Genomic DNA, 72089 nt, shown 5'->3' with positions numbered 1-72089 from the left:
GCAATGAGATAAGTTTAGAGCAGCTTATGACACCTTCCATCTCTGCATTTGAACAGATGCTTTTGACATCTCATCTCATTCTGACTCTTCTACTGAAACATTATCTGTTTAATATTAACATATTTATAGCTCATCAGAATAAAGTAAATTGATTGTAAAAACTCATCTTCACAGTTTATTAACTTTTTTCCATGAATTTCAGCTGAACGTTTGTCTAGGTCTTTCAGAATTCGAAACCATGAAATAGTGATTCAACTAAAGAGTGTTAGGAGTGACTGCTAGCAGGCCTTTCAGAATACTTTTTGGATCCTTTCTTTTTATTTTGGAATCAAATCACACTCTGCTGGATTTGAATGATTTTTGTGTGGAGTTTGAAGACTCCTGGTCTTGGAGGGCAGGTCTTCACTGAATGATTTTTAAGGCCATTTAAAACTCTGATAATTTTATTTATTCATTTCACCTTTCACCCAGCTTCAAAACTATTTTGGATGATGATGGGTAAATAAGCACCAAATACTGAGAGCAAGGCTAGTTTTAGAAAAAAAAAATCAGTTCTTCACTGTTTATAGGTTTTTCTTATTTCAGAGTACGAGATAGTTTTGAACTGCTGAGGAGATATTCCCGGAGCATCTCAGAGACTCCTCTACCTCTATTTCATGACTTTCTGAAACTGATTAGTATTTCTCAAGAAAAATGTAATTCAAATCTTGATTTCTGGTTTATTCCATTAATTTAGTTTATTTGTTTGATATTATCATGAGGTTTTGTGTACAACATGGATAACTAATCCACATAAACAGACATTGAACTGCAAGGCTAGTAGATGGCCATTTCAAGAGTCTTGAAATCTTAAAGGCTCTTTCTCCCTTCCTTTATTTTAAATATTTGAGTTAATTGTGGAAGACTTTGCTAAAACATGCTTGTTTAAACTAGTGTCTAACAGAGACCTACTAAGTTTATTAAAATCTATCCATTATTATAGGGGTACTTTTCTTAGAAATGTCATCAGAGCTCAGTTTAGTAATTTCAGAAACAATTTCCTCCCATTTACTACAAATCAAAGATTTCAGTCTCTTCTAGGCTTTCCTTTGCAGTTTGTTCCCATTTGCATCCTTTTTAATGTGGTCACTATTTCTTGAATTTATTTCCTGAACAAGGGATGTTTCACATTAAGTTAATAGCACCCAAAACCCTTGAACACTCTTAATTCTAAAACCGGTTAAATTTGACTCAGAAGCTATCAGCTCAATCTCATTCCTTCCCTTTGGGAATCATTGCTGTAATTTGTATATAATGTCAAGAAGTGAAATGGGTTCAGCAGTATTGCACTTTATGTTCAGTTCTAAGAAACTATTTTTTCCACCTGGGAAACTAGCACATATGTGAGTAATTCTTGAGTAAATATTTCTTTTTTTCTTATTGCTGGAAAAAGGTTGAAAGCTGAGAGAACTAAGCACAATGGGTTCTGGAATTTTGATTATAGCTGCAGTAGAAATTCTGAGTGGCCCATTTTGTTTTTGTCCTGAGAATGTTTATAGAAATAAGGGAACAACACATAAGTTTAACATTTGAATCCTAATCTTTCTTAATGATAAAACAAGGAAATAACAATGACATTGGTTACGGTAAAAAAAGAAGGACTAGCTGAAAGTCACCCAATGAGTTTCATGTCATACTAGATTTAAATTAGTATCTCCCTAATCCATTTTTAAAGTCAATTCATCACATTGTCTCTAGACTATATGTTATGGTGCTTTAAAATAATCCCATGGGTATTAGTGAAGATTTCTTTTGCATATAAAGTTCAAAGCTCTCTCCAGTATATCTGCTCCCATAAATTACTAGCTAGATTTAGTTTGATTCATAATGTCAATTGTCATAACCATGCTGGTTATGGTTGACTTAACAGTAAGTAGAATCAAATATCATATCATCTAGTGCAGGGGGTGTCAAACTTGCGGCCCGCAGGCCGAATGCGCCACGCGCCCCCACCTGGTGTAGCAAAAGGGAAAAAAATTCCAATACGTTACATGATGCCGCCATGACGACACCCCTGATCTAGTGTGTTGGTAAGGTAAAAAGGCAGCAATATACCAGACTACCCAATGAAGCCAAGGCTGAATAGAGATTTGAGTTCATTTTTAATTAGGGATGGTGAATCTTTTGTTCTCCAGTTGAATGGTGATCTCCAAATCTCAACTGTTACTTTTACTAGACTGACTGGAGTTGCTGGAAGCTCGGTTGTTTCTGGAGGTGGGTTTCTCACTGACATTGTAAATCCATCTGATTAAACGTATTTGGACTAAATGGTGACCCATTGAACAAGTGGCAGTCTCATTAATAAAGCAATTACAGATCATGAATTTACTTGGGCTATCCAGGATTGCTATTTTGAGTACTGGTTGACTTGGCATGCCTAGTGAGGCTTTCCTAGCTTTTGGCTTATAACTGTTATCTTTGGTCCTGCCTGTGACTTGTTCTTAACCTTTCTTTGTTATTTGGCTGGACAGTTAATTTGCTACAGCTTGCTACAGTTTGCTGCTAATGATCTACTGGTCTAGTCATTAAACCATGTATGACTTAATGAGCATCTTTAGAAAAAAAACCTTGCTTTTTACATAGCTTCTGTATGAGATCTATTGTAAAGATTGACCATATTGCCTGCAAATACACAACTGGTGGGGAGACAAGGTTATGGTATCTGTACTTTTATGTTTCTGTTTTATGTTTATATTGATTATGCCCTAATTTCAGTGAGATTGTTTGTCTTCAGGTTCTATAGCTGATTAATTTAGATTGGAACTATAAAGGGTTTTTTAAAAACAAAATACAAGCAGTTCAAGAAGAAAATTTGGAGGAAGTCATTCTTTGTCAAGTCTCTGTGAAGATCAACATTCTGCACAGAACATAACATTTCTCTGATACCAAAACGATGAAGAACCATCAGAAACCAAGAGCCATTCACTGCAATAATATTGCAGTGCGATATAGGTAATATGTTGATGAAAAATGGTTCAGATTCTTGATTTAAAGGTAACTTTCTTGCCATCATTCAGGCAAGAAATATACCTGGAGGCCAACTGAAAAGAAAGGTCAAATATAATTTACCTTACAATAAGCTTGAACACTCATTTGTTCCATGGCTGGAAGTTTCCATGGCTGCTTTACAAGCAGAATCAATGGCATGAGTACAACTGAGTCACACTCTTTCCATTGTTGAACAACACCTCGGCAGCTCTTTTTCCTGAAGGAAGGTCCCTGGAACAAGCATTCGCGTAAGATTCTTGTTGAACAGAATCCCCTGTTGAGATGGCCCAAAGTTACCCTGCTGTATTTCATGGCTGAGTCAGGAGTAAAATTCACGGTCTCCGAGTTTTTAGCCAGGTGCCTACCTTCAGAAGGTATCTATAGCTTCAGAATGTTCATATAAAACTGTTTTAAATAATACAAGGCAGGTCTTTGTTGATTGCTAGGAAAAATGTCTAACAGTAAGAGACATTCTACAGTGAAATGTAACTCATTTCTCTGTAGAATGTCTCTTATTGTTAGACATTTTAGACATTAGACATAAAAGTTTGTAGGTTCTACTTGGTTGTATGTTGTCAAGCAGAGGCTAGACAGACATCTGTCTGGGATGCTGTGATATAGATTCCTATACCAAGCAGGGTGCTGGACATGATAGCCTCAATGTTTTCTTCTAACTCTGATTTTATATCTCAGCTTTTAAGCTGCACACTGCACTGCAGGCTGTATTTTTTTTAAAAGTCAACAAAAGCATTATACAATGTCTAGAAACTTATTTATCTAAAAAAAAAAGCTGCGGTAATCACAGGGCTAAAAATCCACATTCCTGCAAAAACAATCAAGCAAAATAAAGTTCATGATGAATTGTATATTGAATGTTCTAAATGCAATTACAAGATGTTTCCCACAAGAAACAACAAGGGTACCTTCAGTTTCAACCACGGAGCAATTGTATCACAAACGCAATCTGATTTTAATGAGAAAAATAAGTCCCGATTATAATTTTTAATATATCAACATTTTAGTCTCTAATTCCTTCGATATATCTTTGTATTAATTACTCTCAATTCTTTCTAAGATTCATCTGGAAATACGTTGGGGGCAATGCCCAGATTCTGCTCCCGATCTCAGTTTTTAGCTGGGACAGTCTTCTGCAACCCTCTGCCAGTGAAAACGGAGCTCGGGAGGGTCACGTTTTGCCCTCCTGAGCTCCATTTTCGCTAGCAGAGGCACTGTGGGCTGGTCCTTCGCTGTTTCCAGGGTGGCCCCGCGGGCCAGATCTAAGCAATCCAGATCCGGCCCATGGGCATTAAGTTTGACACCCCTGCTCTATGGGCATGATCTCCATCAATTAAATAGCTTTTCTTACCATCTTCAGTCATCAGCCTCTAAGAGTAGCACTTTCAATATCAGCCTTATAAGTAGTTCTTTAATTATGACCACTCACTTAGCAACCAGTTGAAGTTATGACCTACCTGAAAAAGGGAACTTATGACCAAAATCTGAAGTTCTGATAGTCACCCCTCTCCATGGTCATGTGACTGCCCTTTGGGCACTCAGCAATACAGTCACATTTATGGCCGTTTTGAGTGTCCGACAGTCATGTGACTCTGTTTTACATTGGTTTCCCGAAAACTGGCACTTACTTCCCATATTCAGCAAAACTGTACCATAGCAAACAATGGGTTTGTTTAATGACCACAGCTTTCAAATAATGTCCACTGCAAGGAAAAGTCATAAAACTGGGTTGATCATGTGACCAACCCAGTTTACAACCATTGCAACTTTCGACTATAAAGGGCAGTTTCCATTACATTTGTAACTCAAGGTCTACCTATATTCTAATAACATGAATAAGAATAGGACTTAAGAGTGATATCATTTATATGATACCACTGAAAGCTACTGAAATGGACCATTCTTGACTGCACATACATCCACATTGAATGTCTAGGTTCCGAACATGCAGATGCTAACCATGTGGGCAACTGTAGTACGGGATGGAAACTCAAGGTGTAAATCAGCACTGCCCCCATTGATGCAAAGTGCAACATGAGCTGAATATCATGAAAGGGCAAAGAAAAGTTATAACATTTCATCTGTTTTTGTGCAAATTTCTACCTTGTGTGCCAAAGCTGTTTTTGGGTTCTATCTATGGGTTCTGGACTGGGAAGTGGGGTATCACCTTTGCTTGCTCTCAGGCAGCCAATTTTCATGGTCCAAACCAGAATCCAAATGCAATTTGTTCTTCTTGTTTCAAATGTCTGAAATGAACAGGAAGTTTATCCAAACACAAAGCAAAGCCATCTCTTCCCTTTCTTTTATCATGAAAACACAGCTATTATGAATATAAATCCAAACTCACAGTGACGTTATTTTCCAAGTTAATATATCCTTGAAGTTTTTCCTGAAGTCTCTCACTACAGAAACTGAGAAAATGAGAGATGTTTATATCAAACAAATCAACTATGTTTGTAGGTTTAATTTTGAGGGCAGGCAGGCTCTTCTCAAGACTATTCTCTTAAATAGATAATTGTTTCCTTCTTTTAAACTAGTAATTGCCTCTGTCCACTTTGGTTTTTACCCTCCCCTTTTGACAGAGTAGCCCCAGAAGGAGATACAAAGGAACACAAGACTTTAGTAATATCAGTAGATGGGTATAAGAAGGGATGCCTACCAGTGGTGGGATTCATTCTTTTTTACTACCGGTTCTGTGGGTGTGGCTTGGTGACATGGCATGGTATGGCTTGGTGGGCGTGGCTTGGTGGGCATGGCAGAGGAAGGATACTGTAAAATCTCCATTCTTTCCCCACTCCAGGGGAAGGTTACTGCAAAATCCCCATTTCCTTCCGATCAGTTGGGACTTGGGAGGCAGAGAATAGATGGGGCAGGGCCAGTCAGAAGTGGTATTTACCAGTTCTCTGAACTACTCAAAATTTCCACTACTGGTTCTCCAGAACTGGTCAGAACCTGCTGAATACTACCTCTGATGCCTACTAGTGTAACTGATCATGAGAAAATGAAAAGAAAGGTAATTTGGACGACTATTGCTCTTTTTTTTCACATAATCTTCTGGAACAGTAGGACTTCACAGATAATACATTACAGGTAGTCCTCAACTTACAGTATGTCCATAGTTAGGATCGGAACTTCACTTCTAAGCAATGAGGTCATTAAGTCAATCGCTCCCCATTTTTGCTGCAGTTGTAAATTAATCACATGGTTGCTAAGGAAATCCAACTCCTCCCATTAACTTTGGATGGAAAAATCATAAATGATGATCATAGTAATCCTGGGATGCTGCAACAATCATAAGTTGGTGGTAAGTCACTTTTTATAACATCATTGTAACTTCAAACAGTCACTAAATGAATGGTTATAAGTTGATGATGTTTTTAAGACGGAAGTTTTTAAGAAGAGATTGGTATAGAGTTTCCTGCCTGAACAGAGGGTTAAAGACCTCCAAGGTCCCTTCCAACTCTGCTGTTCTGTTCTGTTCTGTTCTGTTCTGTTCCGTTCAGTTCTGTTCCACTCCACTCCACTCCACTCCACTCCATTCCACTCCACTCCACTCCACACTCCCCACTCAATTATTATTTATATGAAAAAAAATGCCTACATTGTTGATACACAATCAGCAGGATAAAGATAAAGGTAACATTAAGTACCAATAGTTAACTATTTAATTTAAAAATCTAAATCAGCATGAACAATAGATGACTAATGGAAGTCCTGGAGGAACCACACAGTGAAGCAAACAAAAAAATCTCCATTTCTATCAATTGTGAAGCCATCTCCACCAGAGGTGAAATCTAAAAATTTTCCCTACCAGTTCTGTGGGTGTGGCTTAATTGGTGGGTGTGGCTTGGTCAGGTGACTGAATGGGCATGGTCAATAATAATAAATAATAAAAACAATAAAGTATACAAAACTTGGGAGGCACCTGTCTATCTTCTTTAAAAATAGAGGCCCCGGTTTACCAATTGCCTTTTATTGAGAGGCGCCAGTCTACCTTCTTTAAAAATAGAGGCCCTGGTCTACCAATTGCGTTTTACTGAGAAGCACCGGTCTACCAAGTGCCTTTTTTTGGCAGGCACTGGTCCACCTTCTTTAAAAATAGAGGTAGCAGTCTACTAGCTGCCTACAGCGCTGATCAGCTGTAGTGCGGCCCTTTGAAATGCCGCGGCAGTCATTTAAGGCCGTTTGCAGCTATATCACTACCGAGCGCTTCAGGGACAGAGAAGAGGAAAGTGAGGCATGGGCGGGGGGGGGCAGGGATTTTTGCTACCGGTTCTCCAAACTATCTGCTCCCATCGCTACCAGATTGCGCGATCCGGTCCATACCGGGAGCATTTCACCCCTGATTTCCATATTCTAGAACACAGAAATATTGATTTACACCACCCAGTCTTCATGCTTGCCTGCAACTACAGTAACTAGATGATCACATAGAGAAGATTGGAATGGAGAACCAGCCTTGCTTCATAGAGCAGTGCTGAAAGAAAGGAATACAATATTCCCAGCTGAGCCTCACAGTGGGTAGAGTTGGGCTCTTTTGACATGGAATTTAGAAACAAAACTAAAAAAAACCACATTTGAATATGTATTTGAATTTGAAATACATTTACATGGTATACATTATTATTATTATTTATTATATTTGTATACCGCCCATCTCCCGAAAGACTCAGGGCGGTTCACAGACAAAAAACAACAGAAAACATATAATAGATAAAAAACAGCTAAAGAATAGATAGTTAAATTCAATTGATGCTCTAACTTTTAAATACAAATTTAAAACCTCATTTAAACCCCTTTTTTTAAAAATCCAATTTAAAACTACATTCAGGCTAGTCCTGCTCTTCGAAACAGCAACGTCTTCAGCTCGCGGCGGAAGGACTTGAGATCGGGAGTTGTGAAGCCCAGAGGGAGCTCGTTCCAGAGGGTAGGGGCCCCCACAGAGAAGGCCCTCCCCCTAGAGGTCGACAGCCGACATTGTTTAGCTGACGGTATCCGGAGGAGGCCCTCTCTGTGAGAGCGCACTGGTCGGTGAGAGGCTAATGGTGGCAGTAGGCGGTCCCGTAAATATCCCATGTAAATACATGTTAAGGTGTTATAGTGTTAAAATCCTGTTGTTATGAATGTGGCTAGAAGTTTAGGTGACGTTCTATTCTATTAGATCTCTATTCTTTTATGTACACTGAGAGCATATGCACCAAGACAAATTCCTTGTGTGTCCAATCACACTTGGCCAATAAAAATTCTATTCTATTCTATTCTATTCTATTCTATTCTATTCTATTCTATTCTATTCTATTCTATTCTATTCTATTCTATCAAAAGAATAATTTACAGAGTGGCATATGTAACAACCCACACCAATAATACGAACAACAAAACAAAGAAATAAACATCAAATTCTACTGAGCTAAAATGGCTAAAGCCATCTTTCAGGATCATGAGTTTACCATACCTACTACAAGATTAAATTCGGGTGTAATTTAAAACTATTATTACATATGCCACTCTGTACATTTTTCTTATATATTAAACCTAAAGTATGAACAGATTTTACTAATATTTGGGCTATTCCCTTGCAAAAACAGTATGATGTAAGCACTGAAACAATTTTTTTATCTATAAAAGTGGCTTCTTCCATTTCACAGACTCTCACTCTCACACACCTCTTTCCACTGTGGCTTAGGGATCATTTGCAACAGCATCTACAATGATTAGATAATTGGTTGAAAACATACATAATATATTATGATTCTACCTGGGTCTCATGGAAGCTGCAAATGGAAAGAAAATGGAAACTGAACTGAGCATTGTTTTTAAATATGTTTCTTAAAACATCTTAAAACAGGGGTCTCCAACCTTGGCAAAGCTGACTGAGGAATTCTGGGAGTTGAAGTCCACAAGTCTTAAAGTTGCCAAGGTTGGAGATCCCTGTCTTAGAACAAACATGTTAACCCATTCTTTTTATAATTGGTGAGCACTTTTCAGGCCCTCCCCAGCAAAAAAGTGTGCCATTAAAACAGCAGATACAGATACTCCCAAATAAAACAAAATTCTTACTACCTTATTTGTATATTTTCTACAGCAAAAACCAAGGAATCCATCTAGTGGTCACTGAAAGAATCAGCATTACCAACAGATTAGATCAGTGGTCTCCAACCTTGGCAACTTTAAGACTTGTGGACTTCAACTCCCAGAATCTCTCAGCCAGCAAAGTTAAAGTTGCCAAGGTTGGAGACCCCTGGATTAGATTATCAATAGCATGGATTAACCAATGTAAGTGATATCAGAGTAAGAAGTTAGATAAAAGGGGTAAGGTTTTCTTTTGGGATATTTTGGGATATTCATATAGCCTGAAGGAAATGTGGGATATATATGCACAGCTATTACACTACTCTTATATTAATTAAATAAACAAGAAAAAAAGAAAAGAAAATATAGCTAAATCTAATTTATATAAATAGCAGTCATAATTTTCTGTACTTTTTCAACACTTTTATTCACTAATTCATTGTCTTTTGTTTCTTAAACTTTTCATTTCTTTCTTTTTAGGATTTCATCTAGTCCTTCCAATCACAATTTGTTTTTCAGTCTTTCCCTTCCTCTGGATCCCATTCACTTTTCAATTCTTTCCATTCTCTCTAAAAGAACAAATCATTTCAACATGCTTCTTTCCTAACTGCAAATCATTTAGATTTTTGGCCAACGACAAAGCATCATCAGAACATTAAAAGACACAGACATCAGCCTCTCAAAACCAACAGTTCTAACATTGCCACATGCATTCCTTATGCTTTTAAGAATATATGTAGAAATATGCCCGTACATGTTTGTGCGTGATATGTGCAACAAATAAACAAGTGTAATGTAACTAGAAGCTGCAACAAACAAACTCTGCATAATTTTTCTTCTGCTTTTTTGAGAGTTAAAGTGTGTGCGGATGGGTGTGGATGTGTGCATGAGCACACAAGAGGGAGGGAGAGAGAAGAAAAAGCAGTGCTAATACCTTTATGATTTTTTGCACATGTGGTGGTAGTAGCTTTAAACTGAAAGTAGCTAAACGAAATGCATAAACAGAAAACAGACTAGGTCAAAAGTAGAAACCATGCATTTATTACTTTAAATAGGAACAAAGAGCCCAACACTAACAATTAAGGATCTGAAAAAGAGCAGTGGCCAATATTTTTACACTCCAGGGAGAAGGCAAATAAAATGTTTCCTGAACTCACTACAGAAAAAAACGAGCTCCTTGCCTTAACCTCCTTGTATGGTGTATGCTTTCTTCTTGTGCCTCCACCCACAGGCAGCATCTTGGCAACCACAAGTGGGAAAGCCAGCCCCAGGCAGTTGGGTGGGAACACGATACTCCAAGGCAGTGAGAATGCTGGGCTGTCCAAGCATTTGAAGCTGCCAAGGTCAGCTATTGTTCAAGAAGTTATAAATAGTCTTCTGCTGGTAATCACCAGCCCCTACCTATTTTTTTTCCTTCCTTTTTAATGAGCAACAGTTGTCACTCTCCTGAGATAAGGAAAGTGAAACGAAAAAACAAAACAAAAAAAAAATGCAAAGGAGGACTATATGGCAGTCTACAGTAATCTTTTGTATCCCAAGGAGAACTGTGTGCATACTTCCACTTGGTATCATAACTGACACTGAGTATAAGGTGACAGGGGAGTTTCTGTAAATAGGGAGAAAATACCAAAATGGCATCCAGATTGCATCACATCCTAATTTTTTTTTTTTTGCTTTTTCTCAGGGATCAAGGGACAGCAAATTAAGGTACTCATTGTTCTTGTCTTGTTTCCAAAGCCTTATTTATCAGGACACTGCTTGGAAAATATTGTTAGGCTTTATAGGACAAAAAGAAATATATTCATAAATATTGTTGGATTTGTCTTTCTGTTGACACCGCAGCTTCAAATCCTATTTGCAAGCCTCTTCTTTGGTGCATATATGCCAAAAGTTTCCAAAAGATAAATAATGAATATTCCTACATAATGAGTCCATAATTAAATTTAATGCTAATGATTAAATGCAGGGAGATGTCTTTCAGCTTATATCTTATAGCCTGACTAGGTGGCTCAGTGGCTAAAACACTGAGCTTGTCGATCAGAAAGGTCGGCAGTTTGTTGGTTCGAATCCCTAGTACAGGTCTCCTGCATGAGCAGGGGATTGGACTAAATGACCTCTAAGGTCCCTTCCAACTCTGTTACTGTTAATCTAGCTACTGGCCTATGGCTGTAATAAAGCTGACCTGGTCTATACCTAGCTCTCATATTTAAACAAGAGAGTAATCTCATATGACTTTTTACGATGTATTTGATCTTGGCAAGCTGATGGGCTGTGAATGCTGAAGAATCAGCATGCAAACTTTACAATGCTAATGCCCGTTAAATGATCACCCAGACTGAAACCTGAAATCCGTCATGTATTGCAAACAGATAGTGAAAACTTGGTGGCACTCTTCCATTGGAACTTCACTGCAGTTCTTCCTTTTGTCCTTTTGTCCTCTTTCAAAAGATTCGAAAAGCAATACTTTGCTGGCCTGCTATGTGTTAGCTTATCTGAAATTCAATCCTTAACAATGGTATCAGGCTCTGCATTGGTGGAAACTAAAATGGAGAATGGTAGGAATGACGCCATGTCAAATACAGTTTGAAAAGGCCTCCTACTCATCACCACGTGGCTGCTATGGAAGAATTGTGGAGAAGGACGGGTGAAGCCATGTGGTCTCAGTAGTGCCCGGTAAGAGTGATCTGGTTCAAATATTGGAAACTTAATTAGTTTTCTACATTTAATTCCAATACAAAGTAAATAATTTTGCCATCAAATTGCTGTGATAAATCAATCTTACTGTAAAAATTTGAAGGAATTTTTGAAAACATTTATATGCTTATGTTTTAGTTTAGAAAAGCTTAATCAGAAATATTACTGAATCCAGATCTCCAAAGTATAAGTTTGTTTGTTTTTAAAGATCACATTGCTAGTAAGGAAACAAACCCGATCCAGTAGCGATGCGGCGGGTGGTTCAGAGAACCGGAAGCAAAAATCCCTGGCCCCCCCCCCCAATGCCCCGCTGAGCCACACGATCATCAGAGGTTTTTTTATTTTCACTTTTAAAAGCATTTTTTCTTCGGCAGAAAAAATGCTTTTTTTAAAAAAAACCTCTGATGATCGCGCGGCTCAGCTGGATGCTAGCCAAAAATGGGGGGAGGAGTCCGTTTTTCCTCCCAGCAGGCTTCCCTGAAGCCTGAAGCCTGTTGGGAGGAAAAACGGACTCCCCCACCCCATTTTTTGGTTTGGCTAGGAGGACTCCCACCCCTCCCATTTTTTGGTTTGGCTAGCAGGCTTCAGGTAGGCTGGGAGGAAAAATGGGCTGTGTGTGGGGGATTCATTTTAGAGAGAGAGAGAGAGAGGGAGGGAGAAAGAAAGGAGGGAGGGGGCAGGGAAGGAAGGAAGGAGGAGAGGAAGGAAGGAGTACAAACCTGGCACTAGATGCAGCTTCAGAGGATAATCCAGGCTGGAAGGGAGCTGGAGGTCATCTAGTCCAACCCTTCTCCAGCAGGACATTGTTAATGAGTTTCTGTCTTTTGATCTCCCAGTCACATGGTTACATAGCCATGCCCACACAGTCACATGACCCCACCACCAAGCCACGCCCACAGAACCGGTAGCAAAAAAAATTAATTTTACCCCGAAACAAACCATGAAATTCTAAAAAACCACTTTTTCACCCAAATCTTAAATTATGACAAGAGGAAAAGGAAGTTGAAATAGTTCAAGCAATTCATTATTCTTAAGGTTGATGGTGTTATTAATTCACTTTACACACAGATCTGTACTGCACTCTTAATTTTCTCTATATTTGAAAGGAGAATTCTTTCCTTTCCACATCTACATAATATCAGTGAACATGAAGAGAACTGGAGCTGAAACGAGCCACTAAGAGAGATGAGAGAGCAGCACCACACCTGCAGAAATTGTATTACTAATTCATCTTTTCCAAAAAGTTCCATAATGATTGAGCAACCTCAGTTCAAAACAAATGTTGAATTAGAGGGGGAAAAGTGGGTATATTAGGAAAAAAAACAGAGCATTTTGGAGAAAAATCAAACCTGGAACTATAAAAAGGAGGCACAAGTGGAAAGGTAATTTGTAAGTCTCCCTTTGCCTTCTTATTGATAATTGTGATATTGTCACAATATACATTGCTTTGCTTTAATGTTTTAATAAAAAAAGGAAAATGTATTCTTTAAACATTTTCTCTCTAGACTGTAAAATTCTGCTAGCATACGCCATGCTTCATAAACCTAAACTTAGAGGAATTAAACTTAAACATTTAATTGCCTAATTCCATTGCTGAGAGCACTGGGGTGAACAGGGCATTTAATGGCTGCTCCCCCTTGATCATGTGTTTTGCAAATGCTATAGAAATATCTTTGGGCCCCAGACTCCTAATTGCAATGAAAATGTTTTAAAACCCGTAACTGCATCAATTAGAGCATTAGCTGTTATTACAACTTCAGTGTGCCGTTTAGATGGTGGCGTGCCTCTCACCAGCTTGCCAACTCACTAGAGAGATAATTACAATGCTTCCTTACCTTTTAAGATTCCTGATGAGATGAGATTTTGCCTGGAATCAATGCCTGCCAAGATGCCTGTTGAAATTTCCTCAGGAAGTAGTTAAAGAGCGCTATAAAATGGAACTAATTTAGAAGGCAAAAGAAATCTTGCTCTAATTTCCAGGAACAAATGGCATCAAAGAAGAACAAACAGCTGGATTCCCCCAAATATTCTGCCCCCATGGGAGCAAGCAGGGTGTGGCCCTCTCATATAATCAGAGGCCTGTGTTGTACTCCTAGGCACCAGTTTCATGTAGGGAAAGAGAAAAGAATAAAAAAAACAGGGATCAGAAGTAGGGCAGTATGCATTAAATCCTTCCATTGGAGGGTTTTATTTAATTACCTTTACATCTCCCAGGGTTTCAGGGCACTGTGCCACAGCTGGGAGTATTAAAAACTAAAGATAATGAACCAGCTTGAAATTAAGTAATTCAGCATTTGAAGATCGTTCACATTTTAAATGTGCTGCATGAGTCTACATGGAATGTGACATAAATAATTTTTATTTTATTTATTTATGAAGGAACTGTATGTGGCCATCTAACTCAGACATGGTGATCCCAGGCAGTTTACAGAAATAAAACCCCAAATATAAATCCGTAGGAACCCCCACCCTTCAGGTGACATCAATCCAACCGAACCACTTCATGGTTTCCCTGTCAACCATGGGGTCTCTAGGCCTGCTGGCTATTTGAAAGAGCATCAAAGTGGGAGGCCAATCTTATTTTTGCAGGGCTGATGTTGCACAGGCTAAGAGCCACCCTGGAGAAGGGTCTCCTGGAGAGAGGGGAGCTGTAACCTACCCTGCCTCCCTGCTTTGATGGGTTGGGTAGATGTAACTGGGAAAAGATGGTCCTTCAGATAGCCTGGCATGTGCTTCCCTGGGAAGTTTTCTCTACGAAGCATTCCAAAGCTATGGAATCAGTGAAGAGAATGTGGTAGAGTATGAATTTCAAAAGTTCACACAATAAATTAATTTTTAATAAATGCCTGAGAAGTCCTTAGGGTTTTGGTGCAGCAGACTAATAACGTAATAACATGTGGAGCAGATGCTCCACATCTTAACTGCTACTACATTTGCTACACCCCTATTCCTTCTGTGGGCTAAGCTGCCATTTATTCTGACTGTTGCCCTGGCTGCGGCTCTTCCTCCTATCCCCCAAAGTCATTCCCACATATTATTACACACACACACACACACACACACACACACACACACACACACACACACACACACACGTCATACAGATGGTCCTTGACTTACAACATCTCATTTAGTGACCATTCAAAGTTACAAAAGACACTAAAAAAGTGACTTAAGACTATTTTTCACACTTATGATTGTTGCAGTCATCCCCATGGACATGTGACCAAAATCCAGGCCTTTGGCAGCTGACTCATATTTATGACAGCCACAGGGTCTTGTGATCATATTTTGCGAACTTCTTATAAGCAAAGTCAATGGAGAAACCAGATTCACTGAATAACTGTGTTACTAACTTAACAACTGCAGTGATTCCCTTAAGAACTGTGGCAAGAAAGGTCATTAAATGGGGCAAAATTCATTTAACAAATGTTTCACTTAAGAACAGAAATTTTGGACTCAGTTGTGTTCATAAGTCGAGGACTATTTGAACTACACTGATAAGACCACAATTGGACTACTGAGTCAAGTTTTAGTTACCATGATACAACAAAATATGTTGTAATCCTAGAAAGAGTGCAGAGAAGAGCAATAAAAATGATTAGGGGGGGCGTGGCCATGACTGTGGTGGGGTAAGGACCTTTCCTTCACTTCACAGGGCTTATTAATGAAGATTTATGAGAATTTATGCCGTTTGGAATGCACTGTTATGGATGAAAGTTAATAAATCATGAACTGAAAGTGTTAACAGCCCAGCAGATTGAATTTAAAACTGGTAGGTCATCTGAAACGGCTTGAATTAAGGAGTTTCTACAGCGTGGGTTGACCGAGCCGGCAGACAAGATAAGTTGGAATAAATTACTGTGTTCTGTTTTTCCAAAATTAACTATCTTGTTCTGTGTTAAAAAAAAATTTTCTATTGCTGAGGCTAAGGAATGAATATTAAGGACTGAATATTAAGGACTGAATTTGATAATGAGAAGAATTTTTTTTTTTTGAGCCTTCCGGAAGTTCAGCCAAGAAGAATTTAATTGAAGAGAAGAGAAACTGATTTTTTATTGGATTGTTTGGCAGTAAGAGGATTTTACTGAGCTAATTTTTTCTTTATTTTTTTTTTTCTCTTGAGAGCAAATTAATAGCTTGTTTATATTACAAAAAAAAAAAAAAAAGGATTTTGCTTCGTTTAAGTTGGTTTGTCTTCCTTTCTGCTTTGCTGACGTGGAGGAAAAATGGCGCTGATTAATGTTAGCTGTGAAGTTTTGTGTTTCTTTGTGGAGTATCCTTGAACTTGAGAGATAACAGTGCAAATAAGCCGCTTCGCTTCAATTAAAAGACAGTCGTCCTTTGATCTTCACTAAGACCCTCTGTAAAATTGGTTTGGAATCTTAGTTTGGGAAATTTTTTGGTTTTTTTCAAAATGACTCAACAACTTTCAGAAACGCAGCAACTTGCTGCAGCTTTAAATAAAATTGGGGAAAAAATAGCAGGACTATCAGAGCGTATAGATAATTTGACATTGAAACTGACATCTGAAATGCAGAATTTAAAGCAAGAGATGAATGAAAACTTTGCAAAACAGAAAGAGGAAATGATAATGATTAAAGATGAAATGGAGCAGATGCATGTGCACGAGGTAAAAGTAGATCGGCAAATTGGTAAAATATTTTATAAAATGAGCAGCAAGATAAGAGAATCTGTCTTTTGGAAGAAGAGATGAGGAAATATAATTTGTTATCAGAGGAATCTCAGAAGAAAAGGAGGATAAATTGAAACAGCGGGTTCTGAAATGGATTAATGATTTGGATACGCAACTTACGTTCACAATAGCAGACCTGGCAAGTGTTTTTAGAATTGGATATAGAAGGCAAAATGGTTCTAACAGGAATGTGCTTGTCAGGTTCGCAAATCTTGGTGATAAGTTGGAAGTTATGGCCAAGGTGAGAGAGTTGGGAGATGCTTTGAAGTTTGAAGGGAAGACTATTCAAGTCTTCCCGGATATATCAAGAGAAGAAAGGGCATGGAGATTTTTTTTAAAACCAATCACAAAAGTTTTGAGGATAATGGAATTAAATACAATTGAGGCCACCACAACAATTGAAATTTTTTATAAAGGAAGGATGCGTACAATCACCCCAGATATAGATGCATTATTATATTTACGGAGCTTGGACTGATTGAGATGGAGGATTTAATGGAGATAAAAGATCAAATGCTTCAGATGGGTGGAACATACGGAAACATCAATCCCAGAAGAAGAAAAAGGGGCTATTGGAGGCAAGACTCCAAAGGGTTAAAGAGGAAAGAAATATCACCTGTGTTGGTTGAACAGAAGAAGAGTCGTGAGGATACAGTAAGAAGAAGCAGATAAGAGTCTTGGAAAATCTGAAGCTGAATGCGGGTCATCGCTATCTTTTTTTGAGTGATGAATTTAAATAGACAGCCCGAAAGAAGTGGCCGGGCATTGGCACGTCCCTCTCCCCATTCTCTTTATAGAGGCGAAATCGATGAGGATGTGGGGAAGAAGATTGTTTGTACTTTATTGTTTTGTTTTGTTTTGTTTTTTCTGTTTTCTTATTGTTGTTTATATGTTAAATATGGTAGTTTAATGTCGGGTGGTGGGCACAGAAAGGAAGATGCGGGATAGGATTAAAAATTTATATTTTAAATGGGAGTTATAAAAATAATGTCATGGAATGTGAAGGGTACAGGAATCAGATTAAAGAAGAAGATTGGAGCTTAAGATTAAAAGGATTTGCCAGACATTTTATTTTTACAAGAAACCCATCAGAAATCTGAAGATTCAAATAGAATGTATATAAAAGGTATGCAAATATATGAAAAGCATTTGGAACTTCAAAAGCTAGAGGAGTTGCAACACTGATATCAGATAGGGTGTACTTTGAAAACATAAGGTAATTTTGGATGAAGATGGAAGATATGTAATAATTGTTGGAAATCTTAATGAGGAAAAAGTGACACTTGTTAATTTATATTTACCGAATGAAAACAAAGAGAATTTCTTGAAAAATAACAAAATTTTGGAGAATGAAAGTGTAGGAAAGTAATTGTGGCTGGGGATTTTAATTTAATCAGAGATAAAATAGATAGTACTAATCCCACCCGCTGTGGAGGAGCAAATAAAATGGGGATTTTAAATATGTGGATGCTTCAAACGTGGTTGATGTGTGGAGAGAGGTTAAAGGAATTGAGAGAGTATACACTTTTTCTCTAAGATATATAATACATATTCTAGAATTGATTATATTTTTCTTTCTAAAGATTTGTTGAATAATGTGGATAAGGTAGATGTGGAATTTTAAAGATTCTGATCATGCAGAAGTTATGGTGGACTTAGATTTTAATTTTGAGAAAAAGAAGCTATTGGAGATATGACGAGAAATTGTATAAAAATGAAAAGGATAAAAATGGATACTTAAAAATTGGAGGAAAGTTGGAGATTAAATGATAACGGGAGGTTAAATTTGAAATTGTTTGGGATGCGATGAAAGCGGTGTTTAGAGGAGAGTATTAAATTATCAAGTAGGAAATATAAAAATTATAAAATTAAAATGGAAAGAGATAAAAATCAGATTAAAGAATTGGAAAATCAATTTTTGCTTACTAAAGAAAAAAAAATTCTTCAGGAGCTTAATATGTTAAGAAATAAAATGATAGAAGAAGATACAGAGTTAGTAAAAAGAAATTTGAGATTTTAAATAGGAATTTTTGAATTTAGTAATAGAAATTCTAAATTATTGGCAAAGATGGCGAAAGATAAAAGAGAGAAGAGAGAAATTGGAGTTTTGATAGATGATAGAGGTATAAGATGTTATAAAATTAGAGAAATGTGAAGTGGTTAGAAACTTTTTCAGAATCTATATTCAAAGAAACCAATTAATCGGGGAAAATTGCAAAGCTATTTAGAAAAGTATGTGGTGAAAATTGATCAAACATATAAGGAATTGATGGAAGAAGATATAACACAAGATGAGATTAATGGAATAATACAAAAATTAAAATTAGGGAAAGCTCCAGGTGAGGATGGATTACCTGTTGAGTTTTATAAAGAATTTAAAGAATTAATAATACCAAGATTGCAAAAATTATTCAATGGAATATTACATGGTGGGAAGTACCTTCGTCATGGAATAGAACGGTGATATCCTAATTCCTAAACCAGATAAAGATTTAGAAAGGATTGAGTCCTATCGGCCCATTTCTTTAATTAATCAGGATGCAAAGATATTTACTGCTATTATAAGTAATAGATTAAATAGATTTATAGATAGATATATAAGTTATAATCAAGTAGGTTTTGTGAAGGGTAGATACATGAGTGATATTGTTAGAAGAGTATTAAATATTATAGATGTAGCTGAATATAATGGTGATAAAATTGGTATAGTATCATTGGATATTTTTAAAGCTTTTGATTCTGTACAATGGGAAACAATTAAAGTAATTGTGGAGGCTTTAGGCTTTGGTAATAAGTTTATACATGTTATTTCAAAATTGTACCAAAAGAGCAGTGCAAGAGTGAAGGTGAATGGAATATTAACTGAAGAGATAAAATTAGAAGCTGGTACGAGACAAGGATGTCCCTGTCCCCAACATTATTTTTATTGGCTATGGAAATATTGACAAAATGATAGAAAAGATGAAGAATTAGAAGGATATAAGGGTATAAGATAAATTTGTATGGATGATACTTTAATTATTTTGAAAATGTAGAGAAAGATCTGAAAAGATATATAAGCATTTGATAGAATTTGAGGAAATGACAGGATTGAAAGTAAATTGGTCAAAGTCAGAATTATTGATGGATAGTAATGGTAATGAGTCTGAGAATATGCAAGAGCAATTTGGGATAAGGATTAAAACACATTGAAATATTTGGGTATAGTGCTTTCACTTAAGGTTAAAGAATTGAAAAAACTTAATTATGATGTGGTGATTAACGAAATTGAGAAGAAGATAGATAAATATAAAATTTTAAAGTTGTCTTGGTTTGGTAGAATTGCAATGTGTAAGATGATGTTGCTGCCCAAGTTCAACTTTTTATTCGAGATGCTACCACTAAATTTGACAGAGAAAGATATTGAAGGATATCAGAAAAAACTGGATAAATTTTGCAACGGTGGCAAAAGACCTAGATTAGTGAAGAAAATGTGGTATCAAAATCAAAAGGAAGGTGGATTAGGAATCCCCAAATTATTTAATTATTACTGTGTATGGTATCCGGATAGTGGTAAAAATACTTAAAGGTGAAGATAACTATTGGAGAGATTTAGAGTTAAGGGATATAGAGAAATTTGGATCAAGGTGGTTTTTAGATAAAGCAAATTTAAAATGTGTAAGTAGAAGTTATTGGTTAAAGGGATTAAGTAAAAATGTGGAACAAATTTGTTAAAATTTTAATTCGGATATAATCTTTTGGGGAGACAACTGGAATTTGGCGATTAAAAATAATATAAAAGCGTAATGAAGTGATTAAAGAGGAAAATATAGAAATTATTAGAGATAGGATAAAAGTTATGGGAAATGAAAGGAGGAATAAAGAAATTATTGAAAAGTTAGGGTTAAGTTGGTTTGAAAAAATACAGATAGAAAAATGGACAAAAAACTAAAGGAAAATTATTCGATAAATAGATGTGAAACTGAATTTGAATATTTAGTATCTCGGATTATGAAAGATGAAATTGGGCTAAAGGGACTCGTTAGTAGGGTTTATAAGATTATAAATTCTGATGAAAAATTACAAAGAGTGATGAGGACAAATTGGGAAAAAGATCTTAATATTGAAATACCAGAGTCAGATTGGAATGTGAATTGGAAGAGTAGAATTATGACAACTTTATCTATAAGAATTAAAGAGCACAATTATAAAGATGTTTGGAAATGGTATTTGACTCAGTAAGATTGTCACAAATGGATAAAAAATTAGTAAAAATGTTGGAGATGTGAGATGGAATTGGGGACTTATGAACATATGTGGTATAATTGTGATAAGGTTAAAAGTTTTGGCAACAATTGGAGAAAATGATATTTGAAATGATGGGGAAAGTAATAACATTGAGAGTGGAAACTATATTATTGTTGGTAATTAAGGAAATAGAATTAACAAAATATGAAAAAGAATTGATTAGAATTATGATTATAATAGGTAGAATTATAATAGCTAGATATTGGAAACTAGATGTGATTTTTAGAATAGAAGAGTGGAATTCTGAAATGTGGAAATTAGCTTTAAATGATAAAATGACATGTGATATTAAAATTAGAAGTGGTGTGTATAAAGAAGATATTTTCTGGAAGACTTGGAAACCATTTGTGGACTTTGCGCTTGGAACATTGGACGCTTCAGTACCTGTACCTCGAGAACGTGGATTTTGGCAATCATGAGGATATATCCGAAGACCCAAATCTTCCTTTTATGTATAGCACAAGGGTGTAATAATGTATTTTTTTTGTTTGTTTGTTGTAAAAAAAGTAATTAAAAAAAAAAATGATTAGGGGACTGGAATCTAAGCCATATAACGAACGTTTGTAGAAACTGGAAATATCTAATCTAATGAAAATAAGTGACATGATACCAATCTTCCAATATTTGAGGGTTGTCACATAGAGGACGGGGTGTCAACCTATTCTCCAAAGCACCTGAGGACAAGACAAGAAGTAACAGATGAAAGCTTAACAAATAGAGATCCAATCTAGAATTAAGGGGAAATTTCCTATCAAGAAGAACAATTAATTAGTAGAATGGTTTGGGGATGCGCCAACACTGGAAGGTTTTAAGAAGAGTTTGGACAGCTATTTGTCTGGAATGATATAGGGTTTCCTGCTTGAGCAGGGATTGGACTAGAAGACCTCCAAGGTTATTCTGTTATTCCAGCACTTACCAACTGGTAGTCCATGGACCACTGGTGGTCCAGGAGAAAATTTTGGTGGTCCGCAGAAAAATTATTTGCATTTTTTATACTGCACTAAATCAGGGGTCCTCAAACTTCGGCCCCTGGGACAGATACGTGCAATGAACGTTTGTGTTGCTGCAGTCTCCCCCTTTGGGGTCTTTTTGTGTGGGTTGGAGGGAGCAGAAATTCCAACCTGGGGTCTGCTTCTGCCTCCTGGTGCAGGATTTTGGGTGAAGGCTGGAGGGAAGTGCCACTGGTGGTGAAGAGCCGGAGGACCTTGTTCCAGTGGGACCGCATTATGGCCTCGAACTGGCTGACGATCTCAGCCCACTGACCCTCCAGGCGCCTGTACCTGGCCTTGCACTCCCGCAGGTTTTCCCTCTGCTTGGAAAGCCTATGCTCATAGTCCTCAGTGAGGTGCTTTTACTGAGCCTCCTTCTCGGTCAAAGGAGTGGCTGGGAGAGGAGGGGTCAGTAGAGGCTGGTGAGGAGCCCCTCAACATGAGTGACATCAAGTTGGCCATGCCCACTTAGTCACATGACCACCTAGCTACACCCACACAGCCGGTCATTAGGCAGATCATATTAGTGGTCCATGATTATGAATTTAGTGGTCCCTGAGGTCCAAAAGGTTGGTGACTCCTGTGTTATTTTATACTCTGTATTCCTCCTGTCCCTGAGTTGGCTGAAAAGTACATTGATATAAATTGTGCTGTCACTGAAGCTCTGCTTTAACGGGCCTCAGCAATGAGGCTGATAATGTGTGACAGTTCCAGGCCAGTGATGGCAATGTAAACCAAGACTTGGGAATGGAAAAAAGAATGAGTAAATTATTAATGGGGAGGAGATTCAGGAAAAAAAATATTCAGGCCTGGGGAAAAAATTATAGCACTAGAAAGAAACTCAAAGAAACTTGACTGTGTTTGGGTTCAGATGAAGGGGAGAGAAACTGTCAGCCGCTTCGAAACTGACAGGTTTCCAAGGTTTTATTATTATTGTCATGGCAAGCTCAGACTCAGATGGGGAGATTGACAACGGAGCAGCCTGCTCTAGAGTTACCAGATGAACCGCCGCCTGAGGACTTGGAGGCAGTTGAGGTGGGGCCATCTAGTAATCAACAGGAGTTGCTACTTTCAGTCTTCGAAAATGAGGAGTCTGAACTGCAGCCTCCACCCAGCAAAAGGGCTCGCCAGGTAGAGAAGAGAGCAGGGCAAAGGCGTTCTGCAAGGTTCCTCACGAGGAGCCGTGCCCTCCTGTAATAAGCAACACCAGCACAGGCTCTAGTTAAGTAGAGCAGCAAAAATGAGGAGGAGGAGCAAAATTGTAGCATCAAAGACATAGAGAGCCAGGCACGGCCTGCAGAACAGATCATGAGCTTGCTCAGCTGCAAGCTCCAAGTTAAGCTAAATAAGAAAGCGACTCAGTTTCCATGCCATGACCTTGAATATCTATTCCCATTTTTTTATTTATTTATTTTGTCACACAGTATATATAAGCATAAACATGAAATAACTATACAATATATAAGCATATATATAAGCATGAGTATGTAATAACTATATTAATTGGATATAACGAAAGGAAACAATAGGACAGGAACGGTAGGCACGTTTGTGCTCTTATGCACGCCCCTTACAGACCTCTTAGGAATGGGGTGAGGTCAATAGCAGACAGTTTTTGGTTGAAGCTTTGGGGATTTTGGGAAGAGACCACAGAGTCAGGTAGTGCATTCCAAGCATTAACAACTCTGTTACTGAAGTCATATTTTCTGCAATCAAGATTGGAGCGGTTAACATTAAGCTTAAATCTATTGTGTGCTCATGACATTGTAATAGATGATTCTATTTTCAAGGAGAACATCAGAAATTGCTTTGAAATCCTAAATGCCATTGGTAGGAATCAGTGGAATTATGGAACAAATTTAAAGAAACCATTAAGAATAAATGAATGTGAAAAGAGACTGTCAAAAATGACAACCTTTCCTATGGGGGTTTCTCAATGCTCAATACTCTTCCAGCTCCTATTTAACATTTAGTAACATCAGTGTGCTAATGATACTCAGATACTCTGCTCCATGCTGACCAAGTGATGCCTTCAAAGGCTGTGGAAGTTTGGATGGAGAAGAATAGGTTTCAACCTAACAAGACTGAGTTGCTGTGTTGGGAAGAACTTCCTGATACTGGGAATTTGCCATCTTTAGTTCTGGATGGGGTTGCACTGCTATGACGAGAACAGCATTTGCACAAACATATTTTATTTATTTCTATCCTACCTTTGTTAGTTTCACATGTAATTCATGGCAGCAAACAGACCCTTCTTCCTCCTATTTTCCCTACAACACAAATCCTGTGAGGTGAGTTGGACTTAGAGAGAATGGCTGGCATTCAGCCATGAAAGTCACTCAGCTGGCTTTCATGGCTAAGGTGGGATTTGTACTCATGATCTCCCATTTGTCTCCTGCTGTTGGCCGTTGTACCCCCTCTGACCAAATGGGAAATCAATTGAAAAAAGACACCCAGAGTCACCTTGCAGGGGAGATGGGTGGCATTTAATCAATAAAATAAATTGAAATAAATACTTCATTGTATGAGGAACGTGCCAAATTTTGTCCAGAAACAGATTCCCAAAGATATCTGATAGTTATTCCTATTTTTAAAAATAGGAATAGTTAGAAAAACAAATCTAATTGTGAAGTATAAGAAATTTCTCTAGTTATCTTCTGTAAATGGGTATTTTAGTATGGATTGGGGCTACTCTGGGAGCCATTTTGCCTAGGCCATAATTGGGCTTCACACTAGAGCTTGATAGTAAATCACTGCTCTCCAGACACTTAATCCAGCTGGGCTTGACTTGGCAGAAAATTCAGACATGACCAACCAGACTAGAATCCTTATTGGAAACAAAACGAAAGCCCTAAATGCAACAGTTGATTGCCTACTACGAAGTACAAAGACTGAGACAGTATTACATAATGGTTCTTCCTAGCCTGGGAACCTCTGGATGTTACTTGCCAGTTTCAATTTTTATAGCAACCCCCCACCCCTTCCAATCCATTTGTAAGAATTCCTACTACTACTAACTTAAAATACAATCACTTGCCCAAACTGATTGCTGATTCTAGCTTAACTTATGTTCTGTTCTATTTCTTTCTTTCTTTTTTAACCATCTTTCCCCACAATGCACTTCTGGAGGTTGTAATTTTCAAGTAGAAAATGAGTACAAGGGTTGGCTTCTTAAGTCTTTTCTCAATTTATGTTCAAGGGTTTTTCCAAGAAAAGCTCTTCTCTCTTTGCTGCTTCTTTTTATCATTCCTAGAAGTATCACATGCAAGCAATAGTTTAATGCTCTTCATCTCCCTTCTCATTTGACTCCAAAGAGCCTATCCAAACTAAGCTGGATAATTGTTAATTGTAAAACTAAGAAGAGGTGAAGAAATAGAGACATTGTTTATACTTGCTGTGATAAGGGTGGGAAGTTGCTTTCGTAGTTTTTTTTCCTTTCTTTTTTCCTCCTTCTATTTTTCTTTCTCTTTTGCTTTCTTGAGCTTTTTATTCCATTTTTCTTATTTTTAGTTTGCACTTTCTTTTATTATTTCACTTAGGGTTGTTCTTTTCTTTTACATATCTTTTCTTTTATGTACGCTGAGAGCATATGCACCAAGACAAATTCCTTGTGTGTGTCCAATCACACTTGGCCAATAAAAATTCTATTCTATTCTATTTATATATTTATTTATTTTATTTAAAAAAGAGCAGGAAATGAAATAATCTGGGGAACTGGGTTAATAAACTAGATTTTTCAAGTGGGAAGACTTGCTTATTACAGAAATATAAGAAATACGGAGTTTGGCACTAAAACTACAATGTAGTTCATAATTAGATGGTATTGGCACCCATCCAAAGTTGCATCTTATCATAAAACAAAAGCTATTCAGCGCTTTACCACGCCCTGCACTGATCTCCATGAACAGAAACATCAGAAACATTCTTCCGAGGGATTTGTGCTTTCTGGGGGGAAAAAAGAGAATAGTTACTTCTTACTTACTTCTTACTTCCCTTCTTCTGGAAAGAAGGAATACTTAATTCTAGCTCGCTATTCGAAATTTTCAAGACCGTCCCACAATTCAGCTATTTGACCACCCTTTGTGTCTGTATCTTCCATATGCACTCAGAGTCTCTGCTGAACTATTGAAGGTTTTTTTGAACCTTAATCAATTTTCTCAGGCTCTGGTTAAGTAATAAACCTTGAAAGCCTGAGGAACCATTGCTCCAGAGAAAGTTAATTTCTTGAGTGGAGACATAGCCAACTTTTGACCATGTTGGTGGATTTGCCTACAGGTCTGTGGTTGCAGGTCTATGACCACGTTAGTGCAGTTGAATAGAATCCTAAGCATGTCTTCTCTGGTTATTCAGCAGCTGCTGATCCTGGAACTGGACCAGCAGATTTTAGAGCGGGTTGGCTGTCATTCCATTAATGCCTGGGTGTGCATGCTGGCAAAGCTTCACAGAAGGTATGTATCTGCTTCAGCTTTCCCCGTTGTGCCACCTAATTCCATTCCAAAGCTGCCCATCTGGAAACCTGCAGTGTGTAGGAAGACGGGTCTGGAGAAGGAAAGAAACGTTTTGGTTTCAAAATGAATGGCAAAATATCTCACAAAAATAAAAAAGAAAATGGCAGTTCTTGATAATCAAACTGGTCATCTTTTTCAAGCGTGGTCATTTTTCCTGATTCCTTAGAGGACTAGAAGACTAGAGGACACTACTCAAAGGAATTCAGAAAATTTAGCTGTTGTTCGGGTCAAAGCTAATGAGGATTGCTTAGCAAATTGCTGCAAGACGTATCAATAAAAAGAATCAAATATCACATGTTTGTCTGCAAGTATGAACAGCCAAACCCTTACCTGCATTCCAATTTAGAACTGCTGAAGTGGCGTATAGAGTGCTGCTACAATAATTATAGTTTATAAGTCTTCTGAATATTAATCTGCTTCTTGGATTTCATCACTTGAAAGTTTTGAAAGCTGTATTTTTCCCAAGGTGTTTGAAAACAATGCACCTCTCCTAAATGCACTAGGAATTTATCTTTATTCTTCATTTTTTTTTTAATTTTTTTTTTTTGGGAAAACAGATTGGCTAGCCACCTTTCATGGATGGTTTAACTGCAGGGAGTTAGGCTGGGTGATCCATGTGCCTTCAATTCTCCATTTCTGTGATTTTATGATTCTTCCTTGGAACATTGTGCTTATCATTTATTAATTTATTATTTATTTATTTAAATATACCAGCTTCCCAACTTCAGTGGACTCTGCACAACACGCCAAACTAGGGGGGGAAAAAACACTTCATGAAAACAGCTAATAACATTAAATCAGACGGACAGCCCAAAAAACCCCAAAAACCAACAGAATAAAGCAGGGACTTTAAACAGATAATAAACATCACCCCTCAGAGGTCAGGTTTTCCAGAACCGTAGGAAAGAGGATGCCATCCTTATCTTTGGGGGGTGGGGGCACAGTGTGCTGTTGTTGTAATTGCTGGGCTTTAAATTAGTTGTTTTTCTCATTCAACTGCAATCAGCTAATACAGGTAATCCTTGCTTAACAACCATTTGTTCAATGACCATTCAAATTACCACAGCATTGAGCAAATAGTACAGGTCCTGGAAGTTACTGCAGTGCCTGCACAGTAACATGATCAAAATGAGATGCTTGGCAGCCTATCCACATTTATGGCATCAACATATGCTTCAACTCCTTCCCCCACTTATTTCCCCTCCATCTCTGTCATTTTGACTGCCTTGCTTTCTGCTGCCTGCCCTGTACTAGGCCTGTCACACTGCACTCTGCTGCCTTTGGTGCCCCCTGAAGCCCTCAACTCACCTTTGCCACTTTCTTCCTTTTGCTATTTATTTATTTACCACATGATTTGATTTCCCATCACAGCAAATGACTCTGGACGGCTCACAGTTCAAAACGTACGTCCCACAGGTGCTTTTTCAAAACATAACGAGGCTTCTTTGTTTTTGCTCGAAGGCGTTTCGCCTCTCATCCAAGAAGCTTCTTCAGTTCTGAATGAACTGCCTTTTGAAAAAGCACCTTTGGGACACCTTTGGGACAACCGCAACCTGCATGACTGAGAATCTCCATAGAGAAGGGCGGTGTAAAAATATAAATAAATAATAATAAATGTAGCACCCTAGGCTCAGGACTATAGCCATGTTTTTAGAACTTCACAAAAGGCCAATAGGGTTGGGGCCTGGTCAGAACCATGAGAAGTGGCAGGGGCAGCAAAGTGCAGGCCAGCGGGGTTCAAGGCAAAGTGTTGGTTTGAGTGAAGGGTAGCGGGGGTGCCAGGGGTCGAAAATGGCAGAGATGGGAGGAAGTAGGTGGGTGGGTGGGAAAGAGTTGAAAAAGAAGCCAACACTGCAAAAAAGGAGAAATGTAAAGTCCTCATCTAAGGTTAGTGTGATCCTGGTCTAACTATTGTAACTAGGACTACTTGAACTGCTGTCACTAAGCTGTTCAGGAATGCAATTCCCGCCCCCCCGCCCCCCAAGAACCACTTTGCTTGGCATTTCCTAATTGGGAAAGTCTGGTCCCAATTAGGTTCATTAAGTGAACACTACCTGTATTACTTTAGTACCCTTTTATATTATGTCACAACTCTTTTATCACTGGATGCAAGCAAGTGGGACGCAATTCCTCATAATGGAATCATGTAATGATGATCAAGCTTAAAATCTTGGGTTATCAAAAAAAATAGATACTTTCAAATAACAAAATGTTCCTTTATAACCCGACCCTTTAGTAATCCCTTTGCTCTTTTTGTTATTCTTTTGCACTGCAGTTTTTGCATTTATTTGGCATATCCATGACTGTTTTGTTGTTATCGTTGCTATTATTATCTACTCTTGGATATACTACTATTATTATTTACTCTTGGATATTGATATTTGAAGAATACTATATTTCATTTCAAGAGTAAATGTGGCAAATTTAATAAATAGTTACCATGTAATAAAACACCCAGAGAGAGAATTAAATTTAAAATTTTACTTAATAATAGACCTAATAATAGATTTTGGCCAGCCATTATCTTTCACTTCAGACTTTGAATGCCACCTGTATGTCACCTGGAGTTACAGTGTGTGAGCTGGGCAACCATATATATCTATTTAATAACAAACAAACAAACAAACAAACAAACAAACAATAAATAAATAAATAAATAAATAAACCACCTTACAGCTTGCTGTTGGGGAGAAAAATAAAATGACTTCAGAGAAGTCCCTTACATACACTGCCTGAATTTCTGGACAACAGACATACAGATGTAAATATATAAGAAGGCTTCTATTTGCAAAGCTTATGATGAACAAAAAAATTGCAGGGCCACCGAAACACACAAAATTATATAAATTTGGAGCAGGATCAGTCCAGGACCTCAAAACCCTATTTTTTAAAAAATTAAATGCAAGTATTTTTTGTATTCCAGCTTTTCTTGCACAAATTGTAAGCGGACTGAATAATTTTAGACACTCTCACATTTCCTTTTTTTTTCCAATTTTCCATTGGATAAGAAAGGTTAAAAAAGATTCATTCATCTTTTACATGTATTAAGCTCCTGCAATCCACACTAAGCAGTATCTTGCATGTTATTCTATTTTCCTTGCAAACATATGCACGTGGGTCTACACAGAGAGACACATAGATATTTTGATTAGAATATTCCTCACTCTGCCCTGTTTCTAGAGAACTGACTTGCCAAATGTGATCAATATCTAAAAATACTTCAGCCTTGTTTCACAAAAGGCAGAATTAAGTAAATTCTCACTATGAACCAGACTGTTTTTAAAAGCCATGACAAGCTTCCTCTTGGCACAGATTGAGCTAAAGAGAGATGCTTGCTGAACATTCAAATGCAGAAGGCAGCCTTAAAAAGCCTCTGGACCATAAATCACAAAGCAAATATAAATAAGGCTACTTATTCTCTGGCAAGATAAATATAGCACCGGAAGGCAAGGAAAGAGATGGAAATAATTCTTCAGGAGGGAATAATTCTTTGAGAAGATAAAGTAGCACCTGGAGTTCGCCCATTAAAATAATACAGACGCCTTATGGCTGCACAGTGCTTGCTTGCCTGATTGTGAATCAATACAGATTTAATTAGATTGATTCTCACAAAGAGAAATACTGCAAAGTTAGTCAACATTTTGAATGATGTTAGCCTAAAAACATGTTAACTTTGCACAATATTCTTTGTTAATTTTCTGTTTTAATTATACAGCAGGAGGGAATTTCTATATTTACCTAAATAACTACCTACTTGTCTGAGTTTCAGTTTATCAGTTATAGTAATCTTCCCCTTGAGGGGTGATTGGTTTTTAAAATTTATTCTTGCATCTTTTAAATTTCATATACTGTATTTCATTCTTGTTATTGATCATTCCAGCAAACTGTTATTAACCTATACACATTTTATTTATAAATTTGATATTTCAAAATTTTTCATAAGTGTTTTTTCTTTTTCTTGTATTTTATTCTTTTAAATAATACTTTTAAGTTTTTAAATTTTTAATTCTAATGTTTTAATCTTTATTTTAAAGCTAAAGGCTTTCATATTATAAGCGTTTAAAAAATAAAAGACAGTTATGATAATAGAGGTTAACTAGTGCCAGCAAAGAAAAATAGGATACAAGAAATCTAAGCCTTTTAATTTCTCACCAAAAAAAGCAATTAACACAGTATTTACCTTTAACGGGGCTAAACATTTCTGATTCAAATAATAAGTACAGCCTAAAATGATTTGTGCCTACAGTCTGGAGGGCAGCCATCAATCCCCATCTTGACTACAGATGTCCCTGAAGGGAACAAAATTGGGCATTTTATTCTGGAGGATTCCAAACAATATGCAGATGGAATGAAATTCAGCCAGCATCCATTGCTTCCTCACCAAACATTCTTGGTGGACCTGGGAATAATAAGAGAGTTGGCTCACGTTAGAAGCTGTGATCCACAGGCCCCCTCCCTACATTTTATGGAAACCTATTGGGACAGGTCTTTTGCACTAAATCAGGAGTGGGAACTATGGCCCTTTTATGACTTGTGGACTTAACTTCCAGAATTTCATGCTGGCTCAGGAATTCTGGGAGTTGGAAGTCCGCAAGTCATAAAAGGGCCATAGTTCCCCATTCCTCATTAAATGCCAAGTCTGATTTTCCCAGGTTGCTCTGGGGCAGTTTATTCAACATAAAGATTTATCATTTGCAGTCTTGGTCCTGATGCTTGTTGCCTCTGAAATTTCATATTTATTATTTACTCCAGTGGACATAATGGGGATCCTAAGACAAATTTAATTTTAGACGGTGAAGAAAATAAATGAAATGGGCACTGCTTATTTACATGACCTTTAGAATGAAGAACTCGAATGCAAGTTTCTACAAGCCAGTTATTGTTTTAATAAGTATGAACCTAGTCTTTCTCTCTCCCCCCCACGCCTTTTATAATCCATTTAATCCTAAAAAAATAAATCAGGATGTCTTAGAACATCTTAAGCCAAATTTCTATTGCAATGGATATTCTCAAAATAGTTTCAGGGAGAAGCCGTTTACAGAAGTTAGTGGAGTGAGGTTTCTCCCATTCTCATGGACAAACCACATCTTGTAGAGCAGGGGTCTCCAACCTTGGTCCCTTTAAGACTTGTGGACTTCAACTCTCAGAGTCCCTCAGCCAGCAAAGCTATCTAGACCCGTTCCAGTCCGGCTTCCGACCCGGATACAGCACGGAGACAGCTTTGGTCGCATTGGTTGATGATCTCTGGAGGGCTAGGGACAGGGGTTATTCCTCTGCCCTGGTCCTATTAGACCTCTCAGCGGCGTTCGATACCATCGACCATGGTATCCTGCTGCGCCGGTTGGGGGGATTGGGAGTGGGAGGCACCGTATATCGGTGGTTCTCCTCCTATCTCTCCGACCGGTCGCAGACGGTGTTGACAGGGGGGCAGAGGTCGACCGCGAGGGCCTCCCTTGTGGGGCCCCCCAGGGGTCGATCCTCTCGCCCCTGCTGTTCAACATCTACATGAAGCCGCTGGGTGAGATCATCAGTGGTTTCGGGGTGAGATACCAGCAGTACGCTGATGATACCCAGCTGTACTTTTCCACCCCGGGCCACCCCAATGAAGTTGTTGAGGTGCTGTCCCGGTGTTTGGAAGCCGTACGGGTCTGGATGGGGAGAAACAGGCTCAAGCTTAATCCTCCAAGACGGAGTGGCTGTGGATGCCGGCATCCCGATTCAGTCAGCTGCAGCCGCAGCTGGCTGTTGGAGGCGAATTATTGGCCCCAAAGGATAGGGTGCGCAACTTAGGTGTCCTCCTGGATGATCGGCTGTCGCTTGAAGATCATCTGACGGCCGTCTCCAGGAGGGCCTTCCACCAGGTTCGCCTGGTTCGCAGTTGCGCCTTCCTTGATCGGGATGCCTTATGCACAGTCACTCATGCGCCTGCTACCTCTCGCTTGGATTACTGTAATGCTCTCACATGGGGCTCCCCTTGAAGTGCACTCGAGGCTCCAGTTAGTCCAGAATGCAGCTGCGCTGGTGATAGAGGAGCTACTCGTAGCTCCCGTGTAACACCGCCTCCTGCGCAGACTGCACTGGCTGCCTGTGGCCTTCGAGTGCACTTTAAGGTGTTGGTTACGACCTTTAAAGCGCCCATGGCTTAGGACCTGGGTACTTACGGGACCGCCTGCTGTTACCACATGCCTCCCACCGACCCGTACGCTCCCATAGAGAGGGACTTCTCAGGGTGCCGTCCGCCAAACAATGTCGGCTGGCGGCCCCCAGGGGAAGGGCCTTCTCTGTGGGGGCTCCCACACTCTGGAACGAGCTTCCCCCAGGTCTACGTCAAATACCTGACCTTCGGACATTCCGTCGCGAACTAAAGACACATCTCTTTATTCGCGCGGGGCTGGCCTAAATTGGATTTTTAATGGGAAATTTTATTAATTTTTAAACGGGGTTTTTAGTTTATGGTAATTTAATTTCAGGCTAATTTTTAAATAAGTTTTTTTAAATGATATTTTAACTTGTAGATTTGTATTGCTGGTTTTATCTTGCCTGTACACCGCCCTGAGTCCTTCGGGAGAAGGGCGGTATAAAAATAAAATAAAATAAAATAAATAAATAAATAAAATAAATAAGTCCACAAGTCTTAAAGGGACCAAGGTTGGAGATCCCTGTTGTAGAGAGTTGAGCTAGCTAGGTATTATGGGCTGGATTGATGAGTCAGAGTTTAAAATCAAAGAACCAGGATGCAACAAGTTCTGACCATGCAACTCAGGAACCAACAGGCTCTCAGCTAGGTGCAGATAAGAGTCAGAAGGAGCAGGATCTATTGGGAGGATGAGCTTGCAGTTCTGGAGCAGTGAGGTGATCAGTCACCTGTTGCAGAAACTAATTCAGGCCTAAGTTGGAAAGATCCTCAGCCCTTGCATGTGTATAAAGATTAAATGAGTAGAACAAAGTGTTCAATGAGGTCCCTCAGAAGAGGCATGACTTCGGAAAATAGGCATGCCTGAACCAGTGCTATAAAAGATTTTGTGAGTCAGACTTCTGTTGGCAAACAACTTTTCAACCTTGCATCTACCTGAATGTATGGGGTTTTTTTTTCCCCATACCTGGATGACCCCTGAATTGGTAACATTACTCTCAACCACAGTCCTTGGATTTGTCTACAAAGAACTTTACCTTTTAAAATAAGCTTATTTGTTTTCTCTAAACACATACATGCTTGCATTGTTGTAAGAACTAAGATATTTTACCGGTCTAACCTTAATTGTTGGCAATAGACCAAATTGGCTGCCAACTACTATGAAAAAAGTCCCACCTTACATCAGTAAGGAGTAGTTGCTAGCTGAAATTGAACAACAGAAAGATCAGCTAGCCCAGGGGTGTCAAACTGGCAGCCCATGGGCTGGATATATCATGCGCAGGCCACAACCACCCTGGCTCTGCAAAGGCATCAATCATCATGATGTCTCAATACATCACGTGATGCAATCGAGTTTGACACCCGTGAGTTAGCCCAACTGGCAATATAGGCTATGATACCATGTCCTAAATGTCCTGCCTCCATACCGTATTTGAGAAATTTGATGATACTTTTGGACAGAGTCCTGTTTTCTTTTATTTCAATGCAATCTGTGAGTTTTAACCCTGCAATATTTACAGTATGTCACTGGCTTTTAACTCAAGAATGCAACTAGCACAGATGGGCTAGTTTCAGTAGGCATGCAGATGGAACTTCTTTATTTTTCACATTTTTGAATTGCCAATCTCCCTCAAATAGGGACTCTGACTGGTTGTACAATAAAATATTAAAATATAAGAACAGTATGTAAAAGTTAAGGTTTTAAAATTAAAATTTTACAAGGAGGCAAGGATAAATAAATGCTGTTAAGATTAGTTAAAAGTTGAAGGAAGGCCACTCAGGGCATCAGCCAGCCCAAGGTTGTGTGTTCCTCTGTGTTCCACAAGCAAGGACGCAGAGCCATGTTTTAATTCCCCTTCAGAAGGCCAGGAGAGTGGGAGCCTGCCTCAACTCTGGGAGTAGAATATACCACAGGCTCTCTTCCTAGACCCCACAATTGCTAACAAAGAGTGAGTTGCCCCAGATTTTATGTTCTTTTCTGCCATGGTTGTTAAGTAAATCACTGCAGTTATTAAGTGCATCATGCAGTCTTTCATTAAATCTGGCTTCCTCCCTCGTCTTTGCTTGTCAGAAGCTGGCTAGGAAAGTCGCATATATATGTCCTGCTGTTGATGAGGCTCAACTGGGACATCCCTATAGTATAGATTTGAAGTTGCTTCCAACATAGAGTCATGATGCTGTTCAGTATCTCGTCCCCTACCATCTTCTTCTTTTTCCTCTTTCTTGACTGAGGGATTGTGGCTTTATGGATGAAACTGTTGGATGCATTGGTTGATCCTTCATCATCACTGGTTGATCCTTCATCATCACTGGTTGATCCTTCATCATCACTGGTTGATCCTTCTTACTGTTGTGCGGTAATACGACACTTGAGTCCCTGGACAGGAGGTGTTGTGTGGATGAGACGACCCCTGTATTCAATGTTGACTCCAAAGTTTTGCTCTACAGGACCTGGGATGACATCCTCAGGCTGCAATGATATAATTTGTGCAAATGATTGTCTGAACAGACAGCTACACAATTACATACATAATCTTTAAACACACCAACGAAACTAGCATGAAGATCATACAGTATTGTTCACACTAGATTAAGAAAACTTTGACTTGAGCTTGCCTATGCATGTCTAGGTCACAACAGATGTGATTACTGTTGATTCCAAAGCTCCACATGTTCAAGGAATGTGCTGTGGGTCAAAAGAAATGACCCAGTTTTTTTACATATAATGGTCTGGAATAGTCCTTGACTTACAACAGTTTGCTTAGTGACTGTCCAAAGTTACAACGGCACTGAAAAAAGTGACTTATGACCGTTTTTCACATTTATGGCCCCTGCAGCATCCCCATGGACACGATTGAAATTCAGATGCTTGGCTACTGACTCACATTTATGACGGTGGCCATATCCCTAGGTCTTGCGATCCCTTTCGCGGCCTTCTGACAAGCAAAAGTCAATGAGGGAAACCAGATTCACTTTACAACCGTGTTACTAATTTAACAACTGCAGTGATTCGCTTAACAAAATGTGGCAAGAAAAGTAAAATGGGGCAAAGCTCACTTTAACAAATGTCTCACTTAGCAGCATAGATTTGGGTCTCAATTGCGGTCGTAAACTGAGGACTACCTGTATAGTTTTCTTACCTCAGGTGCAGCACCGTTGAAATTGTTATGGGTTCCTCCATGTTTTATAAATCCTTCCAGCCAGGACAGCATTACATACTGGGCAGGAATTGTCTGTCCTTCTGAGCTTTGATTTCATTTTTGTGTTTTGTTTTTTTCTTAAGCTTGAGAAACACGTCTGGCAGTGGTTTCCACTTTCCTGTGCGGCTGTCTGGGTTTTCCTTCAAAGCTCTTCTAATTTCTCTCCACGGATTGGCTTTTACATCCGAGTTTTTGCAGTTTTTTTAAGCTCTTACATGGTGCATTTTTTTTAAATTAATTTTTTTATCACTTCGTTGGCAAGTAGGGAGCAGAAGCATCTGAACCCGAAACATCCCAAGCCGCCGAGCCGCAATGAAATCACGAGGAGGAAGCCGGCTAGCCTCTTAGCCGGGCCAAAGGCTTAGGAACAAAACGCGAGTTACGCTGCGAACGCAACGCTGCATAAGAGCAACCACATAGACCCAAGGCCTGCACTCCCCGCCTCCTCCTCTCCTATTCCCCCCCCCACTCCCATCCCCCAGAAGCCTGGAGGAGCACGCTCCCTCCCTCTTTCCTTCTTTCTGCAAATCACAGGCTCCGGGCGCTTGAGTGACGCACAGGCTCAACCAGCCGCGTTTCGCCCGATGGCCTCGTCACGTGAGCCCTGGGTTCGACTGACATGCCTTGGCTCCGCCTCTTTTTCCCTCCTCGGCAGTTCTTGTCGGTTCTCCTGGCCGGGGTTTGCAGCTTTCCTCTCCGGCCGGCAGCCGCGCGTCGGGCGGTAGGTAAACCCATTGGAAAAGCCGGAGAGGAGGGAATGGAGGGGGGGGGGCAAAAGGAGGGGGAAGAGGAGGGCGCCCTTTTCGTGGCTTGCTAGGCGAGGAAGTGGCGGCGGGAATCCTTCTCCGCCCAGCCCGCCCGCTTGCCTGCCTTTTGCAAGCTGGGGGCGGGGGGGGGGGAGGTAAAAGAAGCGTCCAGCCGCTTCTTCGCTTTGCAAGCCAGGGTGGAGGCGGGAAGGGGGGGGCTCTTCGTAGGAACTTATCCCCCCCCCCAACTCTGCGATGGGGCAGAGTGGCCCGCCAGGGCTGGACCCCGAGATGCCCCGGTTAGGGCCTGGCCCACGCTTAACGGGCGATCTGACATGGATCGATATTGCATTTAATGCTTTTAAAGCAATTAGCATTGCCAAGCCAAGCAAAACCTTGCCTTTTGTGGCCCTCCTCAATCAGCAGCTGATGGGGGTGTGTATTTGTGGGGGTCCTGTTCCCCCAAATCCAACCTTACTCAGCCTCCCCGTTTCTGGCTGATTTGCCATTAAGCGGGGCACTTTAATTTGTTGTTCAGGCATGTTAAGTGTCTTCGTTTGTATACTCTTGTACATTTCCGACACACATGAACCTGCCTTTTGGAGGAGAACAGCCCTAAATCCTTTATTGCCTCTTGGGCAGAACTAAACTTCTGAATGAGGAAATGCGCTTTGTCAGCTTAACCCTATTATGATAATATGGAGAGTGTACCAAGTCAGCACCTGTGGCATCCTGATAAGTTTCCTAGCGAGAGGAGTGAAGTAAGGCTGGTGATGGCTGTTGTTGGATTGTTCTTTTATGTGCTTTTTTTTTCTTGTTTAGTTGTGTGGCCTTTTCTCACCACCCCACATCCAGAGAGATGCCGAATGGAGATGGTAAAAAACTGTTGCCTGTCTTTGCTCATGCGGCCTGCCGCTGTCTTCTCTCAGCTGAAAAAACAGGTAGCTGGGATTGCCAGACATATTATTCTACTAAGTTATTGTTCTCGCATCTTTTGAGAATTAGCAAGGCGAGCTGGCCCTTAATGCCTCGTGTTTGATGGGCTGAAAAAGCAGCAGGGTGGGCTAGCTGTTTTGACTTGCTGTAGTTTATCAGAAAGCCCATAGACAATATTTGGCAGTTTCTGTAGCAGAAACGGAACTGACTTGTTATTGACATCCTTTCTCTTTGTTTAGTGCTGCTTTTTGCCAGCTGCCTATTGTCTATGTCTGTACTTGTTGAGTATTCTTCGGGGATTTTATGAGGTCTTATCAACATGTTGCCACAGCACATTAGTTCCGTTTGTCATCCTTGCTCCTTTTTATTTTTTAAAGAGAGTTGCAGATGGACCTTGTTCGTAACAAAAAAGGGGCTGTGTGTAACTCTCAGCAATATATTTTGTTTTTGTTCTGCAGCAATCCAGATTGACTCTCTTGGGGTCTGAGCAGTGTTCCCCAACAAGGGGCTTCACTACTTCCTTTGCCAGAGAATGCTCACTTTTGTACTGCTGCTTACACTATTGAACATATCACTGCTCTTTTCCTTTAAATGAAATCCACACAGTTGTCTCTTCAAAAGACATAGATTCTCTTTTTATGACCCTGATCACAACACCAAGTCCAGGATGAGTTAACAGAAAGGAACAGTAGGAGTAAAACCTCAGAAACTATAATGGCTTCCCAGAACTGGAACTTTATTACAGAATCTCTTGTGTACAGAATGTCTAATTGCTATCAGTTTCTAGTCACCAGAGGGTTTCCAGTGCCTAATTGCTATCATTTAAACAGCTCAGACATCACCAGAGTATTTCCACTGCTGTCTTAATAGATACATATCTTCTCATAAGATATACCATGCATTGACTTCAAATTGATTGAAGTTTAAAATAAACATCTTTTCATTTATCTTTACAAAAAAAATCCAAGCTTTTTTTCATGTTTGACCAAATGATTAGCCTTTGTGAATGATAGAAGGAGTTTGGCTCACAAGACTTCCTTTGTTAATGCCACCAACTGTTTTGTCTTTTAAGTGTTATCCCCATGGCATGAAAATTGCTTCAGATTAAAAGGCTGTTAATAATATGCATCATGTGGGAATTAAATATAATGAGGTTTAAAATTATCCAATTATTCTCTGTGTTTGCCTTCATTTCTCTGGTAAACTGGCATCAACTGATGTTCTGTAATTTTTCTTATAGGTCTAAGAAAAATCACTTCTTCGGATTAAAAAGAATTTAACTACTGCTGCAGTAGTTGTGTCTGAGAATCAGCAGTTTTGTTCTAAAAATTGCTTTAAAACTTGTCAAATGACCTCAATGGCCAGTCTGTTCTCTTTTACTAGCCCAGCTGTAAAGCGCTTGTTGGGCTGGAAACAAGGTGATGAAGAAGAAAAATGGGCAGAAAAAGCAGTCGATGCTTTGGTAAAAAAACTAAAAAAGAAAAAAGGAGCCATGGAGGAACTGGAAAAGGCACTAAGTAGTCCTGGACAACCCAGCAAATGTGTTACAATTCCTCGTTCATTAGATGGGCGACTTCAAGTGTCACACCGCAAAGGCCTTCCCCACGTGATTTACTGCCGTGTGTGGCGTTGGCCTGATTTGCAGAGTCATCATGAGCTGAAGCCATTGGACATTTGCGAATTTCCTTTTGGATCTAAACAGAAAGAAGTTTGTATCAATCCATACCATTACAAAAGGGTGGAAAGCCCAGGTGTGTTTCAATGCCTTTACCCAACAAAAATAGTTGACTTGTTGTGGACCAGCAAATTGAAAATGGGAGGGACAAATTGATACATGGGAATTGTATCTAGGAGCATTGATACTTTGTAGACTAGAATCACACATTATTACATCAACCCTTGGTTTGCTTTTACCATAATTTGTTATGCATCCTGTTATAGCCAGGTTCATAGATGATACAGCCGTCTATAAACCATAGTCTACAAACTATGCTGATACAGCCATTGCTTTAAACCAAAACAAAAATCCATAATGGCATAATGAAATATATGAACCCTGCTTTTGATTGTTTCCTCCCTGAACTTTATGATATTTGAAACTATTGGTGATAATATCAATTGATTTGATAATTGTATTAAATAAGATAAATTTTCATAGTAATCTTTTAATCTTCTTTCAGTAATCATAAAAGTACTTTATGTGTTGATCATTGAAAATCTGGAGAATGTTTCCTAAAATATTTCTTTTTCATATGTTCTATTATTTAACATCACAGTTGTTCAATCATCTTGTGCAATTGTCTTAATACAGAAAAGCTTTGTGTTGCATTACAGTTTTGTATAATTTTCGTTCAGTTGCAAATGGATTGGTCACTCATAATCTTCATAGGGTTTGCATGTTTTCAAATCCCAGAACTTTAGTGGGAACTTGGATAGAATTTTAAAAAATGGGGAGAGTCCAGGGCAAAACGATTCAATTTAAATATTAGTAGACATAATTTTCATGCTTTTAATGATTTTCACTTTTGTTACATTAAAAGTTATAATTGAGCAACAATTTCAGGAGGAAATTTGGGGGCCACAAGACTTTATGGAGCAACTTGGACCATCAAGTTGTACATTCTGGTAATAATTCATTTCCAAGTAGAGAAAACAACAAGTTTCTGGAATATGCTGCTTTCTTTGCCCTTTTACTCCTCAAGAGTTAATTATGACCTGTGTAAATCTTCAACACTATGTTAATATGTTTTCTTTTTTTCCCCCCTCAGTTTTACCTCCAGTCTTGGTGCCAAGGCACAGTGAATTTAACCCACAGCATAGCCTTTTGGTTCAGTTTAGAAACTTAACTCACAATGAACCACATATGCCACACAATGCTACCTTTCCAGATTCATTCCAACAGCCCAACAGCACTCCGTTTCCCATGTCTCCAAATAGTCCATACCCACCATCTCCAAGCAGCAATACCTATCCAAATTCTCCAGCTAGTTCTGGACCATCTAGCCCATTTCAACTACCAGGTAAGGACTATTTGTATAACAAACATTGAAAAGTAGAATAATATCAGTATTATAAAATCAGAGGAAAATAGAATTACATTTAGGTTATACTATATTTGTACTCAAGTTGATTAAATAGTGGCAGCAGTAACTGTAGTAAAATAAGTTTCAAAATGAGAAATCTTTTATAGCCGATCCTAAAATCCACTTCAATAGAACTCATTAATATCAAGGAAACAGCTTCCAAGTTAATATATCAGTTGGAGAATCTGCTGGTGCTTCTTTCTAATCCCAAGAAAATGAAACGGAGCTTCAACTAGATGAAACAAGATAGATTGTGACATAAATGACTGACGAAGGAAGAGAATAGGCCCAGAGAAACCTCAACTGAGAATGAAGAGAACATTTTCATGATAGAAAATTGTTAGATTCCAAACAAAAATGGAAAGAGGCAGAAAATGACAGAAAAGGCAAGTTGTGATTATAGTTGGAAAAAAACCCTGATAGTTCAAGGTAAATGTACTAATACTGCTCAAATATTCATTCTTTTTTTCATTTGTAGCTGATACACCACCACCTGCATATATGCCTCCTGAAGACCAAATGGGTCAAGATACTTCACAGTCTATGGATACAAGCAATAGTATAATTCCTCAGATAATGCCCAATATTTCGAGCAGAGGTGAGATAAACTTGTGACTTGATAAACTTGTTAACATTTTGAAACTTTTTGATAATTTGCCACTTACCATCTGAAGGAAGAAGATAAATTATTGTCACATCTTTTGTTTAGTTTTTGAAGTGCAGCACCTCACACCGTCTTGTCTACATGGGATGAGATTGTTACATTTAAGAATTTGGTCATTAGAAATAAAGAGAGTTTTTTGACTAGAAAGAGAAGCATAATGTCATCTGATCAGCATTTTACCCTTTCATCTGAATCATGGGTTCAAAAAGAGAGAGAAATACAGACCCAAAAATATTTTGTTCTAAAAAGCAAGTTGCGGTTAAATGTGTATTTAAATGGAAGTTAAAAGATAATTTTGAGGGTTTCACACTTGTTAATTCCCATATATAAGAAGTTGAAACTGCATTCCAGGGCATTTATTTCTGTGTTGCAAACTGCTGATAAGAGAAGGTTCAAGGTTATGCCAAGGAGAATAAACTACTTGGAATTTAGAAAAGGATAAGATAAAACAAGTATCTTTCGTTTGCTGTAATAGTAGCTGCATAAAGTTATTTTTTCATAGGGATAGAACTTTTTTTAATGGATATCATTTAACTATAGGCCTGTTCTTCAAAAGAGTAGCTAACTTCTGTTGAATGATTCAGCATATATTAAGCATGCCAGCTGTGCAAAGTAACAATTCTGTATTACATTTATTTGTAAATGAAAATCTTTAGAAAAAATATTTCTTACACAATTTGAATTTTAGCTAAAGGAATAAGCTCTCTTGAAACAGTTTAAGAAGATTTGCTGTTGTTCTTTCAATTAATATATTTATACTAATGAATTGAGGATCTTGGAGTAACATTCACAGTACATAGTCTGCTGTTGATGGTACTACCTGTTGGGAAGATTTCTGCAGAAATATAACTGAAGTTCTTTAGCAATAAGAAAAATGCATAAATGCTTAATACTCTAGGCAAGAGGCTGTAGATGCTGGAATTATTACAGATATTTTATGTTTGTTCGTAGATGTTCATCCTGTGGCCTATGAAGAACCCAAACACTGGTGTTCAATAGTGTATTACGAACTAAACAATCGTGTTGGGGAGGCTTTTCATGCGTCTTCTACCAGTATCTTAGTAGATGGATTTACAGATCCTTCCAACAACAAAAACAGATTCTGCTTAGGTTTACTCTCCAATGTTAATCGTAACTCAACAATTGAGAACACTCGGCGACACATTGGAAAAGGTAATCCTGAAGTATGCTTATAAGATTGTAAAAAGACTGTTTGCAGTTTGGATAAATTAAATTTAATCATACAGTTTTGAGTAATATTATGCCACATGGAAAAATATTTATCTGAACAATTCAGCTTGAAAACGTCAGTTTGATATTTTAGCAACTTTGTAAATGAAACATTGCATCAAAATTTTTCTTTTATCTACTTTCATCACTAACGATTTAGTGATAAACAAATAGTTAATTATTTTCTAATCTCTTGTACTCGGTGTACATATTTAAACTAGTTGTACAGATATCTTGACTCTGTCATAACAAGTTATACTGAAAATAAAAAAAATTAAGAGCTGAAGGGGACAGTGACAGCTAAACATGACAAGTTATCGTTCTGGTTTGAAAGACCAATTAAGGAAAAAGCGGGTGATAGAATTGTATAGTCTACAATTTAGACAACTAAAATATCCTTGAATATAATTGTGATAACAAAGGGTGATTTGGCAGAATGCAGCCCAATTCAAGGTATAGCATCTTCTAGAAAAATCAGATTGTAGTTTCTAGGTGCTTCAGGATTTGCATGTAGAATTTTAGGAGGCAGCATTGTTTAATGTCAGTTGGTTTGTTACCTGCATTGGTTCTCAATGAAAGCACAGATTTGCCATAGTGAGATAAGCAATATGGATTTATTTTAGATTGGATTTTATTACAATGCAGTTTCCGTGGGGCTATCTCTGAAAAGCTTTTCAAAACAGCATTGAGTAGCAGTGAGCAATAATGGATGCTAACTGGCAGTACTCTCTAAAGGCTTATTTTATTTATTTATTTATTTATTTATTTATTTATTTATTTATTTATTTATTTATTTATTTGTCACACAGTATATATAAGCATAAGCATGAAATAACTATATAATATATAAGCATAAATATAAGCATAAGTATGTAATAACTATATTAATTGGATATAATGAAAGGAAACAATAGGACAGGAACGGTAGGCACGCTTGTGCTCTTATGCACGCCCCTTACAGACTTCTTAGGAATGGGGTGAGGTCAACAGTAGACAGTTTTTGGTTGAAGCTTTGGGGATTTTGGGAAGAGACCACAGAGTCAGGTAGTCACTTATTCTACAAGGCATGCAAATTCTTTCCAGATACAATTCAAAGTGTTGGTGATGACTTAAAATCCTAAAGTCCGTCTCCCATACCAGCTTGTCTGCACACTAGGCCCAATTGATGAGGCAAGAAAAAAATAGTTTATCATTTATTTATTGAATAATTATATCACGTACTGAGTGAAGGAAGATGAGGACATCTAGTGGTTAAGATATTTGGTGTTTGAAATGATACACTTGACATATTTAAACAACTGGAAACAGTTGGAATCCTTTCAAATAGAAATTTGGCTAGAGTTCCTAACAGCTGAAAGGAAGAGGCTATAATCATTTTTGTAATTTAACTGTGTTAAATATTTGGGATTTTTCTCCTTCCCCTAGGCGTTCATCTATATTATGTTGGTGGGGAAGTCTATGCAGAATGCCTGAGTGACAGCAGCATATTCGTACAAAGTAGGAATTGTAATTATCATCACGGATTTCACACTACAACTGTATGCAAGATTCCCAGTGGCTGTAGTCTTAAAATCTTTAACAATCAGGAATTTGCTCAGCTTCTAGCTCAGTCAGTCAATCACGGATTTGAGGCAGTATATGAGCTCACCAAAATGTGCACAATTCGAATGAGTTTTGTAAAGGTAAGGCGTGGCATATTTGTTATTTACGATATTATATGTGTTTGAAATATCTGGAATGTATTAGGTATGACTGCAATTTTAACATATAATAGATTTTGGAAATTTTGCTATATTTAATTAGCAAATCCTAAGAGTTAATTCAGCACTTCAGATTTATTATTCTTTGTTGTTATGAATAACTTATAAGGATGTATAGATAGTAGGATAAATGCCATAAGGTGATATGGTATGCCATAAGGTATATGAATAGTTGGATATATGTCTTTCCGTTTTATTCATTTGGAGGACAAAATAAGGATGAAGATTACCCACTTCTTTCTATTGACCAAATGATATATAGTATTTTCGCTCCCCCACAAGAAAAATGGGGTGGGAATCTGTACCTATTTAGGGGAAGATTAATCACAATTCCAGTACAATTTATGAGTGGTCAGTGTTGACTGGGGTTTCTGCCAGGTTGTAGTTTTGCATTGCTATCATGTCCATCATAAGTAAAAATATAAATTGTGGTCCAACAAAACTAGAAGACATTAGGGATTGATGGTTTAAATAACATGTTTTTGTTGAGTGGAATGGAGATAAGCATGAAGCTAACACTCTTTAAACCAAATCCTTTTTTAAAAAATAGAAATTGTTGTATTAATCAATTGTTTCAGTGTCTAATCTTAATCTAGTTAAATACATATCATTCTTTATAGGGATGGGGAGCAGAATACCACCGACAAGATGTTACAAGCACCCCGTGTTGGATAGAAATCCATCTTCATGGGCCTCTTCAGTGGCTGGATAAAGTACTTACCCAAATGGGCTCCCCACTTAATCCTATTTCTTCTGTTTCATAGTGCCAAAGTATTTCTTCAGCAACTGCAGTTTTAGTGACCATTTTCTAATTTTCCAGAAGCTTCCAATGTGGATTTTGTAGGAATACATCATAAGTTACATTTCTTCTTCTACAAATGACCAATTCCATTGTTTTATCATCATTTTCCCTTTCATTTCATTTTAAGACTGTTCAATTTGGACGAAAACTGAAAAATGCAGAAACTGTTTTACCTGAGCTATACATATTTGAACAACTTTTGATTTCACTGGAAATATTTTAACATGTTTTCTGAGGACACATTCTTGAATGACTTTACACAATGAACACTATCTCATTTGCTAAATCTATATAGCTCCAATTTACCATCAGTTTTTAATATTACTATATGGTTGTGTGGATGATCTAAATCCACAAAGAGCTAGCTTTATTGTACCTAAGATTGCCTTTAGCTTAAATATGACCTCAATATGTACATGTTGACAAGCACCTGTTACAGATAGTGATAACAGAATGCATTAGAGCAGGCTCTCCTTTAATCAGTAGCAAAGTTACTTTCATCACAGTTCAGTGTTGCCTTCATAATTTAGTCCTGTACTCTGATCAAAGTCCAGGGAGATTCAGATGAATGTGTGTAGGATTGGTCTTAACAGATGTTTTATCCAGGGTATGCACTGTTTGAGGTAGTCAACAATTATTTGAATACAAAACACTAAAGTGCTGTGTATCACATTGCAAGAATGTGCATTGTGTTTTACATTTTATTTTGCATTTTTGTAGAAAATAGTCTGGAGGCTTCCTAAAAATTTACATTTGCTAATTTTCAATATTTTTTTCCCCTTTAAATATTTTGTTTTGGGGAGATTTAAATTTTACCTAGTAAGTATTGTAAAACACTTGCTTTTTGGTTGCTGGGGAAGCTCATTCTCATAATAATGATTTATGAGAATATTGTCATTGGGTGACTGAAAGTTGAATGATGTAAAATAAACCTTTTTTTATTGGCAAGGGCTACATTCTTTCAGGAGTAATCTCATGGAGGCTATATACACTGTTTGGTGGGTGATATTTAACATCTTAACTTTCCTTAACTTTCTTCCCTACCTTTCCTTTGCAAATGGGCTAATAATTCCTGCTAAAGGTGTATATCAAATACATCGAGCACATTTTTAAAATTAGGATGTATACCTTTGGTAGAGTGTTCATGAACCTTAAACATTCATACATGCAGGATCTCTTGTATAATTTAACAAAAGCTGGCAATCTTAACATCTGTATCGTATTTAGAATTGTTGTGACTAAAGCAATGGAAAGTCATAACAAAGTACTGATGAATGGTTTGTCATGAGGATACAGGTGTTTATTAAATGTTATTTGTCTCCAGGAATATTTTGATTCTTTGGACTAAAGAAACAATATATTACAGATAACCACCATTCCAAGTCAAAGTAATATTTAATTTAAATTTAAATGGAGATGAAATTTCCCTAAATCTGTTTGTCTCAGGCTCATCTATTCAATCAGTAATTGGTTGAAACTTTGGCTTTAAATATATAATCTTTCCTTGAAATTTCAGTTTTCAGTGGTAAATTGTTCAAAGGCTTTCACCCCTCAAAAAATACTTACACTGTTTTAATTTCCTTCCTTGGACATGGAAGGCAATCTATATCAGAAGTAGATCTTGGGTATTTTGCCCCTTCAATGCTAGCAATTAAAAGGGAACTTCTTACAACAAAGTATGAAATTTTGTATGGATTCTGTCCAAGGTGTCTGAGCTCAAAAAGAGAATCTTAGACAATGTTACTGTGAGGAGAGCCTTCTACACTCTATACGTGGTTCTATCCTTCAGTCTTGATGCTTTAGAATCCCATGTGTTAGAATAATCAAGAACATATGCAGATCCATAGTATATGTTGGCACAAGGCAGATACCTTTTACCCAATTTTGATTGAGAGTTCTTACATGCTTATCTTAATATGATGTTTAGTTAAGTTTGGTAATCCTAAAATTCTGTATGGAGGATAATGTCTTATAAAAGTAACTGTATAAAATGAGGGAGAAGAATGTAGATTGGAAAGACCCATCCTGGGTCAAATTAAAGGCCTCTTCTGCTTGTATTCTTAAACAACTCAACATTAAAAGGCAGGTTGATCTTTCGTTTTGTTTTTACTTAAGATATCTAGTCACCACGATTAGTGCCATTTGTGGCCTTTAAAATTTGTCTAAACTCCAACTATTTATAGTTGTGAATCTCATAATTTAATCTGCCTTCTTTGTTATACTTGATCTTTTCTGATTCAACTTCAGTTCATGACCTCATATTCTATTAAGAAAAGGTTTGGTACAGTGATCAGAAATGATAGACAAAGTGTAGCAATATTAACATATTGGCAATTTAATTCATTTAATTCATTTTGTAATATGTCCAGCATGGAGTTTGCTTTTTCAAAGTAGTTGTCCTTTTTTATTTGACATATCCATCGCAATCCCAAGAGACTAATTAATCCAACTCACATGATGCGGTAATTATTTCAAGGCACTTCTTAAGTTAAATGAGTGTGTATTTTGAGTCCCTGAATTGAATACAAGTTCCTCAGTTTTTGGGAAATTAGTAGTTAATATGGGAAAATAGAAGGTATGAAACAAGTTGGCTTGTTAGCAATGTAAAAGGAAGTTTGGCCATGTGTACTGTTCCCATTTAAATACTTGTAATCTTGGTAGATAATTTTTGCATTTCAATAATCCTGCTGTATGGTGGTATTTGGAATACCACTTCCTTGTGTATTCTATGGTAATGCCTTTGAAGACTAGTTCTAAATTCTAGTTCTAGTTCTAAAAACTAACAGTTTTAAACTTGTGACTTCTGACCAGAGAAGGTGCAATTTGTAATGCATGATGGTATTATCTTAAGAATGTAAGAATAGAGCACTGTAAAGTTAAGGCCTATCTTGCCCATTATTTTATAGCACAGGTGTCAAAACTCGGTCATGTCACATGATATATCGTGACGTATTGCATTTTTTTTGCCTTTGTGGAGTTGGTGTGGGGGTGGCCTGAACATGACGCATCTGGCTTGCGGGCCACCAATTTGACACCCCTGTTCTATAGGAACCAATTAGATGATTGTATTAGTCTGTAAACAGGAAAGAGCAATTGCCTTTTGCTATAATTCTCTATTGTCTTATCATTTAGAGCTGTGCTATAGTAACATGGTTAGTAACTGTTAATCTTATATGTAATCATTTTGTCTGATCCTTTTAAAAGCCATTTAAATTGCTGGATAAAAGGATGTCAATAGATCATGATAGTATGTTCCATGGTAACTGGGGTACCCTTCATATTTGGCCTTTGATTCAGATATGTTGAGAGAGAAGTAGATGACAAAGTTTCTTCAAGGATAAAAGAATAAAATTGTATACATATTGTGAAAAAAGAGGTTTCTGAAAACAAGTTAAAAGTTGAAAATTCACCTTATAAAGCTCCATTAGATAAGTGTTACTAGTTTCTGCTGAAGTTCTAAAAAGCAACAGCATACACCAGAGGTTATTTACTTTGAACAGGAGAAGTACAGATACTATTTTGCTGGCTCTTATTTTAAGAAGCTGCTTTTATTGAATATCCAGTTAGTTAAGGTCAGAATTACCTGGGAGTTCTGAGCCATTTCTTCCTAGTTAAATGAATGGGAACTATAAAGAGTGCTAGATAGATTATGTTAGTTACTCAGCCTTTCCCAGCCTCACAGCTTCTAACTAGAATTTGTGGAAACCAATACTGGTTGGGAGTTCTGTAATTTCTAAAAAAGAATCAGATAGCTGAAGGTTGCAGTATATGTATGAGAGACAACAACAAAGACATCCTAAATTTTTTGGATTGCAATTTATTTTATTGTAAATCAGTAATCCAGGTAGTAACACCTAATAATACTTCTAGTAGAGTGATGATAACTCATTTGCGGTTTTTCTAAAATGTTTAGAATCTGGGTAAGTAACACCCCCCCCTTTTTTTTTACTGCTCAAGCCATTTATATATCATTAGGTACCAGAAAAAACTTTTTAATGTATTTTGATTTGTGGGCAGCAGAAATTATTATGTGACTTTGCATGCAATTTCAACCAATTATTGCCATCAGAATATATGTAGTATTCTTGTAGCAAATGTATATTTTTGGACTGTATTACAGCAATAAGTTAATATCTGATTTTTCCTTATTTCTCTGCTGAGACAAATGTATTAAACACTATTGCAACAGTCTTGTCTTTTCTGTTATATCTTACACATCCCTTCTGGCAATTTGGGGCTTTGTATACACAATTTGGTTTTTTCACTTTTTGTCTTTTCATTGGTATGGTATCTTTTGTTTAAACTTTTGTGTAGTTATAGTTAGAAGATAATCAGTGTTAAATTTAGGCCTATAACCTGTGAAAGTAAGTTGCTCTACAATAAACCAGTAATTGTCTTTCCATGATAATACAAAATGGAATAGAATACTTTATTTGGCCAAGTGTGATTAGATACACAAGGTATTTGTCTCTGGTGCAGAAGCTCCCAGTGTGCATGCAAAGCAACAGAATAATCATCATCATAATACCAATAAGAAGGGGTATTATAAGAAGATAGATTATAAGAAGGTATAATAGTAATACTACAGCCGTACAACAAGCCATACATAGACATTAGACATATATAAGGATAAAACTGAATGTATGTTCAGATTTAATTCAAATCATAATCTTACTGTTTAAGTTACTATTTGCTTTGAGTAAAACGGATACTTTCATTCCTTTTTATGCTGTGCAATATAGGAATCTCTCTTAGCCATCTTTATGAGAGATGAGGCAATTCTTCATGAGCAATTATCTGCGAGTTGCACCTATGCTGAAGTGTTTTTATTTCATGGTTATCAAAAGTGTACTAGGCACTTCCTCTCTGGATATTAGTTTAGTTTGCTGCAAAATTGAATTAACTAAATCGTAGATCAATTTGGTTAATTCAATCAGATGCAGCTATATTGCTGCATCTGATTGAATTACAGGCCTGCTTAAAAGACCAAAGTACCATGAAAATTAGAACATATCTTAAATACTTTTATTTCATTTTCCTAACACGTAATTTCCACAATAATCAAAGCTGAATAAGGAATTGTAATTTAATTACTTCAAATCTACTTTTTCTAAAGCTTAGTCTAACAATCTGCCTAGAATAATGGTTGGCAAAACTTATGTAGCAAGAGTTGTCACTTGACTTATTTACCTATGGATATGTTCCATAGTGTTACTGACGATTACTTACTTCTTGCCTCTTGTAGGCTTTATAACTGGAAAAATATTTTTTCAAAGTCTTGCTTGCTTAAGCTACGTTATGGAATAAGAAAAGGTGTTTGTTGCCTGAATTGTTGCTTGGCAACAATATATTTAATAAAATATTTTAAACTGTTGCATTAATAACTAATGTGACTATTCCTGTGGTTTTTTGTTAATAATTTTGAAAAAGTGTAGTCTGGATTCATAGGGTAGTTCATTTTCTTTAAATGTCCCTTCCTCTGCTATTTAATTCATACTATTCTAATGTATAGTATAAAAAATCGTTTTGTTGCGAAGGTTGTAGAGAGTGCCGTGGCGCGACAGCTGCCCCAACACCTGGATGAAGATGTCTATCTAGACCCGTTCCAGTCCGGCTTCCGACCCGGATACAGCACGGAGACAGCTTTGGTCGCATTGGTGGATGATCTCTGGAGGGCCAGGGACAGGGGATGTTCCTCTGCCCTGGTCCTATTAGACCTCTCAGCGGCGTTCGATACCATCGACCATGGTATCCTGCTGCGCCGGTTGGGGGGATTGGGAGTGGGAGGCACCGTATATCGGTGGTTCTCCTCCTATCTCTCCGACTGGTCGCAGACGGTGTTGACAGGGGGGCAGAGGTCGACCGCGAGGGGCCTCACTTGTGGGGTCCCGCAGGGGTCGATTCTCTCGCCCCTGCTGTTCAACATCTATATGAAGCCGTTGGGTGAGATCATCAGTGGTTTCGGGGTGAGATACCAGCAGTACGCTGATGACACCCAGCTGTACTTTCCACCCGGACCACCCCAATGAAGTTGTTGAAGTGCTGTCCCGGTGTTTGAGGCTGTACGGGTCTGGATGGGGAGAAACAGGCTCAAGCTTAATCCTCCAAGACGGAGTGGCTGTGGATGCCGGCACCCGATTCAGTCAGCTGCAGCCGCTGGCTGTTGGAGGCGAGTTACTGGCCCCAAAGGATAGGGTGCGAACTTGGGTGTCCTCCTGATGATCGGCTGTCGCTTGAAGACCATTTGACGGCCGCTCCAGGAGGGCCTTCCACCAGGTTCGCCTGGTTCGCAGTTGCGCCTTCCTTGATCGGGATGCCTTATGCACAGTCACTCATGCGCCTGCTACCTCTCGCTTGGATTACTGTAATGCTCTCTACATGGGGCTCCCCTTGAAGTGCGCCGGAGGCTTCAGTTAGTCCAGAATGCAGCTGCGCGGGTTATAGAAGGAGCTACGCGTAGCTCCCATGTAACACCGCCTCCTGCGCAGCCTGCACTGGCTGCCTGTGGCCTTCCGGGTGCACTTAAGGTGTTGGTTATGACCTTTAAAGCGCCCATGGCTTAGGACCTGGGTACTTACGGGACCGCCTGCTGTTACCACACGCCTCCCACAGACCCGTACGCTCCCATAGAGAGGGACTTCTCAGGGTGCCGTCCGCCAAACAATGTCGGCTGGCGGCCCCCAGGGGAAGGGCCTTCTCTGTGGGGGCTCCCACACTCTGGAACGGGCTTCCCCCGGGTTTACGCCAAATACCTGACCTTCGGACATTTCGTCGCGAACTCAAGACCCATCTTTTTATCCGCGCGGGGCTGGCTTAAATTGGGATTTTAATGTTAATTTATTAATTTTAAACGGGGTCTTAGTATGGTAAATTTTAATCACTGGGCTAATTTAAATAAGTTTTTTAAATCGTATTTTAAACTTGTATATTGTATTGTCGGTTTTATTATGCCTGTACACCGCCCTGAGTCCTTCGGGAGAAGGGCGGTATAAAAATCAAATAAAATAAAAATAAATAAATAAATAAATAGTATATCACTGTATATTATGGATGCAACTTGTGTATTGTTTACTTTGTAAGATATGTTATTCCAACAATACATTTTACCTTCATTCTTTGAGCATTTCTGCATTTGATCTTGATTGTTAATATGGTTATTATAAATGAAGCAATGTCCTTTTGAAAGGTATTTCCAATTTTGTGTAAGTAAAATTTTGGAGTGTCTCGGATGTAGGTTTAAGTATCTTTCTGAAAGTTATTCTTCATCTTAATGGGTTTTTTTATTTCTATTTGTCTGCTACAAAAAAAATCCACACTTTATTAATCAATACTTGAGTATATTTGAGAGCATTCATATATTAAAGTGCTTGTGCTTGAGACCATGAGACAGATAGTGGAAAACAGGCAAAGGTAGGAATTAAGAATCGATTGGTGCTCCAAAGGCTTTAAAGAATTGGTTTTAGTATTAAGCATAGACAGGAAAGAACAAAACATGATCACTGCTGGACCTCTTGGCAAACATGTACATAACTTAGTGTCATATAACCAGATAGAATGAATGCTGTTGCCATTATTTCCTGAGCCAAGCTCTTTGGATTGCCTTGCAAAGAATTGTGGGGGAAGAAAAAGGTCAAGTGTTTGGGAGAAGCCTAAACAATAAATCATAAGATTTCCTGCTTTATTCCTAGAAATCTTTTTGGCTTGAGCCTGGGTTAAATGCTTTACTGAGCTAGTTTCTGGCATATAGTACTTGGAGATCCCATTCTGTCATGCTTCCCATCTTCTGGGATGTTGCAGCTGGCCTATTCGCCTCTTTCCATACCTGTGGGAAGCTGTTTACCATGGAGGCAAACATGATAATGTTCTACTCTACTCTCCTAAGCTGTTCTAGAAAGACATTGAAAATTTTCTGTCAGTGTATCTCATCAGGGGCGCCTAAAGTAAAAAAGCTTATCACTTAATCCTTTTGATTAATCCTTTCATTTCAAGAAAAGAATTCTCAATTATTTCAACCAAGAGCCATAAAATACTAGCTTTGCCGTATTTCAGGATTAGTCGGATCGCTTCAGTTTGACAGATCTATTCTTTTAAATAAAAGTAAGACAATTGGATACAAAATTGGGTTTCTCTGTACTTAGAACTGAGAACCAGGATACCTGAGACTGCATGGCGATTCTTTTCCCCCATATGCAAACTATATCTACAGTTCTATCAATTCAAGAATGAATAGGTGACAGAAATTGGATTTGTAACTCTATAACTTTTTAATGTCTTAATTGCTGTTGCTTAGATTTAATAAAAAGAAAATCCTTCAAGTAGAGTTTGATTCCTAAGGACTGCATGAACATAGCTTCTGGCAAGAATATGGAAGTAGTGTAGCACAGCTGCCTTCTGGATTGGGTTTGGGGGGGTGGGTTCTCATCCCCTAGTCATCTCATTTGACAAGGTGCTGCCAACCAGCTGTGTCTTAGCTTTAACACAAAAGTTGTCCAGAGTAATGTTCCCATAATTGCATTCCTAATAGGTGAAAGGCAAACAGCCACAATTGCTCCCAGACAGTAAAAAAAAAAGTTCTTGAAACACATTACCTTAGGAAAAAATATATATTCAAATTTAGTCAAATGAAACCGCTCACAATTTTTCCAGTTTGGTACAAAAAGGACTTGTTTTTGAGAAATGATTAAGATGATATGGAGTTGCACTTATACCATGTTTGATTTCATTTATTTGCTTGTACTTTAGGTAGAATTGCAACCATTCTCATTCTCCAAACACTCCAGAAGAGTTCAGTTTTTAATTGCTTCAGGAGGGCCAGTATTCAAGGAGTCAATCTAACTGTAATTGGGAGGGTATGTTAACTTCAATGGAGAAATAACGGTTACAGCTTTTACCCCTTTTCCTTTAAAATTTGGGGTATCACCAGGAGTTTCTGATAGTGTGTGTGGTTGGATGGATTGGTTGCTTCCATGTTGATGATACATTTGTGTACCGTAAATACCTCAGTGCCAAATTTTATATGGATATGTAGCTTAAAGTCAATTCTGCATTACACCCAGCATTCTACCCAATGAATGATGTAACTCATGTTATAGGGTTACAATAATTTATGGGCTACTGCATTTTGGACCCCATGCTGTCTGTGAGTTATTTAGTTCTAAAAAGATCTCTAGTCTTCAAGGAGCAACATTTACCAGAAAGGGAAATTTTAACTTCTGTTTTGCAAAGCTTTTTGGGGGTGTGGGGTGGGGTTAGGGATCTAAAGCTCTCTGTAGATTACAGTCTCAAAGAACAGAGCATCAAAATTTGAACTTGTCAACATTTACATAAGAGGCTTCTTACTCTTAATGATTCTGGAGAGAAATTATTTCAGATCTTATAGAGATACAGGTAGAGAGCTAGTGTTTGACCTGAACATCAATCAGCATTGTAACCCTTCAGGATACAAAGGGAATTTCTCCATACTTAACAAAATGAAAAAAAATACAAAACCCAAAAAATTCTTCCTGTTATGCTTCAGTCATTTTCAGCTTCCAGAAAGTAAAATTCAATGCAATTGCTTTCTCCTGTCTCATATATATTTCAAGTAATATTGTTGATTCTTCTACTTCATTTCTTAACCTATATGTATGCCAACTAATACATTTTATAAATGAAGACAGGTCTCGAAGGAAAGATGTGCATGTGATCCTATTTTATGTTAAAGCAACTAAAAATTAGTTTAAGAATTTAGAAGAGATTCCAGAAACAAGAGTTCTGTGTTTAAGAAACAAAAAGAGAAAAATTCCTATGTCAGTATGCCAGCTTTAGGGGCATACTTAAGGGATGGGAAAGAAAAATAAAAGGTCAGCCATCTCACACTTTTATTTGTAAATTAATTCCTACATGCATCATTTTATTTCAAGAAAATAAGCTGGTTTCATTTTAGTTCTTGGGAAGATTCCTTAGCTAATCAGCTTGCATGAAAATCAGAATATTTTTAGTTTTAAAAATAGCATGCTTATCTGTTGAACAAATATGTTGGCATATGCTCTTCAGAAACTGCTTAAATGAGTAATGATCAAGCAGTGCTCTACTTATAGCACTGTATTGCTTAAGGAAGAAATAAAAATATTTTTTTCAATGCTAAATAAGGTGCTATATTTGTTCATCACCAAAAATAGAACCTTAAAAATGTTCAGACTGTTGAAATTGGAATTCCAGTACTAATATGAGTGAATGATATATATTATATAAGTGCATATTTTGAGATTCACTTACAAAATGAATAATCAGTCAGATATAAAACAAAAATTTAAAATATAATGTGTCATTCCCGTCAGAGCAGATTTTCTTGGGGGTAGAAAAATTAATTAAATCTTGTCCGTCCCTTTTTAAGAACTCTGGATCCATTGAGGACTGACAGTTGGAATTCTGAACTACACATGGTTTATGTAATTTAAAGGAGAATCACCTTGTTTTGAGACAATTTGATGAACAGGTGGGCTTCAAGTTATGATCCTTTGACAGTTCGTATGCATGGACATCTTCTGGGAGGCTGAAACTCCTGCTTGGATTTTGGCAGGGAGAATTTTAAATTCCTCAGTAGGAAGAGATTCTCATGTGATCTGCACTGTGCTGCCCTCACCCTCTGAGGCACTTCTGAGTTCCACTTAACATTGCTTAATGATCACAACTGGGAGAGCTGGGTTTGTGGTCACTGAACAAATCAGTAATGTGAGTATCTTGTTTAATGACCATTTTTCTCGGGGACTGAGAGTCATAAATCAAATCTGCCTGTACTGGTTATGGTATCGTGCTACCGTGTTTTCCCCAAAATAAGACCCTGTCTTATATTTTTCTGAACCCTGAAATAAGTGTTTGGCCTTATTGCCATGCGCTCAAAAGCCCGATTGGGCTTATTATCAGGGGATGTCTTATTTTGGGGGAAACAGGGTAGAAACTGGGAGACTATGACTTCCAGTCCTGCCTTTGGCACAAAGCCACCTGGGTGATCTTTGGCCAGTCACTTTTTCTCAGTTTTAGGAAGGACCCAATAGCATACTGTTTCTGAAAAAAAAACTTGCAAAAAACCTGCAGAAACATGTCCAGGCAATCTCCAAGAGTTGGACACAATTGAATGGAAGATGAAAAAAAACTCAATCAGTTTTTATTTAGTATTTTCCTTCACAAATTGTGGGTATATTAAAAATATACATTGTTTTTGATGAAATGCCATGATGCGCCTGATTAGATGTGGGGTAGGATGGCATGATATAGGTGGATGCCTGGCTGGGCTGAAAAATCATACTTAAAGAATGTTCAACAGTAGTTCCCCATCAAATCCATAAGGTTCAATCATTTTTTTATTAAAGAGTTAGATACATAGGTGGAAGGAATCACATTTGCAGATGATGCAAAACTGGGATATTTTTTAACCATGAGAGCAATTCGACTCTAGAACAAATTACTTATAGAAACGGTGGTGCTACTGCTCCTCCCACAGGTGTGTTTTAGCAGAAGCTGGATAGAAATTTGTTGTTGATTCTTTAATCTGGATTCTTGCATGGAGCAGATTTGACAACTCACAGGCTCTTTCCAATTGATTCCATGATGAAGAATGTAGGATTGGAATTAAAATTAGGGCTACCATAACTGAATGTCAGGAAAATGATGCATAAATCTTTTAACTCTTGATGTTTGGAGCCCACATATGGCATCCGTAATTAAAAGTAGCAAATACGTTTTAGTTTGAAGTATTTTAAGGTTTGCATTCAAAGAAATATATTAATGTGGTGTTGGGAACTCAGTGAGATAAAGAATGAGATGATCATGCTTTTTATCACTAATACTTTTCCTGTGCTGTAACAAGAAAGAGACTATTGTAAGAAAGGCTTTTTTTAAAGGTTGCATAAAAGATGAATCGAAGGGTGGTCTGGAGTTTTACAGCCCATGTCTGATAGTCCTATTTAATTAAATCCAAAAGTTTAATTAAAAAGTTCTCCGATAGTGTATTAGTGATAAATAGGAATAAAATAATAAAATGAGATATAAGATAATAAAATTCAAATTTTATTTGAATAATAAAATTCAAAAAACTTTCTCAGTTGACTGAGTTTCATATTTAATGAATAAAGTTAATAATAATAATAATAATACGCCAATATATTATGACATTCTAGGTTCTTGGGAAGAACTCGATGAATGTGAAAATCCAGATTAACTAAAGAACTGGGGTCTGTGATTTCACAATGTTGTGAACATAATGATAATTTCAGCATGTAGCAAACAACAGGAAAATGTTACCTTTGTGTAGAGCAAAGGATGAAAAATTGATCATTTGATCAGTGGCTATAGTAAAATCCCACCAAATGACAGCAGGAAATCTTCAGCTCATAGCCTTTCAGCAACCATTCAAAATTTCAACATTATTGAATGAAGGGACTTAGGACCCATGCCCAAAATGAGAAACACTTTGCTTGAAATTTATTTTATTTTTTTATTTTATTTTTTAAAATTTAATTTAATTTATTTATTTTATTTTATTTTATTTAAGAACCATAGTTAGAATGCAGTATTGCAGGCTAATTCTGCTGACTGCCAGCAGTTAGATTCTGACTGGCTCAGGGTTGACTCACCCTTCCATCTTTCCAAGGTTGGTAAAATGAGGACCTAAATTGTTGGGGGCAATATGCTGATTCTGCTTAAGGAAGGCTGTAAAGCACTGTGAAGCAATATATAAGTCTAAGTGCTATTGCTAAGTGCTGTTCAATTTCTACAGCTGCCCAACACAACTGAGTGATTCTGAACTGCCTGCATCCTTTGGCACTATTTTTTATAACTCTTAGGTCCTTAATTAGGACTGAATTAGGCTTTTACCAGTCTTAGACTGTGAATCTAATTGCAGATTATTCATCATAATCATACATTCAAAATTTACAGAAGTAATTGAGAATTGTAACGGAATTGTATTGAAAGTGTAATTTGTCTTATTAAGGATTATTAATTGAACACAAGTTGTAACTGACCTTATAAATAGCTATTAAATAATACAAAATAGCAGACTCCACTGGAAAGATTGTTTTTTTATATTTGCATGGACTATAATTGCAGTGGTCCTTAAAAGCACAAAGCCCTATGCTTCCTAAGCAGAACTGCTTATTTTTTTCGGTTATGTGTTGTGAAAGACAGTAAAATTATGCCTGTCTGTGAGAGATCAAAATGATACTAAAGAACTTGGTGCAAGTAATCAAAAGGATTTCATTTCTCCTAAATATATTTCCCAATCTTCTGACCTTTAGATATGTTGGACCTTGACTCTCTTAATTCCAGCCAATGTAGATAAAGTCTGACCTTGTTCATTTGTGGCTTAAAATACTGAGTGAACAGAAAAATAAGTATCCAAAATAATAGGGAATGTAAGAAAAATAGGACAGGAATAAACAATAGTTTTAAGTGAGAATGGAAGGAAATTCAAACTGCATGAAGATCACATGGCTTGATCAGATATGGCTGAAGAACACAAAGTTCAGAGATAATGAAAAAAGCAATCAGGACATATTTTCACTCCCCAAACCCTTGAAAACAGTTTGAAGGTGATTTGTGATTGCCTTCACTAATGCCAAGAGCAAGAACCAGAGGTGGCTATTTCAAATTTCTGCAAATGTTGCAGCAATAAAAATCCCTCACCCACGCACTACTCGAAGAGTAAAGAAAGTATAGAGGGACAGCACTTTGCACACTGGCGGAAGGGACAACCTATTTGTCAATTTCATCCTTTGTGATATATCTAGGGCGAGCTGTCAAACTCAGCCTGTGGGCCAGACCTGGTCCAAGGGTGCTTAGATCTCACCTGCAGGGCTGCCCTTGAAGCAGCAAAGGACCAGCCTGCAGTGCCTCTGCCAAAGAAAATGGAGCTTGGGGCTGCCGCGCACACACACCCGGGCCCCACTTTTGGCTGCGATGGCCTCCTGCAGCCTTCTGCCAGCAAAAATGGAGCTTGGGGAAGGCATGTGCACTCCCCCGAGCTCCATTTCACTGGCAGAAGGCTAGCAAAAGAAAAGAAAAGAAAAGATTCCCCTTTTGCAGGTGTCTCCAACACGAGTAACATTGAGCTGGCCACACCCATCCCAGCCACATCTCCCCGGCCCCCTGAGGTCAACCACAACCCTGATGCGGCCCTCAATGAAATTGAGTTTGACATCCCTGATCTAGGCTATTGCAGGATCTAGCATCTGAAGCTCCAGAGCTGGAATTAATCAGGCAAGATTTTCTCCAGATATGCTGATGTCATGGGGACAAGAGGGCAGAGCTGCTTTCCAGCTGCAGTATCCTTGTGTGGAAATGCTTCACTCAAGAACCCAGCCTAAAAATATATCCAGATCAGGGTTTAAAGGGAACAGGAGAGTTGAAATTTCAGTTTCCTTAGTGCTTATAAAACTTATTTCCAGTCATGCTATGTTTATTTTAAGCATGCAGGAGCAGTTATTTCTTTAAGAGTAGAGAACTCTTCCTGACCTTGGAGAGGATAATCAAATGGGCCATGGGAGGCTGCTTTATTGCCAAGAATTAGTTGGAGATAGCCAAATAATTATTAGTTCAGTACAGGGGTGAAATCCAGCAGGTTCTGACAGGTTCTGGAGAACCGGTAGCGGAAATTTTGAGCATTTCGGAGAACCAGCAAATACCACCTCCGGCTGGCCCCAGAGTGAGGTGGGAATGGAGATTTTCAGTATCCTTCCCCTTCCACGCCCACCAAGCCACGCCCACAGAACTGGTAGTAAAAAAAATTGGATTTCACCACTGGTTCAGTATATAAGAAGGTAAAGGAGAACGTTCCTTTTCAGTGTTCAGCTCCCATTATTAGCTATTGACAATCATGCTTCTGAATTAACAGGACCCTAGTAAATCATTTACTAAATAATTTTGTAAATGCCTTTGATGTTTAGTCATGCCAGCCACATGACCACGAAGAAGTCTTTGGACAGCGCTGGCTCTTTGGCTTTGAAATGGAGATTAGCACTGCCCCCTAGTGTCAGGAATGACTAGCACATATGCGCGAAGGAAACCTTTATCTTTACCTTTAGTAAATTATAACTTGCAATAGTTATAAATTGTCCAATTCAGTGTTTTGGCAATGGTGAAAATATTTCAGTTTTGAAGGATTTTCATATTGCTAGAGTAATCAGACTAAAGTTTTTTGTGATATTTTGTGTTTTGGGTTACTGGTAGCTGCTTATCTTTTCATAGTATGGCTTTTGTGTTATTTAGTTCACAAACCCCAGTTCAAACCAGAAAAGAGGACTTTTCTGGAGGTTTTCTTTCATTTATAAAATTCAATGATTCACTGTCCGATTGTTATGCTTCTTCCGAAGCATAATGTGAATCGATTGGACTATGAAGTTCTGAAATAGGTATTTGAATCAGTTTTGACTGGATTCTGAATTCAAAACTTTGATTTGGAAAGGTTAGAGAAATGTTCAACTCAATGTGGGCTCCTCTGAAGTGTACCTCTGTCTAACTTTCTGGTGCTTTGTTAATGATCTGTTGATTCAAAGGAGCTTATTTATCCACAGAAGTGGATGTATTTCTTCAGAAGTTTCCACATCAGGAAAATCTCAAGGAAAGCAGAGAAAAGGCATTGGGGTGAGTACTTTTCTTTGAATAATAGACTCTAGTCTATTTACACCAGTGATAGTCAACCTGGTCCCTACTGCCCACTAGTGGGCTTCCAGTTTTCATGGTGGGCGGTAGGGATTTTGTCTAATACTGAAGCACTTTCCGTTTTTTTAATTTAATTGACTTTTTAAAAAAATTTCATAGCATTATTTAAAAACATTTTCATTAGGTTTTCATAAAATTCCCCGTGACAATTTAAATTTCTGAAAATATACTATTTGTATCGCCCGCGCATAAGTTTAGTTCATGTTAAGTAAGTGAAACGTAATGGCGCTATAGTGCGACCGCAAACAAAAGAGCCTCGTCTCAGAATAGCTCGCGCATCTCCCCCCACACCACCCAGCTGTAACAGACAAGCAGAGCTGGTAACCGGCACCCCCCCCCAAACCCAATCCACAATGCGCGAGAGGCATGCACAGACGACGATACACGGCACATTACTGTGGAACTGGTGGGCGGTTAGAAAATTTTACTACTAACAGAGATACAAAAGTGGGCAGTAGGTATAAAAAGGTTGACTACCCCTTGTTTACATCATTGTACTGGATTTTTACTAGTTCTTTCTCCGAGAAGCAAGAATCTTCAGAGGTTTTTATAGAGGTTTTGCAGTTTTGAGCATGTAGCCTTGGCCTATTGTTTGCAAAATGTTTGTGCAACTCCTGCCTCTGTCATAGCACATTTCACTACCCTTACCTGTCTATTTCCTATTGTACTTTCTGTGTCCTTGGTGGAGCAAGAACATAAAATTAACTTTCACTGTTTTTCATTTAATCTTAACTGCCTAATTCTTGCACATAATCTTCCGAGTTGTTGAAGGTTTCTTGCCTAAGGACATGTCTATATTTAGTGCAAATTCAATATAATTTGACAAAAAGAAAATATAGAATATGAGAAATGGGAGAGACCAAGCAAATCCTTCCATCTTTCAAATTTGAATCCTTCCTTCGCCCTTTCATAAGAATAACAGAGTTGGAAGGGAACTTGGCAGGAAACCCTACACCATTTCAGACAAATGGTTGTCCAATCTTTCCCTCCCTCTCTTCCTTCCCTTGCATCAATCCTTCTGCAATTTTATAGTTTTCTTGCCTTTATGTCATATGTCAATTGCTCACAAAAACAAGGGTAATTTTGACCACTGTTTCAAAATATATATATGCGGCTTACATATACCGCCTTACACAGAAAGTCTGACCTTGGCCCTTTCAAAGTTATCCTGCAGATTTCAGCCAGCTATATCAAGAAATTTAAAAAGTTATCAGAAAAATCCCTTTAAAAAGTCACAATGTAATGTCTGCCCGTTTGCTTGACATTTGGCAAGCTAGTTGTTTTTTTTTGAAGGGAATGCTAGATTTCTTGCAGTTTTGGCAAACAAGAAATGCAGAGCATGACTGATTTCCACAAAGATGGTTATGCCAAACCCAGGTTCTTGAAATCAGTCCCAGGCTTATCAAACTATCTTCTGAATCCTGTGGGAAGAAATACCCTTATTTGGAATCCTATTTATCTAGGCTTTAGTTATGTCAGTCAATCAATCAGAATAGAGCTGGAAGGGACCTTGGAGGTCTTCTAGTCCAGCCCCTTGCTCAGGCAGGGACCTTCTGTCTGCTGGGCCTTCAGCATATTTGTGGGCACAAGATCCGAAAATAAGCAGGAGTTCATCTTGTCTCTAAGACTGTTTTTTAGAAATATAGTTAGAATTGCTTTTGAATATTGTCTTCTACTGGCTGGGTACATATATCATAATTAATATTCAAGAATGCCAAAGCAATTTATTACTTCTCATGGATTTTTTTTCTCTCTTGCTAAATTTAATGGCAGTTTGTCGAATGGACTATTTAAGGCTGCATGCTGACTTTTGAACATCACTTGTGATAACTTTTCTAAGTTATTTATTTATTTCTTCCCCAGTGGTCTTTTATGTTCATCCGTGTTTCCATCTTGTTCATTTTGCAAGCGTTAACTTCTCTGCTCTCCATACATGCAAAGTTCATCTGTGTAAGTGAACAGCTTGTGTTGCTGTGAATAATATATCACAAACTTTGAAGAAGCTCACAGTTGGAAGCAAATTATACTTTAACACTTAGATCATGACATGATACATGGAATTTATCCGAAGTGCAAGATGCAGAATTGGTAGCTTGGAACAACCTAATATCAAATTTGAACATCACCTGAACATCATGTATCAAGCCTTAAATTTCAATTTCAAAATGACAGAACTTTTCCTTAGCTTCAAGAATGAACCTCCAACATGTTACCAACGTGTTTTTTTTTCTCATTAAAGGCTGACGTCTTTGAGGTTTCAAAGCACAAATAACTAGGTATCTAAATAGACTCACTTTTAAAAGGATAATTAAAAGGAAGTCCTTCATCAAAAAACAGCATCCAACTGAGCAATGCTGGGTGCTGCAATGGAGAATATCTAAACTCCCCCTATGTTTCAGTGGGGCCGCCCACTCCTATATAAATACCACATCCCACTGTACAATACATCTCTGCAGGAAAGCGGAACTTTGCATCTGGTATAGTCTCTCCAGCTGTTAGTAACTGAAATTTGCTTCTGAAGAATTTTGAAGGCTTAGAAACATCTCCTATTTGTTTGTGGGTTTTGTTTGTTTGTTTGTTTGACAATTTATATTTAAACATTCATTGCAATATTTACAGAACTATTTTTCTAAAACCTTTTTTTCTTGAATGGGCATTTGATAAAAAGTTAAAAATCTATATATCAAAGATATTATTGGGGTAGCGACAGCTACCCCAATACCTGGATGAAGCCGTCTATCTAGACCCGTTCCAGTCCGGCTTCCGACCCGGGTACAGCACGGAGACAGCTTTGGTCGCATTGGTGGATGATCTCTGGAGGGCCAGGGACAGGGGTTATTCCTCTGACCTGGTCCTATTAGACCTCTCAGCGGCTTTTGATACCATCGACCATGGTATCTTGCTGCGCCGGTTGGGGGGATTGGGAGTGGGAGGAACCGTGTATCGGTGGTTCTCCTCCTATCTCTCTGACCAGTCGCAGACGGTGTTGACAGGGGGGCAGAGGTTGACCGCGAGGGACCTCACTTGTGGGGTGCCGCAGGGGTCGATTCTCTCGCCCCTTCTGTTCAACATCTATATGAAGCCGTTGGGTGAGATCATCAGTGGCTTTGGGGTGAGATACCAGCTGTACGCTGATGACACCCAGCTGTACTTTTCCACCCCAGGCCACCCCAATGAAGCTGTTGAAGTGCTGTCCCGATGTGTGGAAGCCGTACGGGTCTGGATGGGGAGAAACAGGCTCAAGCTTAATCCCTCCAAGACGGAGTGGCTGTGGATGCCGGCACCCCGATTCAGTCAGCTGCAGCCGCGGCTGACTGTTGGAGGCGAGTTATTGGCCCCAAAGGATAGGGTGCGCAACTTAGGTGTCCTCCTGGATGAACGGCTGTCATTTGAAGATCATTTGACGGCCGTCTCCAGGGGGGCCTTCCACCAGGTTCGCCTGGTTCAGCAGTTGCGCCCCTTCCTTGATCGGGATGCCTTGTGCACGGTCACTCATGCGCTCGTTACCTCTCGCTTCGATTATTGTAATGCTCTCTACATGGGGCTCCCCTTGAAGTGCACTCGGAGGCTTCAGTTAGTCCAGAATGCAGCTGCGCGGGTGATAGAGGGAGCTCCGCATAGCTCCCATATAACACCGCTCCTGCGCAGACTGCGCTGGCTACCTGTGGCCTTTCGAGTGCACTTTAAGGTTTTGGTTACTACCTTTAAAGCGCTCCATGGCTTAGGGCCTGGGTATTTACGGGACCGCCTGCTGTTACCACATGCCTCCCACCGACCCGTACGCTCGCACAGAGAGGGACTTCTCAGGGTGCCGTCCGCCAAGCAATGCCTGCTGGCGGCCCCCAGGGGAAGGGCCTTCTCTGTGGGGGCTCCCACACTCTGGAACGAACTTCCCCCGGGTTTACACCAAATACCTGACCTTCGGACATTCCGTCGCGAACTGAAGACACATCTTTTTATTCGCGCGGGGCTGGCTTAAATTGAATTTTATTAAATTTTAAATTTTATTAACTAATTTTAAATGGGGTTTTTAGTTCATTGTATACTTTTCAGGCCAATTTTAAAATAAGTTTTTTAATTGCATTTTAAATTGTATATTGTACTGTCTGTTTTATTTTTGCCTGTACACCGCCCTGAGTCCTTCGGGAGAAGGGCGGTATAAAAATCAAATAAATAAATAAATAAATAAATAAATTATGAAGTGCCCATGATTTTCCTTGTATAAAATTGCATTATAGTTGCCAGCATCCAAGAATTCCTATATTAATGACTGGATAAAGTTATTCATTGAATCTGGTGAGAACAATCTTTTGAAATTGATGGCCTCCAGATGTGTTTGGTTAGATATTTCTGGACTTCTCCAATTAGCATCACCAATGGCAGAGAACTCAATTATAATCCCAAACCAACTAGAAGGCTGGGACATCTAAGTATATCTGTTTTAATCGGCACCTCATTCAAAGAGAAGTGTCTTGCTATCGTAGCTGATTAATAGATAAGGCAAAGCAGAAAGTCATGTATCTTGCTATTAGTTTGGCATCCCAATAATTCCACAGCAGATGACCGAGAAAGGAACGCATGTGACATACCTACAAATCTACAATTGTTTTGTGATTGTATCCCATTCTTGTGCAATTACAGCATAAAAAAATAAAATTATATAATCGAATCTAAAAGTAACATAACCACCTCCTGGATTTGAAAAGCTGTGAAAATCTGCAGCTCTGATGGAGACTGGTGTGGAAGAGAAATTCTATCTCTTAAATCAGGAAAATGATGTTGCGGGACAATATGCTGCATTCCTGATATTATCGTCTACTTTCAATTCCTGTCCTGCCCTGCCCTGCCCTGCCCTGCCCTTGCCTTGCCTTGCCTTGCCTTGCCTTGCCTTGCCTTGCCTTGCCTTGCCTTGCCTTGCCTTGCCTTGCCTTATTTATTTATTATTTATTTTTATTTTATTAAATTTTTATACCGCCCTTCTCCTGAAGGACTCAGGGCGGTGTACAGCCAGAATAAAAACAAAATATATACAATTTAAAACAACATTTAAAAAGAGCAAATTTTAAAGGCTGATTATTAAAATTTAGATTTAAAAATTTAAAAATATTAAGAATACCCAATTTAAAATTCAACACAAATTATGCCAGTCCCGCTTTAATAAATAGATATGTTTTGAGCTCACGACAGAAGGTCCGAAGATCAGGCACTTGACGCAGGCCAGCGGGAAGTTTGTTCCAGAGCGTCACTGCCCCCACAGAGAAGGCCCTACTCCTGGGGGCCGCCAGCCGACATTGTTTGGCGAACGGCACCCTGAGAAGACCCTCTCTGTGAGAGCGTACGGGTCGGTGGGAGGCAAAGGGTAACAGCAAGCGGTCTCGTAAGTACCCGGGTCCTAAGCCATGGAGCGCTTTAAAGATAGTTACCAAAATCTTGAAGCGCACCCGAAAGACCACAGGAAGCCAGTGCAAGCTACGGAGCAGCGATGTCACGTGGGAGCCACGAGCGGCTCCTGTTACTACTCGCGCAGCCGCATTCTGGACTAACTGCAGCCTCTGGGTGCACCTCAAGGGCAGCCCCATGTAGAGAGCATTGCAATAATCCAGCCTAGACGTAACCAGAGCGTGAGTGACCGTGCATAAGGCATCCCGGTTAAGGAAGGGACGCAACTGGCGAACCAAGCGAACTTGGTAAAAGGCCCTCCTGGCGACGGCCGCCAGGTGTTCATCAAAAGACAGCCATCCATCCAGGAGGACGCCCAAGTTGCGAACCACCTCCTTTGGGGCCACTAACTCGCTTCAACAGTCAGCTGCGGGTGCAGCTGACTGTACCGGGATGCCGGCATCCACAGCCACTCCGTCTTGGAGGGATTGAGCTTGAGTCTGTTTCTCCCCATCCAGACCCGTACAGCTTCCAGGCACCGGGACAGCACTTGACCGCCGTTGGGGTGGTCCGGGTGGAAAAGTACAGCTGAGTATCATCAGCGCACAGATGATAACTCACCCGAAACCACTGATGACCTCACCCAGCGGCTTCATAGATGTTGAACAGGGTAGGCGAGAATCGACCCTGAGCCACCCCACAAGTGAGGCGCCTCGAGGACGACCTCTGCCCCCCGTCAACACCGTCTGCGACCGGTCAGAGAGATAGGAGGAGAACCACCGATAAACGGTGCCCCCCACTCCCAATCCCTCCAACCGGCGCAGCAGGATACCATGGTCGATGGTATCGAAGGCCGCTGAGAGATCTAATAGGACCAAGGCAGAGGAACAACCCCTGTCCCTGGCCCTCCAGAGGTCATCCACCAACGCGACCAAAGCCGTCTCCGTGCTATAACCGGGTCGGAAGCCAGACTGGAACGGGTCTAGATAGACAGTTTCCTCCAGGTGCCGAGGGAGCTGCCTTGCCTTGCCTTGCCTTGCCTTGCCTTGCCTTGCCTTGCCTTGCCTTGCCTTGCCTTGCCTTGCCTTGCCTTGCCTTGCCTTGCCTTGCCTTGCCTTGCCTTGCCTTGCCTTGCCTTGTATGGATTGCTGGTAACTACTTGGACAAGGCAATTTTCTTGGCAAAATTTCAGAAGTCGTTTGCCATTGCCTGAGAAAATGCAGAATACAGAGGCCAACGGTACATTTGAACTTACTCCATCTGCATTTCTAGTGATTCCATCAAACCTTATATCCCTGCAGCAACTTGTTCTGATTTATGTTGTTAATTTCAATAATTCAATACAGAGTCCTGCAAGAATAAGTATTTCATGGCATGATAACTTGATGTGGCTCATCTTCAGTTAGGAAGAGGGTTTTTCAATTCTTAACATTTTCTCCTTTTGAAGTTTTGTAGGTTTTTCATAGATAAATTGGTGATCTACTTTGGAAAACCAAGGGTTACTATACAGAGAAAAGGACTGATTTATCTCCATTTTCATCTGCAGTCCCTGGCATTTTAAGAGAGTTCTTTTGCATAGCAGGAAATACAGTACTTGCATCAGAAGCAACAGCAAAATTGGCTATGACCTAAGGCTATTGTAAACTTAAGCAAAAGTATGTTTATAATACTGTTTTCATAAATCAAAGAATCGGGAGGAAGATGAATGAATAATTGGATAATTTAGTCTTAGACTGGTGAATTAACAGTGAGGCAATGTCACCTCCTGCAGTATTGTGTGAGTGACATTACCCTAGCTATAGCTAATGGGAAAAGACGTACATATGAAAAGGTTTTGTTAAACAATCGTAATTAAGTTACATTAAAATTGCCAAAGGAATTATTCCAGCTTTAGGTGGGACTGATTGCAAACTCTGGATTTAGACGTATAACCAGATGCTGCCAATTTGAGAGAATTTGGATATATAATTCTGTGGCATCCTACTTCCGCACCAATGAAAGGTGCTTTTACCGTTCATGATTCATTCCCTTAATATTCATAAATACTTGGCTTTTGTGAGGACTGGGTGTGTGTTTGCATTTTCCTGCTATCCACAAACTGTCTATCCCCCCCCACCCTGAAAACTCATATAGCTTTTCTAGATCCAGGAAGTGCATATTCTTAACGCTCAATTCTTGGATGGGCATTTCCTTTGCTAGGAACCCTTATTTCTTTTGGATTGTGGAATATTCTGCTGCATTCTCAGCTTGCCTGGATTATTATTATCTTTATTTCATTCAGAGTAGCTTTCCCAGGATGGAAAATGTTAAAACACGTTTTAAAAATAGTAATATTTCTTGCACACGCTAAGGTGAGAATGTAACAAAGATGGTTTTGGGCAACAGCAATGCAGATTTCTACAAATTGTCATCAAGCACATCACCTTTTAAATGGATTTCCATTCCAAAGAGACTCTCTTCGAGGGAGATGGGCAGTTTAGAAATATGAAATAATAATAAATAATAAATAAGTGTCAGCATTAAGGTTACAGGGCTCCCCCCTACACACCGTTTTTCTAGCTCAAGGTTCTGTATACACTGGAGTTTACCTTATTTTGTCCCCACAACACCCTGTGGGAGAAACTAGGGCAGGGGTGTCCAAACTTGGTCCCTTTAAGACTTTTGGACTTCAACTCCCAGAGTTCCTCAGCCAGCTTTGCTGGCTGAGGGACTCTGGGAGTTGAAGTCCAAAAGTCTTAAAGGGACTAAGTTTGGACACCCCTGAACTAGGGTGAGAAACTGACTACTGCAAAGTCTCATCACTCAGTGAACTAGATTTTCCTATATCCAGGTCCAAAATCTCAATCTTTATATTCCATTGGAATGTGATAAACAATTACCAGGGTAAGTTCTCAATGAGGGCCACCTATACAATCTGTTTTGTCTGTCTATTTATCACACTAGCGCATCCTTCATTTCTTTTACACTATAGATATTGGATGTATCTGAATTTGGCTATTGCAAAAATATATACAATAAATACAACTTGCCTTTTGAAAAAAAAAAAAAGGCTATCTTTTATGCACTGATTTCCCAGATGTGTTGGAGAGGTCTGCAGATAAGAGATGAAAGTGGTAATTCTCTCCTTTTACTACCTTGGTGGTTTCAAGGATGAAGGGAAACTTCAAAGATGCTGTCAAAATTCTCTGGAATGGTTCACAGCACAAGAAGGAAAGGGGGGAAGAGCACACAAGGGTAGAGAAAGCTGAACAGGTGGGCAAGAGAACTACGTTCTTTTATAAAGGCATGGTAACAAGCTGTCCAGATCTTAAAATAAAATAATTTTAGCATAGCTGTCTACAGCAATACAGATTATTAATTTGACTTTAAAACACTACTATTGCCAAAAAATATTAAACTGAGATTCATAATGGCAACAGTATAAACCAATTTAGAGGTCAGAGGTTGTATTAACTGGTGTGTTTAATCCAAGTTTTAGCAGCATGAGGCTGAGGGAACTCTTGATTAATGGTTTAATTGACTTCCTCTAGAGATGGATACATTGGGCAGTAAACCTTCTTTCCTCTGTCCCTTTGCAATACTTGGCCAGATTTTGCAACAACCAATATTTATGTAGCCCCAACATTCACCTATGGAAAAATACACATTTTTTAATCTTTACTTTTCCTGAATGGAGTCTTCTCCTCACTCCACATATGATTCAGCTGCTGTGCGCAATCAAGTATTTCTCTTAATTCAATAGCTCTTCAAGGCAGCTTTCCTGAATGTTCAGCTTATTGATCTCTCTTAGAATTTCTGCTAAGGGCAATAGCAGAATGAATCTTTTATAGATATAAACAGCTCTACAGAACTCTGCTTTCCATTGAACCCTTCCATTTGATCAATACCAAAGTGTGTGACATTTTCAATCAAATATTATATAGAAACTGAAGGTAATGACCATAGAAGCATGGGCTTGGCAAGAAGCTATATTTAACTGATTTCTACCTTATTTTCTAAATTGAGAAACATGGATCGTTGTCCCTGGGTATCTTAGTAGTATTAGCAGTGGTGGGATTCAAGTAATTTAACAACTGGTTCTCTGCCCTAATGATTTCTTCCAACAACCAGTTCGCCAAACTGCTCAGAAAGTTAACAACCGGTTCTCCCAAAATGGTGCGAACTGGCTGAATTCCACCACTGAGTATTAGTTATACATCTGAATGCCCACCTCTGTGGTCTGTTATTTGGGTTAACCCTAGCCTTCACAATTCTGGATGTCACAATATACTCAGCGTTATGAATCAGCTTCCCTCTAATGAATCAACAATGCAAAACTATTTTATGTTTGTTATTGCTCAGTGGCACGCACTTCACATTAGTTTTATACACACTGCAAATAGCTGAATTGACACCAGTGAAAGCTGTGCTGAGGTTCTGAGATAGGCCCCACCATAACTGTGTCTTGCCAAAGAAATGTGATGAGACGCTTAAATGCAGAACTGTTCTTAAATTCCTGAAATTGCCATTAGAAATACTGAATATTCAAGTGACTATTTTAAAAGGAAGAATGGACCTTGTTAAAAGGAAGGAGTAAAAGCACATAATTGGCAAGATCAATTAAACAACATCATTCTCAGTAGTTGCAGGCAAACCACAATTGATTAAAAGTAGAGAATAGGATTAATAAACACTGGTTTTAATTTTGAAAGTTTAAAATACTGTAGCTGAATAGAACAGCAAGGTTTATTTTTTTTAATATATTTCTGATTTTTAAGTCTTACGGCTCAACTTAAGATATTTCCACCTTTCCATATATGTAATGTAAGATATTCTTTAACTTGTTGCAATCCCCCCAATTAATTCACATTTTACATTGATTAACCTATGTCCACCTACTGATGTGTACAGCCCACTGAATTCAAGTTCTGAGTATATAGCTGTGTATACAAGTGCTCAGATTAGAGACTACTATATTTTCTTTCAGTGTAAACGCTTTAATACAATTGAGTTACTGGTTTGACTCATTCTTTATTTCATTTTATAATTAAGTTAGCCTGTTAGGCACCCACTGAAATAGACAATAATTCTGATTAATGGCCTTTCTTCAAGATGCACTTGGACAATACAGTTTTCTGCTGTATTCCATGCATGGTAGCACTAAAAGAGAATATTATTAGCTCAGGGTTAAACTATGGGGTCCTTGTGCTCTCTGAGCTTGGTGGCTTTCTTGCAGACTAGAGCAATAAACTAGTGCACTGATGATATTACCCAGTTTAGTAATGAAACATCTGCAACAAAACCATCAAGTTCACCAAGGACCCCACAGTCATGCATAGTCCCTGTTTTGTTCCTATTGCTTTGAACTTGTTCCTATCTATGTAGATTAGTAGCCTCTAAGTTATCTTTAGTTGTTCTACTATTAAAGTAGAATTTCCCCACATATTGTGATCCCAACCAAGGTAAAAATTTCTCAGATTTTATTACCCAATATGATGGAAAAAATTAAAAGGCAGGGGAAGGGTCAGCAATCGATAGAAACTTTGCCAGTTAGTTTTCTCCTGATTCAAGGCGGGCAGATAACATTTCAGTCCAGCAGTGGAGAAAGATATTAAATGAAAGAGTATTGTAAAATTGTGTTCAGAGATTAAGGATGCTTCTGGGGTTTATGGCACTTTATAGTAGGTTTACAATGCGTAAATATCATTATTTCAGCAGTTCTGTTTCCTGAGTGCAAACAATTACTTTCACTATCTTTGGGGATTATAGGCAGACAACAATAGTAACAATATAATTATCTCAAAATAATCCAATTATAAAATGAATTTTAAAACTACTTAATAAGAACCAAAGCAGACACTAAGCGAGACCTTGGATTTTAGAACCTCTCATCCCTTTTTCCACTAAATTACAATATGTATATCTTAAGACGAAAGGCAAAAAATTTGGGAAGGGGGGCAGATCCTAGCTTCATCAGGACAGAGTGCTTAATGGCATTATTTAAATATGTACACAAACTAACAAATAAATCATTCAAAGACTGGCAAGAATGCATCAGACCGCATATGTTTGACGTCATTTTTTTTTTATCAATGCAAGCCTTGCTGTATAGTGAGCTGAACTGCTGAACTGCATATCCCTGCTTTTAATACACAGTCTGATACCCACCATACGCACCCGGATCCATACA

The 72089-nt window shown here is 38.6% G+C and overlaps 2 protein-coding genes across 2 annotated transcripts; both read left to right on the top strand.

The window, feature by feature from the left end:
• The first annotated feature begins 36220 nt into the window (after positions 1–36220).
• Positions 36221–49031, top strand: SMAD5 (SMAD family member 5). Its single transcript, XM_058169671.1, has 8 exons — positions 36221–36342; positions 37190–37308; positions 38544–39054; positions 40072–40323; positions 40865–40984; positions 42002–42223; positions 43706–43962; positions 44661–49031. Exons 3-8 carry the CDS (start codon positions 38652–38654, stop codon positions 44802–44804), a joined length of 1398 nt encoding a protein of 465 aa, XP_058025654.1. The 5' UTR covers positions 36221–36342; positions 37190–37308; positions 38544–38651; the 3' UTR covers positions 44805–49031.
• Positions 49032–55076: 6045 nt separating this feature from the next.
• On the top strand, positions 55077–64656 carry LOC131191574 (uncharacterized). Its single transcript, XM_058169853.1, has 3 exons — positions 55077–55319; positions 60394–60463; positions 62405–64656. The coding sequence occupies exon 3, from the start codon at positions 63618–63620 to the stop codon at positions 64518–64520; it is 903 nt and encodes a 300-aa protein (XP_058025836.1). The 5' UTR covers positions 55077–55319; positions 60394–60463; positions 62405–63617; the 3' UTR covers positions 64521–64656.
• The last annotated feature ends 7433 nt before the right edge of the window (positions 64657–72089 follow it).

Source organism: Ahaetulla prasina, chromosome 2 (genome assembly GCF_028640845.1).
Source record: "Ahaetulla prasina isolate Xishuangbanna chromosome 2, ASM2864084v1, whole genome shotgun sequence".
In the NCBI taxonomy this organism is placed as follows: domain Eukaryota; kingdom Metazoa; phylum Chordata; class Lepidosauria; order Squamata; family Colubridae; genus Ahaetulla; species Ahaetulla prasina.
This window is presented reverse-complemented; position numbering and strand designations above follow the sequence as displayed.

What these genes read in the sequence shown, in the direction of transcription:
- SMAD5 (XM_058169671.1), top strand. Translation starts at nt 38,652, where the DNA reads ATGACCTCAATGGCCAGTCTGTTCTCTTTTACTAGCCCAGCTGTAAAG. An exon ending in CAAAAGGGTGGAAAGCCCAG is followed by an intron (nt 39,055 to 40,071) that starts GTGTGTTTCAAT and finishes TTCCCCCCTCAG; the next exon opens with TTTTACCTCCAGTCTTGGTG. An exon ending in GCCCAATATTTCGAGCAGAG is followed by an intron (nt 40,985 to 42,001) that starts GTGAGATAAACT and finishes GTTTGTTCGTAG; the next exon opens with ATGTTCATCCTGTGGCCTAT.
- LOC131191574 (XM_058169853.1), top strand. Translation starts at nt 63,618, where the DNA reads ATGAAGCCGTTGGGTGAGATCATCAGTGGCTTTGGGGTGAGATACCAG.